Genomic DNA, 67,053 nt, shown 5'->3' with positions numbered 1-67,053 from the left:
GGGGAAAGAGAGAGACTGCCCCCCCGCGAGTACCGCGGGTCCCCCCCTTTGTAATTTTATAAACCTCTATCGTCCCTCCTTTGTCATCTCTTCTCAACTGAAAAGCCCCAGTCTCCTCAGCCTTTTCTCATGGGGAAAGTGCTGCAGCCCTCTACTCATCTTGGTTGCCCTCCTCTGTACTCTTTCCAGGTCCTTATCCCCATTTCCCCTGTATCATATAAAACTAATACACAGCTTGCTTACTCCATGGAGAGCCGTTGTGGTGTAATGGTCGGCATCAGATTAGGAAGGATCTGGAAGGTGGGAGTTTCAATCCCCCGGCTGCCATGCAGTTTACCAACTGACCTTAGGCCAGGCACACTCTCAGTCTTGTCTTGTGAGACTTGACCTTGGGCCAGTCTTGATCGTGAGCCAGTCACTCTCTCTGACAGTCTAACATGCCTCAAAGGGTGACCATAAAAGGGGGAAGGGAGAACCATGTATGCTGCCCGAAGCTTATTAGGGGGAAAGCGTGATTAAAAAAAACATACTGGATAGTTTGTACAATGTGGTATTATACGTGCATTTTGGGCTAATGGCTAAAAGTCCACCCATACCCCCAGAGCCTGTTTTGCCTTGGCACTAACAAAGACTTAAGCTTGTGGCTTCGCAAAGGTGAGGCGGCCCATCTGTCACTAGACAGGGTGGGGTCTGTCAGCGTCTCACCCTGTTTCCAATTAACACACAGGTGGTGTGTGTGGAAATACCCCAACGTCCCCAAGGACTGGTGTTTTCCAGACATTCTGGCTCATGTTTGGGGTGGGGGGACAGGTGTCAGAGGGTATGAGGAGAGGTGCCTGGTATCAGCAGGGGGAAAGAGCCTGAAACCTAACCCTGTCTTTGGCTGAGCCTGAGACAAGGTTGAACACTGTCCCCAAGAACTCATTCCTCCTTGATGTATGCTGTTTTCATCCTTTTCTCTCCTCACTTCTCTCTCTCTCTCTCTCTCTCTCTCTCTCTCTCTCTCTCTCTCTCTCTCTCTCACACACACACACACACACACACACACACACACACACACACACACATGGGATGTTCATAGCCTCATATGGTGATGAATACTACGGATAGACAACTTGGAGCTCAAATCCAAACTGCAAAAGCTATCCATGCTGTCTCTAAAACAATGTCCTCCCCATTATGAATTTCTGCTCAGTTTCTGCAGAGCCAAGATGGAGGCAGATTGCTTTTTAAAACTGCAGATCTCAAATGGTGAGCCTGCTGTAGATCAGCACCCCCTCCCCTTTTGGGGTAGGGGTACAAACCGTCCAAAATTCAGAAGCAACCATTTCTTCCTGTTTCCTCGAAAACGCCAGCTGTATAGTGCACTGGCTGGCTGGCCCTTTCGCCAGTCACAAAACCACTCTTGTTCGAAGCAAGTTTAAAAGAACCAACTTGATTGACTGTGAAAACAATAATAATAAAAAGCATCTAATAAAAATTTTAGCAGATAAACATACTGGGAGCCTGGGAAAAAAAGGTAAAAACAACCAGCATAAGCAGCCAGGTCATCCTGTATGATGCTTTATATTCCCTTTCTTCACAGGCTCAATGTTTATCTATTTGTTTTTAAATCTCTTCCATCTTTCTTAAGAACTTAGCAAGTTTTATAGTGCTCGGAGGGGAGGGGTGTCAATTGGCCTCACAAAAAACAGTCTGAAAGGAAAGGGTTAATCCCCTCCCACACACTGTACTCCCAATTCAAATCTGTTTGAAGTTAAGAAAAGGGGGGGGGGGAGCCATTCACAGATTTTTCTTCACATTTAGTTTAGCCTGGCCGTGTCAGCCAGTATTTTTCAAACTTAACTGCAGCATCGATATAGCACTTTCTATGTTCTTCTTGAATCTCTACTACAGCCCTATAAGGTAGGCCAGAATTCTTATCTTAATTTTGCAGATGGGTAGGGCTGAAGTTCTAGCTTGCCTAAGGCCACCTTAGTGATTTTGCGTCTGAGATGAGATCTGAAATAGCAGCCTTGCCAATCTCTGCTCATTCTCTGAGCCACCACAGAACAACATCTTCTTAAAACTGGAAGAGATGAGGTCAAGCATACGGTCAAGACTACACAGCAAGACAGTGGCGCATTCATGGCTGTACGTCAGCTCCCTCTGTATGCCTTGGAATGGGAAACAGAATGAACTAGTTCAAAGAAGAATAAACTAGAACACTCTGTCTCCTCCATGTAGACAAGCCTCAGAGAAGGGTAAACCCCATCATGGGATCTGGACAATCTGAACCCCTAAAGCAACTCTGACAGACATTCTAGAACAGAGGTGTTGGACTCATTCGTTACAAGGGCCAGATCTGACATAAATGTCACTTTGTCGGGCAGGGCCATAAAATGTAATGCCGGGTACTGGAGATATTCTACCACTGGCTGTGACCCTAATCCCTCCTCAGCACCTAACTAACCACCTTTTGCTTGACACACACAAGAAATCTTGCACAACACAGCGAACTATTGCCTGACAGTCAAGATGCAACAACCAGAGACTCCCATTGCTTTTGAAGGACTAACACATTTCAGAAGCTTTTGAGGCCCCAGTTCTGTTAAGTCAGCTACTTAACAAAGGCGTCAGAGAGTGATTCAGCAAAAGATCAGCTTTATTCAGCAACTCATAACACAACTCCAACAGAACAACTCGAATAGCCAGAACAGCTTTAGCACTGAAGCTGTTCTTCTTTTAAACTCTCCCGGCTAATATAGCCACGCCCTATTATACAATAACAACCAATCAGGTTGTAACAATAAAGTCCAATCACAAGCGTTCCCTCTCATGGAACTGGATGGTAGGTGATTGGATGGTTCTTCCTGGGCTACCAATAGGATTGGAGGGATTAGGATCCTTGCCCAGGACGAAGCTTTACATGGTGTATGAATGTGTGAGTTTACATACATGCAGTTGAATACACTACAAGTTCCATTCAAGAGAAAGAAGCGATAGGTCAGAGATAGAAAACCCCTGGTACACATGCTGACAGTGACACACCAGACCATATTCCCTGGCAGGAAGGGCCAGATCTCTGGCCAAGAAACCAAGACACTGGCAGCACTGCCAGCCCCCCAGTCTGGGAGAAGACAACAGGCTTGGCTTTTGCCCACGATGGCCTCAGAGATTCACATAGTACTAGCCAAATCCCAGGTGAATCCTGGATGTGGTTGGCGCACCACTGGGGCTGGCTTGGTCCAAGAGTGTCTAGCTAAGTATAACCCCCATTTCCCCCTGCCCCAAATTGTCATCTTCATGGTAGAGGCTGCATTTTTTCAGCACTTGGTCAAAAAAGGTTGCTTAGATGGTTTCAGACCCTGCAGCATGTTCTTGAGCTGGATATGTATGTATATTGGGCACCTAATAAGTCTGCCAGTTGGCTTACTCTAAAAAGATGACAGCAGGGGATTTCCTTTACCTCCCCTGAGTGAGGATGGAGAGGAAGAGAAGTAGAAGAAGAGATTGGATTTATACCCTGCCCTTCACTTGGAGTCTCAGAGCGGCTTACAAACATAATAAAATCACATTTTAAAACCATTAAAACCATTCCTCCTAACCCCCCCATCATTAAAGCAATTAAAACTAGAGCTAAAATAGATAGGAAAGCAATTAAAATGCTGGGCAGGAAGGAAGGCTCACTGACTGAACACCAAATGAAACAGAAAAGTCTTCACTCACTGATGGGAGATGGCAACAGAAGCAGACATTAATGAAGAAGAAGAAGAGAAGAGATTGGATTTATATCCCACCCTTCACTCGGCATCTCAGAACAGTTTACAAACTCCTTTCTCTTCTCCTCCCCACAACAGACACCCTGTGAGAGAGAATACCTCTGACAGAACTATGGCTTGCCCAAGGTCATCCAAGTAGCTGCAAGTGGAGGAGTGGGGAATCAAACCCAGTTTTCCCAGATTAGAGTCCGCACACTTAACCACTACACCAAACTGGCTGGTATCGGATTGGGGAGATGCATAGGGTGAATTTGGACATTATTTCTGAGGCCTAGTCTACACATACAGCAGAATGGGGTCCATTCTATTATCTCAGGACTCTCTCACCCCATTCTGATGCCTATGTAGACCAGGCTTTACTCTGATTTACTGACGTGATTGAAGTGAGGATAGATTGAAATTAAGACTGCAAAATTACACATTTACTTTTAATGAAAGCCCATTGCTAAATATATATATCTTCTATGGTATGACTTGATAGGCTTGCCAAGTCCCCCCGGGGGGGCGGGGAAACCCCCGCCGGAGAGGCCCATTACCTGCCGCCGGCGGATCGCACACTCCCGGAGCAGCGCTGGAGTTCCCCGCTCCAGCGCCACAGGGACTTGAGCACATGTTTACCCAGTCAATGTGAGGATAGTTGAAGTTTCCCAGTATAATAACATTATCTGCTTTAGTCACCTCCCTTATTTCTTTCTCCATCTCAAGATCAGCGTCAAGGGTTTGATCAAATGGGCAATAGTACACCCCCACTTTTAAGTAATCCTTAGGACTCAGTATTTCCACCAATATCACTTCTGTTGGAGAGTTAATTCCTCTCTTGATTTTGCCCATTTGCAGGTTAGCACCTGCAGCAGGCCTTGCTCAGATGAGTGAAGCTATCATGGTAGAACATAAGAGCCCTGCTGGATCAAGCCAATGGTCCATCTAGTCCAGCATCCTGTCTCACACAGAGGCCAACCAACTTCTCTGGAGAGCCAACAACAGGACATAGAGGCCAAGGCCTTCCCCTGATGTTGCCTTCTGGCTCTGGGAGGTTCCCTTCAGTCCCCGTGGCTAGTAGCCATTCATAGTTTTATTCGCCATGAATCTATCTAATCCCCTTTAAAGCTGTTTATTCCTGTGGCCATCATTACATCCTCTGGCAGGGAATTCCACATTTTAATCACTCTCTGTGTAAAGTAGTATTTCATTTTTTCTGTCCTGAACCTACTGCTCATCAGCTTCACTGGATGCCCTTAAGTTCTAGTATTTTGGGAGAGGGAGAAAAATTTCTCTTTGTCAACTCTATCTCATGAATAGATTTATAAACCTCTATATCATGCCCCGCCCATCATCTCTTTTCTAAACTGAAAAGTCCCAGACTCTACAGCCTTTCCTCATATGGAAGGTACTCCAACTCCCTATTCATCTTGGTTGTCCTCCTCTCTACTTTCTCCAGCATAGGGGGAGAAACAGTCACACAGATATGTACACATGCATGCATACACAATGAATGTGCATAGGTAAAAACTCAGGGAGACATTCTTTTTCCAGAGGAGCAGGGCCTAAGGTTTGAACGGTCAAAAGCAGTACTTTGATGGTTGCTCTCAGAAACAATTGCTTGAAATCCAGACCCATAGAAGCCACTATACAACTTTGCAACATATTAGTAAGATTAGGCTTTTTATGGTTGCAGCAATTTCCAGTGAAACCTCCTCTTGACGAGAGCTAGGGTTGCCAAATCTGGTTTGGAAAATACCTGGAGACTTTGGGGGTGGAGCCAAGAGAGGGCGGGGTTTGGGGAGGGGAGGGGCCTCAGCCTGGTCCAGTGCCATGGAGTCTCCCCTTCAAAGCAGCCATTTTCTCCAGGGGAGCTGATCTCTGTCAGCTGGAGATCAGTGGTCAAAGCGGGAGATCTCCAGGCCCCACCTGGAGGCTGGCGACCCTAACGAGAGCTGTGACAATATGGTAAAAATAGCCTGCTTTGTGAAACTTACAGTGCAGCTCTATGGAGAGCTGCTCAGTCAAAGCCCAGTTGATTTTAGCAGCGTCAGTGTAGCACAGACTCAAGCAGCCACCCACATGCTTGCCTGTATGGGGGAAACTGAGCCACGTGTCGCGATTGAAAAACAGGGAAGCCCAAGAGGATAAAGAACTTACGAGGAATGAATTGGTTGCAATGTTAACTGGAGAAACAGAAGGGGGAGGAAACATTTGGGAATATCAGGTCATTTGCTGTTTGGGTAACCTAAGCTTCTTCCTATTAGGGGGAAATGGGCATTTAATTCAAGCTAGCAGAGGGAACACTCTACACGTGACTGAGCGTATCTGGTGCACACTAAGCACACAAAATACTAATTGAGTAAAGTAATACAACTTCCCTTTTTCCCTCCACTTGACTTTCCCTATAAAAGGAAGTTCTGGATCTCACACCTCCCAACTCTGTTCCTATCACTTTCCTCACATTCTTCCTGCTGTGTCTATTCCTTCCTCTGTCTCTGCTGTTTTGAGACTTCACTGCTTCCATTTGTTATTTTATCATTTGTTTACTCCCAAATACTGATTCAGTCTAATTTCTTGCTGAGGTTCCTCCCCCCGCCCTTTTAATGGCAGGGCTTCCATGCTTTTAAAAAACAAACATCACAGATACACATTTTATTAGGACCAACTGCAATATCAGCATGCGAGGTATTTAAGTTATTGAGAACACTTCTGTTTTTTAAAAAGGAAGATGTTGGATCAGGGCATGGCATGACAAGAAAGGCTCCAGTCTTCAGTTGCAGTCATAAAATAGGATGTATGTCATCTACATCCAGAGATTTGGGCCTTTACAAGCATGCTGCAAGACAAACCCACCCACCCACTTAATCATCCAGAAAACTTGCTCTTTGTGTTGTGGTGTGTTTTCCCTAATAAAAAGAATCACACAAATGTTTTTGGTCAAAAACATTTGCCTGTAGATCATGAGAGCTACTTGCAGTATTATGCTTTTGAAAACTACGTTGACAGCTCTTCCCCTCCCAGTACAGTTACGTGGAAAATAGCACTTTATTATTGATCTCCATGCGGCTATTAAAAGCAAGGGAGCCCTGCCTGAGCAGAAGGCAAACATACAAAACGTACAGAAGATCATTACTTCATTGAAGCCCAATATTACCTACTTCGACAGGTAGCGGCTTCCCAAGGTCGCAAGGAAAGCCACTGCCCTAACCTTGCTGGTGCTACCCAAAATGCATCTTAAACCAGAGGACTTCAGGAGTGAACCAGCAGCCTTGCATGTGTACAGTGTGTGGTCCCCTTTCCCCCACTGGCAACTTCTACTGTCAAATGGATTTACACATTAACACATGGAATTCACTGCCACAGAAAGTGGTGGTGGCTACAAGCATGGACAGCTTCAAGAGAGGGACTGGATAAACATATGGATCAGGGGTCCATCAGTGGCTATTAGCTGCAAGGTATAGCTGGAACACTGTGAGGCAGTGATGTTCTGTATCCTTGGTGCTTGGGGGAGGGGCAACAGTGGGAAGGCTTCTGGAGTTCTGGCCCTGCTAGTGGACTTCCTGATGACACCTGGGGTTTGGCCACTGTGTAACACTGAGTATTGAACTAAATAAGCCATTGGGCTGATCCAACATGGCTTCTCTTATGTTCTTATGTTCCTTTTCTAGCAAACAAAGCCACCTTCACGCCATTGCCAGTTCCGAGTGGCCCCTTTTCTCTCTTTCATGCCACACAGACAACCTTCGGGCAACAGCAGATCTACCGCAACTTGGCAAGCCACGGCTTTCTCACAATCCTGCCCAGGCTTTGTCTTCCCATCCCAAGACCATTTAAACAGCCACCAATCAAGAGCCCTAAGAGCAGATTCGAAGCCAGCTAGCCAATCATCTAAATGAACTTGTAGTCTTCCGCCTTCCTTCTCTTGGGACGCAATGAATGCTGGGAGTTGTAGTCATTTGCCTTCACGGTGGTTATTTTGCCTCCATCTAGTGGTAGCCCTTGAAAGAAACCGGAAAGCGGGCTGGGGGGGCAGGGGGAGGGATCTACATTGTGGGGTCTTCGCGGTTCCAGCTGCTTGGGATCCCGTCGCTTTGCTCGTCCCATCATGGCTGGTTCGCTGAGATTTCTTAGTCCGCTTCTGGGTTGGAGATTCGCTGCTGCAACAAAGCCCCTTTACTCCAGTGGGTAGGTACAAAGCCTCAAGGGATCTGCCTCCAAGGTCCAATGGGGACACCTTGGAGCCTGGGACTAGGTGGTGGAAAAAGGCAAAGAGGATCAGCAGGGTCTTTTTTAAAAAAAAGTTGTTCTTTTCCCACTGCGGAGGGAGATAACAGTAGATCTGCTTAGGGCTGGCATACCCCCCCCCCCCACCTCAGGGCTTCTGTCCCTTTAATAGCTTCTTGTCAGAGAGAAATTCAGTTGCTAAGATTCATCCTTTAATTGCGTCTTTACTTCATTAATTGCATTTTAAAAATCACCTCTTGTTTCCAGGCAACTCAGAGTTCATTCATCCTCACAACAACCCTGTGATGTAGGCAAAGCTGAACGAGAATGACTCATCTGAGGTTGCATGACAATATGCGTCTCCTCAGACTTAATTTAAGAATTACTCTAATCACGCCGCAACACTGGATGTCTTTTCATTTTTTGTGAATAAATTTCTGTCGGACATTGCGCTGTTTAAAAACTCTGATCTCTTAGCCATCGTGAGATGCAAGACTCTTCTCTAGACCAAGGGGTTATGGGGGCGGGAGTCCCAACTGAGAACATGTGCTGTAAAAAATGGCCCCTGATTATATGCAGAGTGTATTTCAGTGACACTGAACATCCACAGACATTTCTTGCACATCCAAGATTTGGAGGCCAGGTTTCCAGCTCAAAGGATTTAGCATGTGGCAGGCGTGAACCCCCTACCATTTAATCCTGGAGCCATTTCAAATATTGAGTTGCTTTCCTATGGTTACTTGGTGAGAAATGCACTCTGCACATGTTTGAGGGTGATCTCTCAATTTAGTGCTATTTATTTATGCTATTAGGATGTGGAATGGTATAGTGTAGTCCAGTCTTGTCAGACCTTGGAAGCTTAGCTGGGTCAGTACTTGGAAGGGAGACCATGTTCCCTCTAAGCTGTGGAGTCTTGTGAGCAGAAATTCTACTTCATGAGCTACTGGCATTAAGGCTGTGAGCAAGCAGTTTGGCTCCTGCATAAATTAGTCTGCTCGGGAGCCCTCCTTCCTGAGCTAAGAGAAAAATGTGTGAGCCGGAGGCTAAAAAACTGTGAGCTAGCTCACACTAACTCAGCTTAGAGGGAATACTGGAGACCACCAAGAGAGACTTTGCAGAGGAAGGCTATGGCAAAACATCTCTGCTTAATGACTTGTCTTGAAAACCCTCTGGGGTCAGCATAAGTCGCCTGCGACTTGACAGTACTTTACCAACACACACATTTATGATATTGTTATCTTGCCTTTCTTTTTTGAAAGAAAAACGTAAGGGGTCTAACAAATACATACTGGTGACAGCAGGCCAGTGTCCCTCTCTCTCCAGCAGAAAGGCTGGCTACTGATGGAGTCGGGTACGTTGTGTGTGTTGATTTTTTGGTTAAGCAGACTGCTGGAAGGAGCCTTCTTCTCCTTCCCTCTCTATCACATATTTAAGGCCTGACTTGGGCACTGAATGTAGGCTGAACCCTGGTCAGATTAAGCCCCAAGTATAAAGTCTCAGCTTGGCTCTGATTGCCTGTCAAGCTGTACTCCAAAAAGACTGAGTGGGATAGCCGAGGATGTGGACATGGCAGTGCTACAGAGTCAGTCATTGCGGATGGAATCTTGTTTGTGTTTTGATCCCAAAGGATCATACCGTGTTTCCCCGAAAATAAGACACTGTCTTATATTTATTTTTTCTCAAGAAGACACACTAGGGCTTATACCACAAATGCATAGAAATCCTGCTAGGGCTTATTTTGGGGGTAGGTCTTATTTTCGGGGAAATAGGGTATTTAGGAGTGGGAGAGTTTAGGTTGGCATAGAATCCTTGCCAATTTGTAATATGAAGAGGAGTTTTAAAATGGATCTTTGTTCTCTGTCACACTTTGAACCCTTGATGTGGAGAATTGTCACCACAGGAACTTGGGTTTTCAAGTCAGAATGTGTTAATATACCGAGGTACTGCTCAGTGTGTTCAACCATGACTTGGCCCTTGAAATTGTGCCAGGACTGAATTTGTGAAGTAACAGGACAGTGGCTCCGAAAAAGTATCACCACTCACCATAGCCAGTGTTCACACATCTTGGATGAGGGAACTGGTATTTTAGGTCAAAAAACAGCTCCCAGTGGGACTTCACTGCCACAGGAGGTGGTGGCAGCTGCAAGCATGGACGGCTTCAAGAGGGAATTAGATAAATATATGGAGCAAAGGTCCATCAGTGGCTATTAGCCACAAGGTATGGGTAGGGACTCTGGGGTAAGGGATGCACTATATTCTTGGTGCTGGGGGGAGGTCAACAGTGGGAGGGCGTCTAGTGTCCTGGCCCCACTGGTGGACCTCCTGATGGCACCTGGTATTTTTGACCACTGTGTGACAGAGTGTTGGACTGTATGGGCCATTGGCCTGATCCAACATTGGCTTCTCTTATGTTCAAAAATCTGTTATTGGTTTCAGGACTCATAGCAATAATGTGTTCAATATTCCTGAGTTAAGTACATAATTTCTGTAGTGTTCAGAGTGACACACAACGAGACTGTGGCATTTTCAGTTCCACTTTAAAGAGGTTTGTGCTTTCACTCAGAGTCTAACGAAGGCCTTGTGTTTCCGCCATTCTGTATCCACGCAGTCACGTTGGTCAGACATGCTGTGGCAGTTCCATGCTTGGAACATATTTCTCAGGCTTGTGAGGGTCTGATTTGGACTGGGACCATGGCATGTAGGGACAGCGGGACCACCCTCCTCATGATATTTTCCTGACTTGAAATGGCCTCCTCGGGGAGCAGTTATGTGCCCTGTTTGGAAACTTGTGTGCACTGAGTGGTCACACTTGAATTTCTTCAAGCGGCAAATGGCTCCCAGGGCCATTTCAGGTCAGAAAAATGGTACAAGGGGAAGGCTTAAGCATCTTTTCCCCACCTTCCTGGGAGTAAAGTTCTAAGGACAGAACTCTCAAGCACATCTGGACAACAGGACACAAGGATCTAGAAGAAGAAGAAGAAGAAGAAGAGGAGGAAGAAGAGGAAGAAGAGGAAGAGGAGGAGGAGGAGGAGATTGGATTTATACCCCGCTCTTCACTACCCAAAGGTGTCTCAGAGCGGCTTACAAACTCCTTTCCCTTCCCCTCCCCACAACAGACACCCTGTGAGGTAGGTGGGGCTGAGAGAGCTCTTGACAGAAACTGCTCTTTTTCAAGAACTTATCAGAACTACGGCTTGCCCAAGGTCATCCAGCCAGGTGCAAGTGGAGGAGTGGGGAATCAAACCCGGTTCTCCCAGATTAGAGTCCGTGCCCTTAACCACTACACCAAACTGGCTCTCTGCACTATGCACTGTATAGTTAGGCCCTCAGGTTTCACATCTATTTCTGCTTCCTGTGTATCGTTAATTGAGGCCTGTACCCTCCAGAGCCACTGTTAATTGTTTCCTAATGAAGATTGCTCGGCATGGATTTGTTAACACTGCTTAATCACCTCATTGTATTCCTGACAGTTAAAGGCTGAGGTATTACCCTACCCCTATTTTCTGTATCTGCTTTACCCATGAAGCAAGTGGGAATCTTTTTATTGTTTGGGAGATTTTCAATTATATCATCTTTCCAAACACAGTATTCCTGAAATTAAGGCAAAGTGGCAGGGGTGTGTGTGTGATTTTATGGTAACGTAAATCTAGTCTGTGGCATTTTCTCCACATTCTTGCTGACAGGCAGCCTCAGCGGGGTCACCGCCTCACGCCTTCCGACGATGAGATGTACCAGAAGACGACCATCCACCACTTGGAAAGAGAATCCCAAGACATCATGTTTATTGAAGGTTACACGGCCTGGGGCTTCACCATCAACGGCAACAGAGTGGTAGGGCCTTGTGCTGTCTTGCCACGAGCCATCCTCCAATGGAACGTGAGTACAGAAGAGTTTCAGCCAATGAGGGATCTGGTGCTCACGACCCTGAGTTCAAAGCTTGGTTCATACGTGAAGTGGCAGAATGTTCTAGGGTGGACGGTGCCATTTCATACTCCAGGTGGATGATCACACTTTGGAATCCTCCCCCCCGTTAAGAACTCCCTGAAAGTAGAAAACCAGTACAGTAAATGGGAGGGGAGGTGCTTTTATCTCAGCTATGCCAGTTTTGCATTGGCGTGGAGGTTTGAATGTGAGGGAGCATTCAAAGCCCGAATCTGTCACCTGCAGTCTGAAGCAGTGCAGCCCCTTCTTTTCCCTTTGCCCTGCATGCGTGAACCAGCCCCAAAGCTGGTGTGCTTCTGTCTCGTGCAACCAGTCTTGGCAGGGGAAATGGCAGTTTGCTGGCTGCCCTCCTCTCCCCATCCCAAGTCAGCTACGGCTGAGGGAAGGAAGCAAGGCCTTGTCAGATACGGAAGAGAGATGGTAACAGCTGTGGAAGATCTACGGCCTGTTTTCTTGAGAAAGAACACCTTTTGAGCTGGGCTGGTGCTGTGGGTGACAGAAATGGAGGAGAGTAGCCATTGCGGGGCTTAAAACGGGGTTCCTGCATGTTTATTAGCTGTGGCTGAGAAAATGGCTGCCTATAAATCGGCCATTAGTGCTTAATCGTTTTTGTTTGTTTTGGGAACACATACCCTGCCTTTCTGCCCAAAAAAGCGCTTAAGGCAGCTTACAGGAGGAATTAATGTATGAAATTAAAACCATAAAAACACAATATAAAAGCAGATGAGTTGTCTGCTGCTTTTAGGTGTGTTTATTGTAAAAATGTGCTCCAAAGCAAGCAGATTTTAATCTAATCATGTAGCATAAGATGACATAAAAAGGAGTCTTAAAACAGGGCTCTCAAGCTCTGTGCTACCATAGAACTGTTGCCTGCTGTTGTTTAGGAATGGCTAGACAAGTATTTGCTGGCTGGGGGTGCTTTAGGGAACGGGCTGTCTTGCCTGAAGGCCAAGGGGTGGGACTAGATGAATCACTGGGCTTTTCACGTCCCTCCTTTTGGTTTTCTGTGGTCCCCTGACCACTCTCCTCCATTTTTTTGCAGGTTGGCACACACAATGACATCACGGCTGAGAGTCTCGCACTATTCCGCCTGCTGGAACCCAGGATAGGTACATGCGCCAATCCGATATGGCTTCCTTCCATTATAGTGGGCTCATGGGAGTGGTTTCTTCTGGTGCATAGGCTAGGAATAGATGAGGTGTGCCAGTATCTGGCCTGGACAAATCCAAAGTCTTGATCTAGATATTGCCTAAAAATTCGTGCTGTTGAAAACAGGTGCATGGAAGCTTTCCTTAAAAATTAAAAAGAGACCCCCTCCCCCTTCACCTTCTTTGCTGCTGCCTGTTTCTGTGAATCTGGTGGTGGCAATCACATTTCCACACTGCTGAGCATCATTTCTTTCTCTTTACACACAAGATGGCTGAGCTGGAGTAGGAGGCAATGTTCCTTCTTTGGCTGTTGTCATGTGTCTTGTGCATAAAGACAATGTGGTGCCCAGCAGGGAATACAATGGTGACTTCTGCTAAGTGGGTTTACTTCACCCGAATTTATGCACACACACCCTCGAAAGTCACCAAAGTGTCCTCCTTCCGGCTTTACAGCTTGTGAAACAGGTGGCAAAGCTGCCATTTTAGCTCAGCCATGCTAAAAATGGGCTTGTTCTTTCTCCAAAGAGTTCAGAGCAGCTGACGTTTGGTTCCCAGGCTGTGTACAAGGCCAGTTCTGGCTCAGCTTCATAAGAACATAAGAGAAGCCAGTGTTGGATCAGGCCAGTGGCCCATCCAGTCCAACACTCTGTCACACAGTGGCCAAAAATACCAGGTGCCATCAGGAAGTTCACCAGTGGGGCCAGGACATTAGAAGCCCTCCCACTGTTGCCCCCCCCCCCAAGCACCAAGAAGACAGAGCATCACTTGCCCCAGAGCCCCTATCTATACCTTGTGGCTAATAGCCACTGATGGACCTCTGCTCCATATGTTTATCTAATTCCCGTTTGAAGCCATCCATGTTAGTAGCTGCCACCACCTCCTGTGGCAGTGAATTCCATGTGTTCATCACTCTTTGGGTGAAGAAGTACTTCCTTTTATCTGTTCTACCCGCAATTTCATCGAGTGCCCACAAGTTCTTGTATTGTGAGAAAGGGAGAAAAGTACTTCTTTCTCAACCTGCTCTATCCCATGCATAATCATATAAACCTCGATCATGTCACCCCTCAGCCATCATTTCTCCAAGCTAAAGAGCCCTAAGCGCTTTAACCTTTCTTCATAAGGAAAGTGTTCCAACCCTTTTTTCATTCTCGTTCCCCTTTTCTGCACTTTTTCCAGTGCTATAATATCCTTTTTGAGGTGTGGTGACCAGAACTGCACACAGTATTCCAAATGAGGTCGCACCATCGATTTATACAGGGGCATTATGATACTGGCTGATTTGTTTTCAGTTCCCTTCCTAATAAGCATAGCGTTGGCCTTCAGTAGTAGGCCTTGCACTGTGCACTTTCACTTCAGTGAGATGGTAGAGACGATCCATGGCTGGGTCTTCCGTGGAGCTTTTTAGTTAAGAGCAGCTTCAAGAGGTGCCTGAATTATCCTGGGGAAGCTGCAGTGGGGGAGGTGGCATTTTATCCCTTCCTCCATACCACTTTCCCAATCTGAGAGTAATCCTAAACAGGTCTACTCAGAATCCTACTGAGGTGTATTAAATGGGGTTTATTTTCAGGAAAGTGTCGTTAGGATTGGCACTGTCCATCCTCTCCCTCCCCTACAGCTAAAATATGGATATTTTCCTGAAACAATAGCACTGGGGAATGTTTTGATGGGGGAAATGGCAGGGGAGAAGACACACCCCTTCCCAGCATGAGTACCCATGCGTGCAGCTGCTTTGAAATAAAAGGAAAAGGAACACAAAGGAGAGCCGGTGATGGATTTCCCAGTATTTTGTCCACCTTTACCATTCAGCTCTAGGTTTACTGGTATCAAAACTAGTTGGACTTCTAGTGCAAGATGCAGTTCTGCCTTGGGGTAACCCCAAATGCAGGTACACAAATAAGCAAGAACATGCTGATATGTCATTGAACTGAGTTACTTTAGTGGAAGATTTGGACTTTCAAGGTCTGTTTGTTGTTCTTCCTTGAGCAAAAGATTGTACCTGTATGAAGCCACCCTGCCTCGGCGGGGAGGGCAGGTATAAATAAATAAATAAAAGTCCCGTTTTGTGAGTGGCCCTTCCCTATTTTGAGAGCAACAAACAGGCTGTGGGGGAAGGGGGCATAAGCAGGCTTGTAAGTGCTGAAGCCCAATTCCCAGACCACACCACCCATCTGGCTATCAGTGCTATCTGGTAACTTATGTGCTTTTTACAAACACCGAGATTCACTTGATGCTGAATTCCAGCCTTGTAAATAAATCTAAAAAGCTTATTAACCAGCATTTATCTGTCTTCCCTGACACACCCAGATTAGTGATGTGTTGCCCGTACATAGCTCAGCTAATTTTAGTTTCTTAAGAACATAAGAGCAGCCCTGTGGTCCATCTAGTCCAGCATCCTGTCTCACAGAGTGGCCAACCTGTTCTTCTGGAGGGACGTGGAGGCTGAGACCTTGCCCTGATGTTGCTTCCTGACTCTGGGATTCAGAGGATAAGGTGCCTCTGGACACAAAGGTTCCCCTCAGTCACCATGGCTAGTAACCAAGGCTCCCTCTAAGCTGTGGAGTCTTGTGAGCAAAAACTCTACTTTGTGAGCTACTGGCATCAAACTTGTGAGCAGGTAACTTGGCCCCTGCATAAATTAGTTTGCTCTGGCACCATCCTTCCTGAGCTAAGACAAAAATGTGTGAGCTGGAGGCTAAAAACCTGTGAGCTAGCTCACACTCACTCAGCTTAGAGGGAACACTGCTAGTAACCACTGTTAGACTCATTCTCCATGAATCTATCCAATCCCCTTTTAAAGCTGTTTATTCCTGTGGCCATCACTACATCCTCTGGCAGCGAATTCCACATTTGAATCACTCTCCATGTAAAGAAGCATTTCCTTTTGTCTGTCCTGAATCTACTGCCCATCAGCTTCATTGGATGCCCTCGAATTCTAATATTTTGGGAGAGGGAGAAAAATTTATCTTTTGTCAACTCTCCCCACTCCATGCATAGTTTTATAAAACTCTATCATGTCCCCCCCCCCCAGTTGTCTCTTTTCTAAACTGAAAAGTCCCAGACTCTTCAGCCTCTCCTCATAGGGAAGGTGCTCTAACCCTCTGATCATCTTGGTTGCCCACCCTCTTCTGTACTTTTCCCAGCTCTGCGATGTCCTTTTTGAAATCTGGTGACCAGACCTGTGCACAGTATTCCAAATGAAGCTACACCATAGATCTATACAGGAGCATTATAATATCAGCTGTTTTATTTTCAATTCCTTTTCTAATAATCCCTAACGTATTGTTTGCCTTTTTCACTGCTGCAGCACACTGGGTTGACACTTTCATTGAGCTGTACACTACCGCCCCAAGATCTTTTCCCCCTCTCAGTCTGAGCAGGTTCAGACCCCATGAGCCTATACTTGAAGATGGGATTTTTTGTCCCAATGTGCATCACCTTACACTTACCAACACTGACCTTCCTTTGGCACATTGTTGCCCACTCACCCACTTTGTGGAAATCCTTTTGGAGCTCTTCCCAGTCAGCCTTGGTTTTCACCATCCTGAATAATTTTGTGTCATCTGCAAACTTGGCCACCTCTAGTCCCAGATCATTTGTGAATGAATTAAATAGTACCCACCTCAATGGCGATTGCTTACTTCCCTCCATTGTGAGAACTGTCCGTTGATTCCTACTCTTTGCTTCCCGTCATTTAACCAGTTTTTAATCCATAAGAGAACCTGTCTTATCCCATGACTGCTAAGTTTACTCAGGAGTCTTTGATGAGGAACCGTGTCAAAAGCATTTAGGAGGAGGAGATTGGATTTATACCCCGCCCTTCACTCGGGAGTCTCAGTGTGGCTTACAATCTCTTTTCCCTTCCCCTCCCCACAACAGGCACCCTGTGAGGTAGGTGGGGCTGAGAGAGCTCTTGACAGAAACTGCTTGTGAGAGAACAGCTCTGAAAAAACTTGTGACTGACCTAAGGTCACACCAGCAGCTGCATGTGGAGGAGTGGGGAATCAAAGCTGGTTCTCCCAGATTAGAGTCCAGGTATAGAATGTCTACCGGGTCACCATTGTCTACATGCTTGTTCACTTTCTCAAAGAACTCTCAAAGGTTGGTGAGGCAGGACTTCCCTTTGCAGTAGCCGTGCTGATTTCCCCTCAGCAGGCTTTGTTCCTCAGCAGAACCAGACCATAGAGCCACACCAGTGTCTGTCTGTTGCCAAGGCTGCTGTCACTTTCAGCTTAAGTCCTTAAAGGGTTCACGTGGCACAGAGCGTGTTGACTGTGGAGATTAAACTGGAGGCATGTCTTCTGATTACCTTCCTCTGTTGGCTGCCCACAGAAATCGTAGTGCTGGGAACAGGAGAGAAGGTGGAGCGGCTGGATCCTGCTGTCTTGAAGCTAATGCGGCAATGTGGGATTGCTGTAGAAATACAGGACACGGTAAGGGGTGCGGAGGACTGTGACATGGGGTGGGCTCTGCCCCGTTGTAGGAATGAGTTCACTGGGGTTTCACAAAGGCTAATTAAAGCCTCTTCATATATAGAAGCTGCGGGACTTCAGCCATTGGTTGCATGCTCAGGCTTAGGTTTAAGGTTGTAGCCCTCATTGTTGGAGAGGTGCACGGAGAGAGAGCGCTTTAGGCCATGTTTGCTAACAACAGAAACACATGTAGAGCTTACATTATTTGGACCAGCTACAACTCTAGAGGACTGTAGCCATATCCTCTTTCCCACACTAGGATTTCCGGCTGTCAGAAGTCTGTTTTGCATTGCGTTTCTTTTCCAGGGAATAAAATTCCACACACACCCTTCTAAGTGTTTATTGGTGCCCTGGCGACAGGAGTAATCAACTTCTCAAGCTGTGTCAGTAAACCTTTCACTCCACCGTGGTTGTTTGGGAAACAGACAGGTGGGGAGAAATAAACGCATTCTTAAGAGTTTGCCTACCAGAGCCCTTCAGGTTACTCTTGCTCAGATGTGCTTCCACTCTGTTGCATTTGGAGCTTGCTTTAGCCCAGTTTCCTCCCCACGCCTCATTCCTTTGCCATTCTTGCTTCCACAGCCCAATGCCTGCGCAACCTTCAACTTCTTGACAAGTGAGCGGCGGGTGGCAGCTGCCGGCCTCATCCCGCCTCCCGGTATTGGACAGCATGATAATGCAGCAGTCGGCTGAGACTCTGTGGGTAAGACCATGGGGAGGAAAAGAGTCTGGCAGGACAGAGGAAAGGGGTTCCTTATCCCTTCTAGTTTTCTGCTACATTCTTCATTACCGTGGCTGGGGGCTTCTCACGCCAGAGACTGTCGAATAAGAGAACTGTGCCGCACATTTTTCCAGCCTTGAGTGAAGTGTGTTAACAATATTGGAGCATAAAATGTACAGGCTAGAGTGAAGAAGATGCAGAATAAACTTGAAGCCACACAACTAAGCTTCCCCCCCTTTTTTTTGGTGACTTCTGTTTGTATAAAAGCAGGAGCCAATTACCACCTCACTCATGAAAAGCTTCTTCTCTGTTGCCTTTTCCTAGAGGTTGAAAATCTTGCTGAGAAAGCAACAGGCATCTAAAATTAGGCTGGTTATTTCTGGAACTGATCACTCCAGAACTGTTTGCGTTATGGAACACTTGGCTTGGATACTACCTAGAATTTCTGCAGGTGCAAAGGGTGGGTGTGATCTCCCCCCCCCCATTTCCAAATCTCCCCCCCCTTTCCTGGAGCAGCATTTCAGGAGGGGTTTTTAGGGAATTGGTGAAAATACCATCCTCGTGCCTCTGGAAATTTCTGATATAATCCAAGCCCTTATCCTCAACTGGGAAAGATGGTCACACTTCTATTGCACCTCCTCCAAGAAGCCCTGTATCAGTGCTCAAAACCACCTTCGCCTAAGATACTGAGAAAAGATCTAAATCTAGGCTTCCGTTTAGCTCTCCTGGTGCATATTAGCCAGTTTGTTATGAGGGAACCAGAACAATGTGTAGTCCCCAATTGTTTGTATATTTTTGGTAATTTGAGTGCCAAGGTGGTGTAGAGGTAGCCATGGAATCCATAAGGGACAAGGTGCGGAAATCTGACCAGATCAGCTTTGTTTACACAGCCATAATAAGATTGTCCTAGAGCAATTTCACACGGTTACAGCAAATGCAGGTTTGACACCAAGCATACACTACACGGGAGAGGCGCAGTCCCTTCACTCTGCCAACATACCTATACGATGCACATATTTGTATGCCCGAGAATCTGCTGAGCCCATCTCCAAAAGCAAGATAGGCACTTACCAGAGAGGGCTTTGCTGTAGCAGTTTCTCACCTTGGGACGACTACTTCCCTAACCACCTTCACCTGGTGCCTAAATGTTCAAGTGCCAAGTTGAGAGGCTCTTGTTTTGTTGAATTACTTGACTGAGCGTGGCATTTCTTCGCCTTCCCCCTCTTCCCCTTTTCCTTCTTCCTCTCTACCCTGTGTAGTATGAGTTTTAGCTGCTGAGTGGTATTTTTATTTCTTAATGGTGTATGAGCTGCTCTGAGTGTAAAGAATTTATTAATTTTCTTTAACAAAAATAATCAAACTGCCAGAGTTCAGATACTGCAGGTAAAGAAGCTTGCTCTTCTCTGCTGTTACATGCAATGTTGGGACCAAAAGAGATCGCCCAGCAATTCCAGATGATGCTCCTACCCTTGCAGATTCCACACAACTGCCCTGCCCTGGATGGCCCAGGCGAGCCCGATCTCAGAAGCTAAGCAGGGTTGGCCCTGGATAATACCTGGATGGGAGACCACCAAGGAAGTCCGGGGTCACTACACAGAGGCAAGCCAGCTTTGTCCCTTCCTGTTACTTGGATCCGCCTAAGTGTGTGACATTGAATGCGTGGCACAGAGCAGGCTACTAAGCTGCTCAATTTAAAATCGGGGCTTGGTTAACTGAATCATCAACATACCTCTTGTCCTCCAGTCGCTTTGCAGGCAAGCTCTATGGGTCTAGAACACCAGTTCTACAACTGTGAGGCCCAAATACCTTAAGAAACTAGGGATAAGCATTATGGCAAAAAAAAGCCAGACTTGCAATTTTGGTCCAACATAACTTCTAACAGGTCAGGTAAAAGGGAAGAGCATCAACACAACAGAAGCCACACTCTACCTTCTGCTGTCATGAAGAAGCTTTCGGCTGAATCATTATTGTCTATTCTGATTTGACAGCCGCTCTCTAGGGTCTCAGGCAAAGGCCTTTCACATCACCTGCTTTGTTAGGGGCTCCTCCTTACTCCCAACTGTTCCTCTCCAGCCCAGCCTCAAGTTCCTATGTGCTTCATTAGATTGCAGCTGGCACCTGCAACTCAGGAAACCTGAAAAATGCCTTTAATACATGCTATATTACCAGCATAATTCTCGCTTCAGGACTACCAAAGAACAGGTGACACTTAAAAAGGACAAGTGAAATTAAACTTGCTTTCACCAAAGGAAATGTAATCTGAGCCTTGAGGAGGGATGTTTTAAATTAACTGCTTTAAGATCAAAGCTTCTCCTGCCAGAAACAGAAGAGGCTGCATGTTTAGAGAGGACTCACAGAAGGATATGCACCTTAAGTTTGTAAAAATGTACAAGCCATTAATTCCAGGCAGTCCCCTTTAAACTAGGAGAAAAACTAGATTCCAAGAGGGCCAAGAGAACGTTCACACAGATTATCCATAGCCTAACCATCCATAGCCCATAAGTAGTTTCATTAGCTCAGTTTAGGGGGACGTGGCCTAGCAGAAGAACATCTGCATGGCATACAGAAGGTCCCAGGCTCAGTCCCTGGCATCTCCAGTTAAAGGATCTGGCAGTAGACATGAAAGACCTCTCTCTACTCAAGAACCCTGGAGAGCTGCTGCCAGTCTGAGTAGACAATACTGGATCAATGGTCTGACTCAGTATAACAGGGACAAAAAAGGAGGGGGGGGGGAACGGAACCTAAAACTTAGAATCCAGAACCTGACAAAGGTTAGTCAAATGCAAGAAAGGGGGCCAATATTAAAAACTTAATGAAGGAAATATATACAAAAATACATGTATTTATTAATCACAAATTTTAAAATTATATAAGGGCCCAATCACACATTATGTATAAATAACACACGATAAAATCTGACCTGACACCTTTCGGCCTACGTAGGCCTTCCTCAGAGGTCAATAGTGAGGAACATAAAAAGGTAAAGGTTCCCTTGCTCGAAAGCCAGTCGAATCCGACTCTAGGGTTGCGGTGCTCATCTCAGTTTCCAAGCCGAAGAGCCAGCGCTGTCCGAAGACGTTTCCGTGGTCATGTGGCCGGCATGACTAAACACCAAGGCGCACGGAACGCTGTTACCTTCCCACCGAAGTGGTACCTATTTATCTACTTGCAATTTCTGGCTTTCGAACTGCCAGGTTGGCAGGAGCAGTGAGGAACATATTGGCTATTATATAAATATAGTACAATCATGTAAATACAAAGGTTCCCCCTTAACCAGCTATAAAGCTCCAGCATTTTTAGTTGACCAACACTGCTCTTTGCCTGAGGACAATTTGGCTCTACAACCATAGGAAGGTGATTCCTAGACCAGAAGTTTATATCTGAGAACCACTTGGCATGTGATTGCACTTTTAGATGCCTCACTTGTACTTTTTACTCTGTGCCTGGTGGTTTTATTTTGAAACAACTTGCTTCTGGTCCTTATTGAATTTATACTTTGTATTTTATGTGTTTTATCGTGTGTTATTTATACATAACGTGTGATTGGGCCCTTATATAATTTTAAAATTTGTGATTAATAAATACATGTATTTTTAAAATATATTTCCTTCATTAAGTTTTTAATATTGGCCCCCTTTCTTGCATTTGACTAACCTTCGTCAGGTTCTGACTCAGTATAAGGCAGCTTCATGTGTGTTCAACTGATTTCTAGTATTTCCCATACTGAAAATGTAGTCGAGAGGTGCTGAGGGAAATTTCACATAACAACAAATACCGGACCATCACCAGTCTAGACTTCCAGGCGTATACTAGCAGAATCCTTACATTTCCAAACATCTGTGCAGTGCATTCATATTCTATGTAGACATTTTTTTAAAATGCTTCTCGGCCTTTTGGCTAAGATCAAGTGTAGATTTTATTTATGGCATTTTTAAAAAAGATGTCTCCTCACAGCCTCATTTAATGGCTGGATCAGAAAGGGACTGAAGACAACAAAACCCAGCAGGAAGGTACTGGGAACCATCTCCACCTACTTCTCCAAACACTTGTTTCTCCAACAGCAGATCTGTACCTGTTTGGGTATATAGTGTGTGTGTGTGTGTGTGTGTTTTTAACAGCTTTCCTGATGTCTGCAAGCAAGCACTTCTGCCCACTCACCTTCTCTTGAATTTGCTTCATGGGTATGCTTGGGAGTCACCATGACAAAGATGGAACAGGAAGGTGACTCGTTTGCTAAACTAGGAAAAGGTTCCCTACATGGTGCATATATATAACTCATATATAAGTAGCTGGCAGCTGTTTTGTGTGTGAGGTAAATTTATTTTTGAAGAGGTTAGTGGGATGGACGCTTGCTGTTCTTTTACGTTTGACCATCTCTCACCTTGTGAGAAAGAAAAGGGACTTCTGAGTTACTCTTATTTTTGCTGTTGTTCAGAATTCCTAAAATTTTTAGAGTTTGGGGATCAAGTCTCTTGTTAAAGACTGGTGAATTTCTTTTCTTCCAAGAGCTGAGGTCAAGAGTGCCAGGTCACAGATGCCAGCAATGTAATAGAACAGCCTAGAAGAGCAAACACTTTACCTTTGGAAGGAAAAGAGCTGAACAGAAAAGGGGGCCACAGACGGATAAGGATAAGAAATTGGGGATTTCAGCTAAACTCTTTCAAGGTTAACATTACCATTTGTCTCTGGCAGATATATCCTCAAATTTTGGTCATTAAATCGAAACATTTCATTTATGTGAGAGCAAGCATTTTTGACTAAACATTGTTCTAGCTGTGAGGTTTGAACAAATACACTGCAGAAGAGCTATCAGTGACAATGGGTTGGTATGTAGGATCATTGTTTACAAACTGTTGGGGGAGAATATCTAAAAGTACATGAGGGGTTAAACTTACAAATCAAGCAAGAAAAGGTAGGCAGCTGTATGCACCCAGAAAGCCGCTTCTCAGCATGCGTCATGAACATCTGCCCTTGAAAGCTGCTGTGGGCAAAGACAGACCAAATCCCCGCACATTTCATCAGGAAGAAGGTGGAAAACGCTCCCTTCTCCTCTGTTTTATTGTAAAAACACACGTCAACACACATACAGGGCCCCTCTCAAGAGCCTCGTTCAAGTGACAGCATTTCCTCTGGAATAGGCTGATGCATTCTCCTCAGCCTTGGTCAAAATAGCTGATGAACCAATTGTGGGGGGGGGGGGGGGGGGGGGGAGCAACTAGCAGCCCCAGCCCTTGTAGCAAAATGGCACTTCCATGAAGGGAGCAGTTCATGAGGAGGGCAGCACAGGCACCCCTCAGGGCAAAGAGGCTGTGGAAAGGCAAAGGGGGACCTTCATCAGAAAAGGCGTTTCTCGTATCTAGGCAAAGAAAGGAAAGAGAAGTTACTCTCTGTTCAGTGGAGAGTTAATTCAGGAGGCTGGGAGAGGCAGAAGTGTAACTTGGGGCTAAATGCTGGAACTTTACACACACACACACCCCCGAGCAGAAAAACATGGCAAAAGCAGTCGTCTTCAACAGGATGGTACCTCACCCTCAGAACCACCACATAAAATAACGGTAAAAGTGTTTTTTTGTGTGTGTTCTGTGGGAAAAGCTTAACCCATATTTACAGAGTAATCAACAGTGTCAGACTGGGAGGGCCTTCATCATTCCCACCCCCACCATGCCATTGCCTCAGCGCCCATTTTAAAGTAGGGAAGCTTGCAAGCAGCTAGTGCCTTTACATAAAGGCAAAAGCAGCTGTTACCCAGTCATTAGGCAGCACGCCTCACTCCTTTGCATACCTGTTCAGAAGCAATCCCACAGAGTTCAAGTGTGTGTCAAGTCCCAACTGTCCCTGCAACTTCAAGACTCTTATCACTGCAGACAAAAGACTTCCAAGACTTTTGTGACTGCAGGCTTGACTGTGGTTTCATCCCACTTAAATCACATCCTGACCCTCATCTCCTGACACACAGCAGTGCTGAGCGATAAGCAGCAAGTCAAGCCTCGGAAAACACCCAGAACAGTTCAAAGGCACCAAACAAAATGCTCTGAAAAAACTACGCACCCAATACAGGTACAGCCCGGAAGAGCAACACATACTACCTCTGCTCATTCCACATGGGCTTTGAAGTGGCTTCAGAGGTACCCTGTCAAGCACAGGCTCTTAGCCCTTTCCTGCCACTTGTGTGCAGAGGAAACTGGTGCAATTCGTCTCCGCTTCAGAAAGTAGTACTGAGGACTAATAGTGGCGGCAACTGGCCTGGCTGCCCTCGCTCACGATATCTGAAGATGCTCTAAAGCTCCTTCCTGCATCCTGGAGATCGCCCTGCGTGTGCCCTTTGCTCATGCTGGCCAATGCACTGGTTCTGTGCCACAACACACCTGCAGGAAGGAGAGTCACAGACCACTCTACAGACCGGCATTCCAGTGAAATGACAGCAGCAATGTGCCGAGTGTTCCTGCCTGCTGGGAGGGGCAATGCAGCAGTGGCAAATGCTGCACACAGAACTTACGAGTGGAGACCGTGAACTCCTCCTTCCATCTGGGCAGACGTCGTCCTCTTTTCAAATTTCAGCTCTCCTGAATACATCATGGCCCTGGTGGTGAAAGACAAGAAAGGACTGAGATAATGTTCCCTATTTACCATGAAGAGTTGCAAATTTGGATGGACAGATAGACAGATATAAGAACATAAGTGATGCCAATGTTGGATCAGGCCAATGGCCCATCCAGTCCAACGCTCTGTCACACAGTGGCCAAAAATACCAGGTGCCATCAGGAGGTCCAGCAGTGGGGCCAGGACACTAGAAGCCCTCCCACTGTTGCCCCCCCCCCCAACACCATAGGGTTGCTAGGATTCTCCAACTGGTATAGATGGAAGTCTGTATCAGACCCATCAGGAACACGCTGTCAGTTTGCCACACACAGACCAACTCTGTGGCAGATAGCAGGAAAGGTGGAAGTGTTTCTGCGTAAAAGTCTTGGTGGCCCGAATATAGCTCCCAGGAGGACCTAAGGTATTTAGTCTTCCTCCAGGGTACTGTGGTGATAACTTGTCAATTTGGAGTAGCCCAACCAACTCCTTTGGACCAGTACTGGAAGCAAGGTCTCACCCAGTATATTTACAAGTGCCATCAAGCTATCATGGCCAATGCACACAGAATTCCTAATATTTATTTAGACGTTCCCCGTTCCCCACCCCCCCATGGAGACCCAAAACAACTTATAACATCGTTCTTTCCTCCACAGTTCTATCCCCATCCTGTGCAGTAAGTTAGGCTGAGAGACTCAGCAGCCAAAGGTCAGCCGATGAATTCCTATGGCACAACAGGGATTTGAATTTGTGCCACCCCAATCCCAATCTGAGACTCTAAGGGGTCCCCAACCTTTTTGAGCCTGCGGTCACACCTTTGGGATTCAGATAAGGTGTGATGGGCACAGCCACAAAATGGCTGCTGCAGGAGGTGGAGCCAGCCACAAAACAGTTGCTGCAGCATACCTCCGTTCACACAGTGAGGATTCTTGTGTTGTGGTGGCAGCTGCTGCCAAGGCAACTCTTAAAAATCTGCACAGCCAAAGCACATCTCCAGTGCCCCATCAGAAGCTTTGCAGGCACACTTTCTAAACACACTTAGCAGGTAACAGAAAAGATGTTGGTGGGCTCCATGACGCCCACAGGCACCACAATGGGGACCCCTGCTCTAAGCCCTGCACCACCCTCACAATGCAATCCTGCGGTACTCGGGGGGGGAAAGGGGAGAAAAAGAAGAGAACAGACCCATCAATGCTCTCACCTAACTTGGGTGACGCTCTTGGCACCAATATCTTGGCAGGAGTGCTGGATGCCAGCAATCAGGTATGGCACGAACTTGTGGATGGAGCCCTTGTCCTGCACGGCACCAGAAACCCCCTGTGCCACTTTAATTTTATCTGTCTCACTAGAGAAATCACAGAGGAATACAAAGTCTTGTGAGAATTTGCACTACAGGGTTCACTCTGCCTGACACTTTGTTCTCAAACTGTTAACAAACACATCCAGAAGATTAAAAATGGGGGGGGGGAGTTAAGTTTTCCCTTCTTCCCAAGCTAGACCATCATGGTGGTGACACAAAATTCCGACAGGCTGCAGCCGACTCACAGGGTTTTCAAGGCAAGAGACATTCAGAGGTGGTGTGCCGCTACCTTCCTCTGCGTCGTGGCCCTGGACTTCCTTTGTTCCCCCCATCCAAGTACCCACCAGGGCCGAACCCGCTTAGATTCTGAGACCTCATGAAATGAGGCTAGCCACTGGGGCTAGCTAACCCCTCATATACCTTCCCAAATACAAGGATGTTTTTTAATTTCTTCCACAATTCATTTAAAAGGAGGTTGTGACCAAGGCTCCCTCTAAGCTGTCTTGTGAGCAAAAATTCTACTTGTTGAGCTACCAGCATTAAAGTTGTGAGCGAGCCATTTTGGCTACCGCACAAATTAGTCTGCTCCGGAGCCATCCTTCCTGAGCCCAGACAAAAATGTGTGAGCCGGCGGCTAGAAAACTGTGAGCTAGCTCGCACCAGGTCAGCTTAGAGGGAACACTGGTTGTGACAAAGCTCTAGCGGCTTGGTCTATCAGGGTTACAGGCCTTTTCCTCAGTCTTCATGCACTTATCCTGCTTGTACATCACCAGCTTTACATTCCCCAGTAGCTCTTATACAAAGCCGAACCCTTCTCACCTGAAGTATCTGTTCTGACTACCAAGGTTTTTGTCCATGGCGTCAAGTGACCCCATGCCCCGGTATTTTTTCAGTCGGATCCCGTCAGAGAAGAAATACTCCCCCGGAGCCTCTGTGGTGGCGGCCAGCAGGGACCCCATCATCACTACAGCCAAGCAAAGAAAGCAACGTGAGGTGTGGCGGGGCAGGAAAGAGAAGACAGAATGGGGTTTTGACAGCTCAGTCAAAGCTAGACCAGGGGCCCTGGCACACAGTGGCAGGTTTTACCACTGATTTTGAATCACGTAGACTTGTCCTGTGTCCTTGAAGACGGCAGCATCACAGACAAAGGGCCACACAAGTCATCACGTGATTGAAATTAGTTGGTTCTTAAATATATTTAGGGATGGACAGCCCGAAATGTTCTGGTAGCAATTTCTTTACAGAGGCGCAGATATTTGCAAAACAGAAGTTCTCCTCTCCCACATCAGTAGCCATTTGTGCAAAAGCTACACGGTAGCTACTTCCCCCGGCTTCAACATCAGAAAGCCAGTTGTATCGAGAGCAAGGCTAATGTTGGTTTCCCTTTCACCTTGTGGTGAGGAATTCCAGGATCAGGGGACCTGAGGGCATTATAAATGCTGACGAGAACACCAAATGCTGTTCAACTGTTGCCAACAGCAAACATGTGAAGTGTGGAAGCATTCATTCATCCATACACACACACACACTCCTAAAACCTTGCCCACAAATTAGGTTTCGCAGATCGACATACAGGGATGCAAACACCAGGGTTTCCCACAGCAGATGTGCTCTTGGTAAGACTTGCTACAGTCTCTCTAGTGAGTCACTGCCCCCTGCAGGACAGGATATGCCCTAGCATGAAAAGAGCACAGTACCATTAAAAGCAGAACCTCCTCCCCAAAAGCCAGAAGTTCTCTGTAGGGATTGACATGCACCCGAGAGCAAAAAAACAAGTAATTTGACATTAGCGTCGAACCTGTGGAAGCACCAAGTGCCAGGGCCTTGGCAATGTGGCCGACGTTCTGGATGCCACCATCTGCTATCACCGGCACGCCAAACCTCCGGGCGTATTCAGACACTTTGTACACTGCCGTGGCCTGAGGCCTCCCACATGCCAAGACTAAACACCACAGAGACAAGATAGAGAAAAGAAATAAAAGCGGTCAGTGTTTGGCCCACTGGTCCAACGTATGATTCTTTAAAGATCCCTTCCCCACTCTAGACCCTTAAGATCAAAAAGTGCAAGGCTTTTTTTGGGCTACTCTCTTAAGCACAATAAACCCACAGGAGGGGCATTCTCTAGCTCTTAATTCCACAATGCATCTGGCAGGCATATGAGCTGCTCCAATGACTCCAGGCAGCTTCTCGCATGGCTCAGAGGGCAATAACCCCCATGACACATAACATCCATGCAAACTACTTGTTGATCAATCTTAGGGACTACTGCCCGGTCTGCATGCAGAATCTGACCAGCCACAGTGCTCTCTAGAGAAACCCTGAGAGTAACGAAATGTTTGTGCCTGGCATGAGGACACGAAAACTTGATTGGGAGTCCTTGTCAAGCCAGCAAACCTCCTGACACACAGGATGACCAAAATATAAGGCAACCACCCCCACGGCATCCCATTTACAGTTCGAGATGGGACAGGAAACAGGCATAGGATGTGGGAAAACTCCAAAAGAAAGGATCCTTCAAGTACATGGTCATGTGTCAACAAGGACTGTTTTGTGCCAGTAATTTGTCCTGAGTTTGCTCGTGGTTTCTGTTCATGTAGCAATTCGATATACAGGCTCGAAGTGAGGCACGCTGTACAGCCAGGGTCATGCACAAACTCTTCAAATTGTCCCCCTGAAATGGAATACTCTCTCCCCCATTCACAATTAATTTAAGGCCTTTGCTCCATCGCGGTTAGTACAGTGTACCAAAGAAGACCACGACCATGCAAGATTAGTCATTCAGAGAGTGCAAGCTTCCTGTTGAATGCAGGTTTAGACTCGCTGTCTTGACTGCCAAAGCTAACTCAACACTTCATCAGGAAACAGGAACCCAATATACCATTTTCGTACCAGCTCAGCTGCGGTTCTGCTCTCCTTCCCATTTCTATGGCTCAACATAAGCAGCTCAAGGTGTAGACATGTTTGGCTTATTCTAGGAGAAGTGAAGTTTCAGTTTCACTGAAATCAACTGCATTGAACTGGAACTCAGCCAGCCATGAAATGGGCCTCCCGTGAGAAGGTAAAAACCAGGTGAGCGCTAAAGAGATGGTCTCGCTTTTGCGGAGGCAACATCAAGGCTGCCAAATGGTGGAAGCAGATTTCCCCCCCTTTAAGGAAGATGCCCGCCCCCACGCCCCCCGGGGGGGGGGGGGGAGCGGAGCGACCGCAGAACTGTGCAGTCGCATCTGACCCTGCCTCCGCATTGAGCTCCTACAAAAGAATTAAAATTTAAAAAACGGACTACGATTCAAAACTATGGGGAAAACCAAGGGACCAAAAGGAGGCAAGAACTCCTCCAAAATGATGTCTAGAGCACCACAAGAAAACCAAGACTCTTCCGACGGAGACTCCACCCCCCCATTGGAAATGGAGGAAGAAGAAGCCCGGGCAAGTAAAAGGAAAAGAGAAGACTCCTTAACTAAAAAGCATTTACAGGAGATGCTTACAGACGTAAAAGAAGAGACAAGACGTAAAAGAAGAGATAAGAAACAGCATCACTCCTATTATGAATAAATTGGATGAAGCTAACAAAAATTTATTGGATGCACAGGCGAAGGCGGAGACAGCGGTCACCGATATGCAAAAGAACTCTAAAGAAATAGCTGAATTGAAAACTTTTGAAGAATGGGAGAAAAGTAAGCTAATGCTGTTAGAAATTAAATCACAGGAAACTAAAGTAAAATCTCATGGAATTTCCCTGAACTTTGATTTAAACACGGACCTGACTGCCACTTTAAACGAGTCGCTAGAGGGAAGCTTCCGGGGCCTGTGGTAAATAATGCCTACCGTTTAAACCCTCCCCTAATGGGTTCACCAGCATTGATACCGGACATAGTGGGAGAACTTAAGGATACAAAGATTAAGTGGCACCTTTTGGAAATTGCAAGGAAGAATATGCTTTTCAACCAGACTGCTCTCTAGAAAAAGTAGTTCTACCTTAAAAAACAAACTTTGCTCGTAAGCTAAGGCAGCCAATCACGCAGAAATTGAGAGAAAGGCTTTCCCTAGGCTAGCAGCTTGCGCTCCATGTTCCTGAATGGGCTTCAATGGAAGGGTAGCGGCTATCATGAGAAAAGGTTAAAAAAAACGTGTTCAAAGAGGCGCTTCGTCAACTCTATCTTCCGTGTGCAATAAGAGCAGAACGGGCTGAAGCTCCCTTCCCTTGTGTGGTGTGGGGATTTCAGCAGCGTATTATGCCCCTAACAGGGAAAACAGGGACCAGGGATGATGTACACCAGGGGTGGCCAAACTGTGGCTCTTTCACACATATTGTGCGGCTCTCGGCAGGGAGGCTGGGGAAGTGAAGGGGAGGCATGCCTCCCCAATCGGTCTTCCCTTCCGCAGCCAGTCTTCCCCTCCCTGGGTAGGCTTGAGGGGGAGGGAGCGGAGAAAGAGAGCAACTTTAACTTTAAATGCATTCTCAAAGCCCTTTTTTTTTCCCCCCCCCCCCCCCCAATCTGGCTTGGGAGAAGGCATTTGTCTTTTTAAGCTCCTTTGCCAAGTCGGCCGGCGGGGAATGGGTGGGTGGAGTTGGAGGATGCACTTAAAGTTAAATCTGTTTTTACCCCTTTTGTTTTTATTTTTGGCAGTCTCGTTTAATGTTAATAAAAAGCAAATTTGCCTATTTTCCTATAAAAACACATATGTAATACTTGTTCATGTCTTGTGGCTCTCAAACGTCTGACATTTATTCTGTGTGGCTCTTACGTTAAGCAAGTTTGGCCACGCCTGATGTACACAAAAAGGACCATGGTTTTCAAATAGTTAAAAGGATGTCTATAAAGAAGATGATAACATAATTGACTCAGGGTGAGGGTTCTTTTTTATGTCAATCTAATACGGTTTAGAAGAAATGTTTCCTACAATTACAAGTTCAGGAGTGCAACAAGGTGCTTATCTAAGGATGAAACCCTGAAGCTTTATAAGGAAAGCCAGCCAGGCAGGATCAAGCTATTCTATATGGTGCATCGTTAAAAACAAGCAAGAAATCCCTTTTAACCTTAGAAAGGTGTACCTGATGACGAGAGCTTGCAATGTTCCATCAACAACCCAATTAAGAACCTCTCAAAGACAGCACTTTACCTATTATGTATATTGAATCAGAATCTAACTCCTTCTGGCATAAAGTGATTCCAATTCACAGCTTCTGTCTCAAATGTAAGTAAATTATGGTGATCTTGCCCATAGAAAGGGAAAGTAAACGGGCAAAGTAAGCTTTTTTTTTTTTATTTTAAATTCAGGTTCCAGATTTAAGGAAGGAAGAAAAAAAGCTTCAACTGGTACCAAAAAGGACAAAATTAGAACCCTGCATTAGGAAAGGCACAGAATCAGGAAGCTTCTCAAGTTTTTGACAACCAGTATCCAAAGCCACAAAACCCCAAGTGCATCTAAGCAACTAGATTACTCTCCAAACAAGCGCGGGGGGGGGAGGGGGGGAGTGGCAATGGGCAGCCAATCAGAGCCTTGCTCCAAGACAGAATTAAGGGGAGGGGAACGAGGGGGAGCAATGACTTACTATAGGTGCCAGTAACTGTGGAAGGGCATTTGGGGCTGTGGGACTTTAGGTCTGGAGGGATCTTTGGAGCAGCTAAACAAGACAAAAACATACAATTTAGAGATAAGAGAGCAAGAGCCAGAAGGACACCCCAGACAGTGATGCAATGCCAGCACACAGCTTGGCATCGTGCAGCCGGGTTGCACTCCACTCACTGCAAAAGGGAACGCACCGGATGACCCTCCTCTCCAAGTACAAGCGACCCTGGGCCAGCAACCCAACGTCTCTCTCTCTCCTCCCTGTTCCAATGTTGACTCAGTATGTAGCCAAGCCAGCACCTGCTTGGAACCTAATGCCACTGCTGCCCTGGTCACTCAAGGGCGCAGCTCTTCACCCATTATATAATCAGCATGACCAAAAATATGTAAATGCCCATCCCAGCGACTCAGCAGACTGGGATCTAGCCCCACCTTCTCACTACACATCCAGGACCAGAACCCTCCTCAAGGAAAAGGTCAGGGTTAGCAAAATGGGCTGTGGTTGGCATGCAAATGTTTTCCTTTACCTTCCTGTGTGATGCAGATGGACCCGCTGCCCATGCCAACTCTCAAGGCATCCACCCCGGCGTCAATCAAGTTCTTCGCCTGAGCTGCTGTCACCACTAGGGGAAAGAAGGGGGAGGGAGACATATTTTAACAGGGGGCAGGAGGCTGGCCTTCATTCAGTCTGGCACCATCCCAGCACTCTAAGCTTGTGACTGTAGGTTTTTTCCCTTCTGAAGGATGGGAACAACTGTGAATAAGTTCTGCTGTCAGACAGCAGAGCAAGAGGTCGCAGTTCCAGTTGGAAACTTGGGTTCCCATTTCAGTTCTGATAGCCTCTTGTTGAGCGACCGTGGCTAAGTCACTTTCAGACTTATTTTTTTTTGGGGGGGGGGAACACTCCATCAATCGAACAGATATTGCAATGATCAATATTTTTATTTTATTTATTTTATTTTATTTATTTTGGGATTTATATCCCGCCCTACCCGTACGGCCCATAATACAATATTATGATGTATGTCACATTTTTGGCCTGGGTGACATCCTTTGTCACAAAAACACATCTGTGGTAAAAATGCCACATGGGCTTCCATTTTCCATCTGTGCCACACTAGTCTGGCTCAGGGGTATGTGTGTGAGCCAATGGTTATTTTAGAATCTCTTCAGGCCCTGGGATTCTGTGAATAAACTATGCTTTTCAAAAATAAATAATAACTGTTAATGGGTATTGTACATTTAAAAGGAAAAAACCCACCTTAATGATCAGGGTTTATATTCTTCAGATGGTAACTGCTTCCCCAGAACTGATAACCCCAAATGGTTTCCTCCTTTAGACCTTATACCCTACGACAACCCTTTCAATGCTCAATGGAATACCGTGCTTTACAGAAGATATTTAGGACAGACTATCACAACAGTGACAACAGAACTTCTGAGGTCCTGCCATCAACCTAAGCTTCTCGTAGGCTATAGATGAGTCCCACAGTAAATTGTTGATGTGGCTTCACTAGCAACAAATGTCAATCTTATGAGGCAATGAAACACCCCACTAAAAATGTATCAAATTTCTCTACAAACCAAGGAACAGAATCCCATTTAATAGTTAGATTAGCAATAAACAATCTTTACCGTTGCCTCCAATGACCTGCAGGTTGGGGTATTTCTCTTTGATGTATTTGATCATGTTGATCTGGAAAATGGAGTTCCCTTGGGAAGAATCCTGGAAGAAGATAGAAAGAGTCCAAAACCATGCTACTAGGGATTTTTCCCCCTTTACTTCCACCAGGGCAAAAGACCCATTAGTTAAACGTCTTTATTCAAGAGACAGCACATCCAACTTCAACAAACACTTCATGAACTTATCTAAGGAAGTGCACACAAAAGCTCATACTTTGAATAAAACATTGTTGGTCTTAAAGGTGCCACCGAACTCAAACTTTGCTCATGAACTTTTATCTGTCAGTACCAACTAGTAACAATTAATTTGAACAAAATTATATAAAACGTGCTCTCTAAATTAATCTCCCATTTTGTTGGGGAGCTATACTTGGTTTGCCTTATTAAAAGAGGTACATGAAGCCGGAATGAATAGAGAAATACCCTGAAATCTACTTTCAACAGCTGCCTTTTTTCTACCTCAGTTTGCTAGCCTGCTCTGATTCAGATGCAGTTTCACACAACAATGTTTTTCAGGTGATGAGGCTCTAAGTCAGGGTGCCATTCGCCCACAAATGAATGAGGAGGAATGAATGAGAAGGAAGAAATATCCCTCTTCCAATCAGGACCATGGTCTAGCAGAACTGGCAAACGAGAAAGAGCTACTGTCATGTCCACAACAGCAACAGGGTATACCTCTTTGCTGAAATGTGGAGACTCCAGAAAGAGAACCGAGCCTCCAGCAATTTCTCTGGACAAGGTCTGTCATTCTGTAGCCATATTGTGTCCTAACCACTTCTGTCGAAATGGTGGCAGACTCATGTGTTCCCATTTTTATTTAAATCTGCGCCCCTATACCTTGAGAGCTCAAAAGCACAGATTTTTTTAAACAAAAAACCCAAGAATTAATTGGTATTCCATACTTCTTGTGTCACAGTCTTTAAAATGAATCGCAAGCCAAATCAGTACCCACAATAAAACCAGTCATGCCTGCTCGGTCTCAAACAGAAGGTGAGACAGCACGGTACAATAATTAGAGTCAACGGCATAAACTTCAGAAAGACGCACAATTTCCTTTAGGAGTTTAACTTGGGAGCAAGAATGGAGATTAATACCCCTTGTACTATGAGCCAGTACAATGCACAGCAACCCTTATTAGTGAACATACATCTCCATTTTCACCTTATTACTGGAAAGGCACTTGCATGTATTGGCATGTATCCCATCTTAGGCTGGAGGAGCGAAGGTCCCTTTCTTCACCTTAAGCAGCCCTTCTGGGGAAGGAAAAGCCACTTAAAATGGAGGAAGACTCCTTAGGCCAGAGGAAGGATTCAAATTTTGCTCAAGGAAGTGAAAGGATACATGCCATCAAGCCTTCAATGGACATCATTGTGCGATTATAGAATACTGCAAGTTCTATTTGAGAGCCTGTGAACAGAAATCAAAAGCTCAAGCTACCCGTATCCGTATCTGTAGGAAGGGTGTCTAGATCTCTGCTCTAAATAAACACAGAACTTTGCAAATCAGAATTATGCAAAACGTACACAGTTCCTAAATTATGCTAAAATAGTTGCAAAATCCTAGCTTATCAGTAGACAACCGCTTATTCACTCCCAGCCTCAATCTGCCATCAATGAAATGGGATGGCTTTCCTCACTAGTTTACTGCAAAAAAGTGAAGCAATTGTTGTAAACTACCATGCCTCTTAGTATTGCTTTATGAACAATATGTACAAAAACCATGTATTGTTTGGGGAGGGAAAAGGGATATTTGGAAAAGGGACAGACTGAAGCATGGTGATGTAGGAGAAGGTGTACATGAAACAACAGAGTAAACATGCAATGCGTAAAACTCCTACCTCCAACAGCTTAATCATTTATCTGACCTGAATAGCTACGGGCATATTAATTAAGATCAGCCTAACAAAGAGGTCTAGAAGGCTGGTCTTCAATGGATTTTTCAGTGGACTATACAAGAGTCCTACAGCATCCACCCATCCCTCTCTCTCTCCCCCTCCCTGTGCTTTTATCCCTTGCCCGCAATTAGTACTTCCACCCTGAGCATGCTGTTCTCACAATGAACTGATTACTTCATCTGGTTTAATGCTGCTATCCCTTTTGTTGTACCGCTTGAGGTAAAGCTTGAAGCTTTGCAATATTTAAAACATTTTTGCACTACCAACCAATCCAAGTACCTTCCTATCATAAAAGCTGCAGAGAAGCAAAGCGGACTTTCCAAGAAAAATCAATAGCATTCAACAATTCTACAGAACAGCAAGGAAGTTCAAAACAGTCCATTTCTATAGCTGCCGAAGGAGCGATGAAATTTAAAAGATGCAGAGTCCAGGTTCAACTAGCTAGGTTGTTCTGCCCAAAGCACTCTACTGCACGCCCATCCCCGATACTCACCAACACAACAACATCCACACCAGCTTGCACAAGGAGGTCGAGACGGTATTTATCATCTTCGTGGGTCCCAATGGCAGCCCCACAGAGCAGCTGTTTCTTGGTGTCTTTGGATGCCAGGGGATAGTCCCGATTTTTCTTCAGATCTGTGCGAGCAATTATGGCCACCAACTCGTCCTGTTCATTAACGATGGGCAACTTGCCTAGAAATCAAAAGAGGCATGCTGAGAGTTATTATAGTCAAGGCACAATGATTTTTTTTTTCACCCCCACTTTACAGATAGGGGAATGAGACTGAAACTCATAGTGACTTGACCAAATGCAGGTCTGTGGCTATGTAAGGATCGGCGCCAAGAGCCTAAGTTTAAAGTTCAGAACACAGGACTACGACGACGTTCAGATTTCTTCTGCCCTAGAGGAACAATAATTTGTACTCATAACCATTTCCATGATTTAAAAAAAAAAAAAAAGCTTCAAACCAACAAAACTGGAACTTGCTGACACTGCAGCCCTTTATACTCAAGTTATTATAATCCATGCCCTAAGGACAGGGAGAAACATGTCATTGCAACCGGCACACCAAGAGAGGAACTCTATGCCAATGTGTTGCACTAAGCCACAGAAAGAGACACAGTATGCCAAGTCAGAATACCACACAGCTATTCCCACCTACACACAGGAGAGGAACTAGTGGAATATGGGCTGCCATCTGTTTAAGATCTTATCTGAGCTTTTGTTTCCTTCTTCTCACAGGTACTTAAAAAGCCCGGGCGTAGCCAAAAGCAAGAGCCAAAGGGCTCTTGGCTTACAGCCTGTTGCCTCAGTGAGCTGCCCCAGTGGATCTCAGATCAGCCTTACATACCTTTTGGGGTTTCTTTTCTATGTGTATATATTTTTTCACATTGTTTAAATTGCACTGATTATTTTTTATAAGCCACTTTCGGGTCCCCATTGAAGGGAAGAGGAAGGCAAGAAATGCCACTAAACAAATACCTTTTTTACTCCTCTGTAGAATTTCATTGGCTTCCTTTAACGTAACTCCTGCGGGCGCTACAACGAGGTCTTCTCGCTTGGTCATGATCTAGAAAGAATGGAAAATTTAAGAAGTATGGAAATTGTTTCTACTTGGCCAAATAAAGCAGCAATGTCCAAGAGATAGAGCAAGGGTTCCCAAACTTTTTGAGCCTGCAAGCACCTTTGGAATTATGCCATAGTGTAGTGGGCATAGCCACGAAATGGCTACCACAAAATGGCTGCTGCAAGAGGCGGAGCCAGCCACAAAATGGCTGCCGCAGCTTACCTTCAGTCACACAGTAAGGACTGTTGTGCTTGGTGGCAATGTTTTTTAAGAATCTGACGGTCAATCAAATTTCCAATGGCCAGTCTGAAGCCTTATTGGACAAAAGCCCCACCTGGCCCCGCCCACTGGCACCACAGTACCCACAGGCACCACGTTGGGGTCTCCTGAGGTAGAGGAATGCTTAACAGGGGTGTCTGATGGCAAAAAGAGCTGCAAGAGGACTCTCTTAGCCAGCACCACTGTATTGTATGTACTGTATTTACCGTAAGGGAAGGGCTGAGGGTATCTTAATCAGAAGAGCTACCGGAATCCAAAATCCCATAGGGAGATTTTGTAAGGATCGGTATCACAATCAGTGCAACTTGAATACCAACAGTCTACTGTACTGCTTCAGTTGTCAGGTGGGGAACTCCCATGGTGAAGTACCCCTTCACTAAGAAACATCCCTGCACACTCAAAACTAGCACATCAGGGAGAAAGCTAGGCCAGAATGGATCTCCCAGACAACTGGGAACAAGCCACGGCTCACTGGCAGAGCACCTGCTTGGCATGCAGAAGGTGCCAGGTTCAATCCCCTGCCATTACTTGAAAGGATCAAGTACCAAGTGATGGGGAAAACCTTCCACCTGAGACCATGGAGAGCTGCTGCTTGTCAGAACGAATATTGACCTGACAGATCAATGGTTCGTCTCAGTATAAGGCAGTTTCATGTGTTTTGTTCTATAAATGCAGAAGCTTGGTTTGTACAGAGGAGCATTCCATCCCTAGAGACTCCAAGACAAGCTGTTCAGCTGCCTCCTGATTTTATGCATTAAGTTAACAAGTCGGGAATGCATAAGGACACACACACACACCCCTGTGGGGTGGAATTAGAGATGATTGAAGACCGCACTTGGGAAGGGCACCTAATGCCTGGTTTTGTCAGCCCAGTCTAAAGATAGCCTAGGAGAGCAGTGCTGGCACTAAGGCACTCTGCAGAATGCTGCAGTGGTGAAACCTGATGCCCAGATACAGAGGCAACACTGAAGCAAAACTCAGGCGGCCTCTGGTAACCAATCTATTCCTACTGCACTAAGAGGAGAAAGCCAAGTGCTATGCTCCCAGCACTACAAGATGTTGTGTGCTCATTCCTTCAGACAACACACACACACACACACAAAACCCCATACCGCAGAGACCCTTTTCCCAACTTTCCCAGCACAAACTCTGGATTTTTCCCACCTCACCCATCCCTAAAGTCGGGACTTCCACTGACCTCACTGAGAGGCAAGTCGTGCTCTTCCTCCTTCAGGAAGTCAATGTCTCGGGATGAGATAATCCCCACCAGCCGGCTGCCCATCTTCCCATTGTCTGTGATGGGGATACCGCAGAACCCATGTCTGGCTTTCGCTTCGAAGACGTCTCGGACTCTGTCTTTGGGGCTCAGAACTACAGGGTCTGTGATGAATCCTTGTTCGTATTTCTGAAGCAAAGCACATTCGGGAGGGGGAAAAAGGGAAAAAATATCATTTGGAACACCAGAATAAGGGGGGGGGGGGGTAGGAGTGAGGAGATGGTCAAGTAGCCCTTCCCCCAAGCAATGGGCCTCCAGGACTGCAGCAGTCTAGGACTGGGGCTTTCAAACATGGTTAAGAACTTAGCTACAAAGCAGCTTCCTAGACTCTGAAGTTCAGTGCAGAGACAGGAGTGCAGCAATGTGGCCAGGAAAAAGTGGACAGGAAACCAGATGTGCACAGCTTGTTAGCTAGTAGAGGCCGAAGCACCCTGCCTGAATGTACTGAAGCTATGAATATTAGCCAGGGTTGATGCTAACCACACTCAGCACACCCTAAGAAAAATGGCTTTAGGGATTCTAAGAAGAAAAACCACAGGCTTCAAACCCTGGTTAGCATTAACCACGGTTAACTTAGGAGTGGTGCCGCTGTAGCTATTAATCATAAATAGGGCTAGTGGGCATGGGAGAAGACTCCTGAATGGGAGGGTCTTGGAGGAAGCAGGATGCAATCTCAGAGCCTGCTTCTAATATTTTACTCATGGTGAAGGAACAGACAACTGTTATGTCTACACCAGCCATATGCTGCGTTGGATGTGGTACAAAATTTCAACTTGTGCTACAGCTCTTGCAAAAGCACAAGAAAACGACCATGGTAAGTCAATCTTATTGTATCCTTCCTTGCATTTCTGCAAGATCTTGTGCATCCAATTTCTGAGCACTATAACATACAGGGAGGAACGTATTAGGTGTTGTGCAAGATCTTGTGCAAGCGGAACTGTGCTAACACCATTTATGTTTCCACTTGTGCACGGCTGGATTCCAGGCATTTCTTTACACATATGACTTTGCCACCTTGACCCTTCTCCCCAACAATACTTGCTTAAACATTTCTCAGAATGTTGACCTTTACCTTAACTTTTCGTACTTCATTGGCCTGGAATTCTGGGGTGCAGTTATGGTGAATGAATCCGATCCCACCTGTGAGCTGAAAATATACAGAAGGAAAGTTTTTGCACAAAATGGTTCCACTTTAAGGAACGACACAGCTAAGGATGGATAGGGTAGAACTGAAAAGACTGGTCGACTGGTAGGGATGAAACAAAAGTAGAGTTGGAAGAGGCTACAGTTACTCCGGCTAACATTTCTCTATTAGCTAATAGCACTAAACTCTGTACGGAACATATGAACACAGCATGGAAAAATACCTCAGAAGAATATGCAAAGGCTCAGCTTTTAGCCGTGGTTTGTTCCAACTGGAGTCCCTCGGCATATGCAGTTTATGGAGAAATTAGAGGAGGAAAACACATTTTTATAAGTCCGTATACCACGATGCTTCATCACATTAGAAAGCCTCTCATTCCAAATGATATTTCTGAGCATTCTCAACTAGTGTGAAGACTTTTTTCCCCCCTACCAGGGATTTTTAATTTTGATTGCCTTGAATGGTTCCCCCTCACAGAGGCAGGATAGAAATTCATAGATGATAAAGAGCCCAGAGAGCTCAAAATTCACAGCAGATCGACAAGACTGGACAGGAAACTCAGAAATGGACAAACATAGGGTTAGGATACAGCAGAGAGGAGAATAAAGTGGTTGTGAAACCACAGGTAAGGCAAGGCTGAGGTGGTTCAAGAAAGACAACATCAGACCTGGGTTTAAATTCCACATGCCGCCATCCAGCCTCCCTGAGTCCATCATGCTTTCAGCCCAACCTACTTCACAGGGTGGTTCTGAGGTTAAAATGCAAAACGATAAAAATCACTCGTGGGCAGTGTTCCCTCTAAGCTGAGTTAGTGTAAGCTAGCTCACAGTTTTTTAGCCTCCGGCTCACATTTTTGTCTTGGCTCAGGAAGGATGGGTCCAGAGCAAACTAATTTATGCAGCAGCCAAATCACCTGCTCACAACTTTCATGCCAGTAGCTCACAAAGTAGAACTTTTGCTCACAAGGCTCCACAGCTTAGAGGGAACATTGCGAGTCGTGAGTGCCGAGGTCCACAGAGGAAAGGCAGGATGGAATGCCAGACACTGAATGAACAGAGTGAGGCAGTCTGGGAAGGGGATGTTCACACGCGGCCAGTGCAGAAGGAACAGTGACAGGAGTGGGTAGCAAAAGGAGGGCTGACAGAAGGAAAACCGGCACACACTGAGTGGGAAGTGTGACCAAGGGGAGTGTATGCGAGGAGATCCAAAGTGCTTTAAATAGTGTCAGAAGCTTATTTCTTCAAGCGAGAAGCCTGAAAGACGAGCCATCCAGTCCTACCCACTAGCACAGAGGCATCCCCGAGTTTCAACAAACCCTAGTTGTGTTAATCCAGATCTCCTGTGAGGCCAGCAGGAAAGAAGATTTTGTATTATCAGTGATTATCAGAATGGGACAGCCACCTGTGTCCAAGCATCCACATACAGAAGAACTAACTCAAAAGGAGTTTTGCCACATTACTGTCTATGCCTGCGGCCCCTGCTGATCCCTGAAAATACCACTCCCAGGAGCTCAGCGCCCATGTGGAAGAACAGTCATGAGAGTTGGGGGAGCGGAAGAAAGAAAGGACAAGGGAATGAAAGCACCCCTTTCCCTCTGCGCAGATGCACGTGTGGAGGAAGGAGGGGTGTGACGGACTGCACGGAAAAGCAGGCTTTTTAAAATGCTGTTTGTGTCAGAGAGTCAGGGAGGTTAGGAGTTGATCTTTCCTGGAGAGAAGAGCTTATGTGATTGGCTGCTCTGCTCACTCTCTGATTGGCCAACATCAGCTGAGAGCGGAAATAAAACAGCTGATCTGGAGGGAAAAGAGGTCTTTCGCCAGTTTTGGTCTTGGTCTGAAATCTAATGTCTGAATCAGTAGCCAGAGGGGTTGGCTTCTGAGGAAAGAGACATTTGACAGGCAACAATCAGAAAAGTATTTCTACAGAGAAAAGAGAAATCCCATTGTCTTAAATATATTAACACTGCCCCAAGGGAGACCTTAGATTCTCAGTCAAGAAAGCTACAGAACAGCCTTATACAGACAAAGGATACTGGAGAAGGATTTGGCAGAAGGTCTGGGTAGTTAGAGTGAACTCCCATGCAAGCCAAATAGTAAAAGGAGTTATTGCTTCATAGGGACAAGGAGAATAACTTCCTGCCAGTTAAAAGGTTTGGGAAGAGAACCTTGGTATGTGATAAAAGGGAGAAGCTTAGACACCTCAAGAGTTAATGAAAAGCTGTAATAGCTAAAGGAAAACCTAGAACTCTGAAGGAAGAAATCTAGAAACTTTAAGCAAATGCTGTCCTCCAGAAGAAACATTAATAAGAACTGTGTTAGTGCTGAAATATACTAACCAAAGTACCTCTCAAAGCAAGAACTAAAGAACTTTGAATCAAAACTACAAATACACTTTCTTGAATGTTCTAATAATTCAACTCTGTATATATTAGAAAGTTTTTACCTAAGCAGTCTCAAAACCTTGACTACCCCTATTATATATATTCTCTGCCTGTTCAATAAAATATTATTTCTGTTTTGAAAGTTACTTTGCCTCAAGTGCCATTTCATAAGGGTTTATAAAAGAGGACAGCTCCTGTCTTTTCCTCAAGTTCCTGTACTGGATCTAAAGCCTAAACCAATATATAAACAAAAAGTGGGACAGTTTAAAGTTTATATCAATAGAGAAGATATACAAGCTACTGTAAGGCAACTCAGACACTAAGGGGAACTGAAGTTTTGGTGGGAAAAATCTGCCAGAAAGTTGGGGAGCTACATTTTTTCATCATAAGGGGCTACAGATCTTACCCCCTCGCCCCTCATCACTCTAGACCTCCCCCCCCCCCCAACTTCCCCCCCCAACTTATGCAGCCTTTCCTCTGCACAGGTCCAACAGCTCTGGGAATGATCTTGTCAGAAAGGACTGCAAGGACAAAGAACATAGTAAAATGGTGCATTCTATATTTGGATGGACTTGGGACAGACCAGCAAAGCTTCCCTCTGCAGACACACCACTGAACTGAAAGAAAGCTTTTGATAAAGTTGACTTCCAGAAAGCTTTTGATAAAGTTCCTCATCAAAGGCTCCTAAGTAAGCTAAAAAATCATGGGATAAAAGGACTTGTTCATTAATGATTTGGAGATGGGAGTAAGCAGTGAAGTGGCTAAATTTGCGGATGATACAAAGTTGTTCAGGGTGGTGAAAACCAGTGAGGATTGTGAGGCACTCCAAAGGGATCTGTCAAAGTTGGGCGAGTGGGCGTCAACATGGCAAATGGGGTTCAATGTGGCCAAGTGCAAGGTGATGCACATTGGAGCCAAAAATCCTAACTATAAATACACGTTGATGGGGTCTGAACTGGCAGAGACAGATCAAGAGAGAGATCTTGGAGTTGTAGTAGATAACTCACTGAAAATGTCGAGACAGTGTGTGACTGCAATAAAGAAGGCCAATGCTATGCTGGGGATTATTAGGAAGGGTATTGAAAACAGATCAGCCAATATAATAATGCCCCTATATAAATCAATGGTGAGACCTCATTTGGAATACTGTGTGCAATTCTGGTCACCACACCTTAAAAAGGATATTATAGCTTTGGAAAAAGTGCAGAAAAGGGCAACTCGAATGATAAAAGGGTTGGAACACTTTCCCTATGAGGAAAGGTTAAGGCCCTTAGGGCTCTTTAGCTTGGAGAAACGACGACTGAGGGGTGACATGATTGAGGTTTATAAGATTATGCATGGGAAAGAGCAGGTAGAGAAAGAGGTACTTTTCTCCCTTTCTCACAATACAAGAACTCGTGGGCACTCCATGAAATTGCTGAGCGGTCGGGTTAGAACGGATAAAAGAAAGTACTTCTTCACCCAAAGAGTGATTAACACTTGGAATTCACTGCCACAGGAAGTGGCGGCGGCTACAAGCATGGATGGCTTCAATAGGGAATTAGATAAGCATATGGAGCAGAGGTCCATCAGTGGCTATTAGCCACAAGGTATAGATAGGGACTCTGGGGCAAGTGATGCTCTGTCATCTTGGTGCTTGGGGGGGGTCAACTGTGGGATGGCTTCTAATGTCCTGGCCCCACTGGTGGACCTCCTGATGGCACTGGTATTTCTGGCCACTGTGTGATACAGAGTGTTGGACTGGATGGGCCTTTGGCCTGATCCAACATTGGCATCTCTTATGTTCTTATGTTCTTATGAAAGGCTTATTAAAGCAATCATCTGTTTTGTAAACACGATTCAGTGACGAAAAATAAGACGGCCCTGATTTTTCTGCAGGCAAATAGCTAGGATACAAAGATGGATTCCCCCCTCCCCCACCCTACATTGGATGAATTTTATCTTTTTATCAAATTTATATCCCGCTCCCTCTCTCCCAAACAGGACTTGGGGTGGCTAACAGCATATAAAATACACCCAATAAAAACAATACAAAGATACAATAAATAATCTTTAAAATATAAAACGATTAATAATCTATCCCCATTAAATCCCACACACACACACACACTTCTGTGCCAGATTACTTACCGCCATCGCAATGGCCATGCTGGCCTCTGTTACAGTGTCCATAGGGGAGGATACCAACGGAGTCTTCAAAGTTATCTTCTTGGTCAGAGCAGAAGTCAGGTCCTTAAAATAAACACAAAGTCTGGGCTACAGCAGCATTTCACCTAATTTATTTCCAAGTATTCTCCCATCGTATTTCCATAATCTTAGCAACCATGGGGTTTAGATTTTTTCGTTTTTCAATAGGTAAGATGATATTTTTAGGATTCCAGGGCATGGACTACTCTCAGCTGTGCCCAAGAACCTCACAGAAGGGAGTTGGAAATCTAAAAAGCGCTGAAAGTTGCTCAGTGACTACTGTAAAGATGGCCAAAGAGAAAGGAATCTTTTGCAGAGAAGGAAACATGTTTTTCGCCATAATGGTTTTTTTTTTTACATATTATAAAAATTAGCCTCATACTCACCACTTGGTCTGCAGTGAAGTCTATGTAGCCAGGGAGTATAAGGAAGTCACTGAATGAAGGAGAAAGAAGACAGAATGTGTCACTGTGCATTTAAATACCAAGCTTCACGAACTAAAAGTACTTCATCCTCGCAGCAACCTTGAAAGACAATCAATATTATTCCCATGTGAGCCTCAAAGAGAGTCAGCACAGTATAGCGGTTAGAGTGTAAGACCAGGATCTGGGAGACCCAGGTTCCAATCCCCACTCTGCAATGGGAGCTTGCTGGGTGACCTTGGGCTGGTCACTTGCTCTCTACCTCAGCCACCTCAGGGTTATTGTTGCAAGGATAAAATGGAGAAGGGGGGAGCAATGTTGCCAGCTGCTTTGGACGGGAAAACAGGGAATAAATATATATAAATAGGTAAATAAATGGACAGTGTCTACTGAAGGACAGAGACAATCTAAACCCAAATTGTCTGGGTTAATCTAATTACTGACTCCATCAGCTCTCATCCAATCGGCCTCCAGTTTGGAACCGTGCCCTTCACACTAGGGACAAAGCCGTAACTCCTGCCTTCCCCCTATGAGATACACAAGAGCTGGTATGCAAAGATGGCACCTGCCACAGAAAGTAAATAGAAAAGCAACAGAAGAGTGGAAGTGTACCAAATACCTGGGCTCCACAAGCATGCCCCAGAATCCAAAAATTAGAAAGGATACTTTGCAGCGCACCTGATCCAGGGCCTAACAACAGATTAGGTTTTCCATGAGGATTGCTCTTGGGTTTGGTGGGTCGGTGTGCTCTGAATTTCCATGCTTCTCAGGTGTGTGCAGGCCCAAATTGGCTTGGGACCATGGCGTGCACCCCCCTGCCCCCACATTATCTTCTCAACCTAAAACAGCCCACGGGACGCTATTCGGTCATGGTGGAAATAACATGTAGCTCATCAGTACATGCGCGACCCCCTATAGGGCATCTGGCACCCCCTGGGAGCCTCTTCAGACTGGAAAAATGGCACAGAGGAGGAAAGGTTTAAGCCCCGGCTCTCCATGGCAGTGACTGAATGAGCTTCTGCAGAGTACCTTTCCTGACCACTGAATGAATGCAACTAGAGCACACAAACACACACCCAGGATGGCTGTAGAGAGACCGTGCTTGTAGGGGGCCGGTTCTTGCACCAATCACTTCCTACTTGCTCACCTTGCCAATGCCTGGACTTTTTGATTTCCTTTTCCCTTTTAGGACAGAGATCAGAGCCTAGTGGTAAAACACTTGTCATGGGAGAAAGGTCCCAGCCACCTCTGTAGTAGGGAAGTTTAGTTTAGACCCTAGTTTAGTTGGCTTTTATTTATTAAAAAAAAGGATCAGACAAAGTCTTGGAGAAGGAGGCCATCAATGCAATGACTAAGCGGCATTCCCATATACAGAGGCGACCCTCTGAATCCCAGTGCGGAGCAACAGCAGCAGCAGGCGGGCTTGTAGACCTTCTGAAAGCATCTAGGTGGCCACTAAGTGAAAGAGGGTGCAGATCTGATACAGCACAGCTGCTCTTCCGTCCTGTTTAAAAGCCTCTCAGGTAACAGGGCTGAAGAAATCTCTGTTCTAGGTACTTAGGAGAGTCACAGTAGTCATAGTCAGGCTTCGTAGACCTATGACAAAAATGAAATCCCCGTAACACCTATTAGGACCAACCAAATGGACACAAGTTACAGACCTATGGTGTGACTCTGTAAAAGGCAACTTCATGTACAAGGACGTATATATTTTAGCATAAGGCACTTCTGATTTTTATAAATTGAACACTGAATGCCACCCAATCTCTAAACCATCCAGCTTTTTTGTTTTTTTGGAAAACCTTCAAGGAAGGGCAGTTGTGAAATTGTCCCACAGGAAGTGTTCGTTGATGTTTAACCCAAACCCTGTCCTTAACTTGGATACCTGCCAGAATAACCAGCCACAACCTTCCCTTCTCAACCAATTATTCCTCAATCCACAGATATTAGCCATGTTAGCTAAACAGAGAGAGGATCCATGAATATCAGGCACAGGAGGAGGGGGGGGGGGCTTCAAGCAAGCTTGAATCGTGTTAGAAACAGAACGTTGAACAAGGGGGGCCCTTGGTGTGACCCCAGCAGCACAGTTCTTACATTCCCTCCTGATGCATGAGTCATGTCATCAACACAGTGATCTAATTTACATTTCTCTTTAGGTGTCATGTTTTAAAATGCCATTATCCTAGCTGGAATAACACAACTGGATGGGTTAAAAGTTAAACAACTTCCTGCAATTCAATCCGATGTATTTTTCTCACAAAGTGAACTTGAGCTATATATTAAAAGCTTGTTGGGAAAACCCTGGCCAACTAGATGACACTGGAAACCTTCTAAGCACAAAAATGGTTCCCCCAAAAGACACGGTAAGAATGTAAGATGAGTCCTACCGGAACAGACCAGTGGTTCATCTAGTTCAGGATCCTGTTTCATAAAGCAGCCAACCAGTTTCCCTGGAAGGCCAACAAAACAGGGAGCAGAGGCCAAGGCTTTTTCACTGGTGTTGCGTCCTAGTACTGGTATTCCAAGTTTTACTGCTGGAGGTTCCCTTTGGTCACCATGGCTAGTCCCCAGTTTCTGACTCTACATGGGCTTGCCTTTGAAGAAACCCCCAAAACTTCTATTCATTCAAAACATGGTTGCCAGAATTCTCACTCAAGCCCGCTGCAGGCATCGTGTATCACAATGCTTGGCCTGATTGCTCAGGTTGCCATATTGGGCTTCCAGACCCAATTCAGAACCCCAGTCATTGACTTTTAAAGTCCTAAGCAGCTTGGGAACAGGGTACTCAAAGGACCTCTTCCATTCATGTAAATGTATTAATGCTTTGAAACTGGCTTGGGATGCCATCCTCCACATGCCAATGGTAGCTGAAGTGAGGATGGTGGGTACATAGTCAGGGCTTCTTCAGCATTAGTCCCCAAACTGTGGAATTCCCTATTCCTTCCGGCTCCTCAGGCCCCCTCCCTCAAGACCAGTAAAGGGGTTCGGGTTTTTTGGTGAGTGTGTGCATTCCAGAAGGTTCTAAGTGTTTTCTCCCCTCAGATACTGATGTTTAAACCTGCGCAACTGGTAGTTTTCACCAGTGATTTTATACTGCAAATTGTTATTGGCACTTATTAGTTTTAAGTTTTTTTATTATAAACGACTGCTGTTTCAGCAGTGTTTTGAGGCTGCTGCTTTCTTTAGTTTATTTTTATGCTTTTAAAATCTTGTTGGTTGTTTTTGCTGATATTCAGAGTTATGCTAATTCTGAGCATTGTTTTTTTTTTCTATTTACTAAGCCCTTTTTATTATCCAGCAATTGGTCTAATCCCAATCACTTCCCTGACTCCTGTTGAAGCATTTGGAAGGTATCTGTTCACCTCCCACACTTTCTCCTTATAAAAGAAAAAAATATTGTTTACTTTGCCCTCATAACCTGCATTTGTTGCTGTAGTTTAAAAATTAGAAAGAAAGATAGCCCTTAAAAAGTTTACAAGCATGTCTGAAATCTCTGGAAGAGAGAATCCAGTATTTAGGAGACAACTCTTCACTAGACTGAAGGAACAACATTTCATCTATCTGTGCCCTCAGGATCTTTTCCTCTTGAAACACTACTACAGATTTGGCCCTGTTAGTATTGGGTAGGGTGCCACTCCTAGCTCTGGCTGCATTCAGATAACCCGCCAAGCCAACTTTAAGTCTGAATGTGCACAAATCCAGTTTGCTGCTGCACGTGCACACACATCTTGCCCCCCCCTTCCACAGGCAATGTAAAAGTAACACCACTTTTTCTGACATACAAACGCAGGTACACAGCTTAATCTCAACAAACCAGGAATCTAAACCAGGATTTCATTCAGGTTTACTAACTCCAGTTAACCTGTGTGTCTGCGTTCTACATCATGTGTGACCAGGATTCCGTCATCATGCTGTGCACAAGAAGGAATGACTGTGTGGATCACAGTAAAAAGCAGGGCTCTTTCACATCTCAAGCCTGCTTGACCGGATGTTTGAACTCAGTCTCCAGAATCATGATGAGGTATGAGGCTGTCAGAAGGAGAGAGAAGTTATCGTTGTAAACAATGCCAAACACCCCTTTTCTTCCACTGTATACTTTATAGCACGCATCACTAGGCAGAAGACAACAAACCCTCCTAAGGAATTTACTTTTCAGCGGCAAAGTTTGTTTCTGAACAGAAACGGTTTATTTATAAGCGGCTTCCCTCTCAGGAGGGGGTGGGTGCTGGTAAAGAGTGAGTCTGCTGTGATCTCTGCTGTAAGAACTATTTCCAGAGCGTGGCTCACAGGGCACATTGAGGGCATGCCTGCTGGGGATGAGCTGGTGAAGTATATACAAATGCATTGCACAATGCTCCTCCCCCCTCTTGAGATCATCTGGGATCACATGAATCTCCATCTGCGGAGAGACTGGCAGGGGTGACAGCCATAAGGCAGACACGGCTAACCACTTCTATCTAAAGACGAGATGTCATGAACCACAGCTGTTCAGAGAACAGAAAAGGAGATCATACCCTACCGCTTACAGGTTCTTACGCAAGACTACATGTCTTTTTGCAAAAAGAACTTTGTCTGAACGTGCGCCAACTGGCCACACAGACTGACAGGTGTGGATCACACAGATCAGTGTGATCAGAAAGATTATGTCAAATGGAGCCCCCGGTCTATAGTTCGTCATCACCGGCAAAGGTAATCTGGACAACACAAAAGGGAGTTAATGAAATAATCTGGGTTTGCCAGATCAAAACTTAAAACAAAGGCCCTATAATGCCCTGCCAGGTTGGTTGTAGACTCTCGGGAAAGACTGCTCATCACTACAGATACCCAAGACAGGAGAGGTGATTATACAATGAGAAAAGACAAAGGACTACGGAGCAGAAAGGATTCTGATCAAGGGAGTCATTTGGATGAGAAGGATACCTAGCCCATGCAGCACCAAGATACAATAGTCCAAGGGACAGAATTTATCACCCTATAGTCTTCTGGGATAGTTTCAGTTCACCCAGGAAAGTAAAGGGGAATCTGGACTTCAGTCTGGGGAAAAGGCGACTCTACAGAGTTTTGCAAAAGTGTTCAGGGGGACAAGGGGGAAAGGACTACACCATCAATAATGGAACATGTTTGCAAAGGTAAGGTGTCTGTTCAACAAGGCTGCCAACCTCTGAAGTTTCAGAGTGAGGATCCTGGCTCTGCACAGAATGGAGGGCATTTTTCTTCACTGTGGAACTGGGATCAGCTGGATTTACACTTGCCAACAGATGGAGGGGGAAGAAGACTACGTGGCCGGAGGAGGGGGGGGGGAGATAAAAGTTTCAGAGTGTTTCTATAGATGAAGGCTTAGAAAAAGTATCTCAGCAGAGAGTGGGCTAAATAAGAATAGTCTCTCCGATATATCATCTTTCTACTCAGAAGTGAGTTTTCAAGAACAGGGTCTCCATCACATTGTCTCAAGAGGTACAGTCAATTCCTCCTCTGTGTCGCCTCGCCTCCTTTGGCAACTTGTCAATAGTTTCAGAGGGTAGTCAAGCTGATCTGCATTAAAATAGTTAATATTTGAGTCCAGTAGCACCTTAGAGACCAATGAGATTTTCAGGGTATACGTTTTTGAGAGTCAAAGCTCCTTTCCTCAGACACAGTAGAGTAGAAATGGAGGCCTGAGTTTTGTTTTTTTTAAATAGGGACAGAGGATTGTTATCTCACTACAGATGCTAATTTTCTGCCCCCCCCCACATTTCCCCTCTGCGCTAATCAATCTGATTACAATATCCATTGCACCTTTGCATCCTTTACAAGCATTCTCTCCAACAGCCCTCCCACCTTCTGTCTAGGAGAAAAAGACTCGTGGGCACCCAATGAAATTACTGAGCAGTCGAGTTAGACCAGATCAAAGGAAGTACTTCTTCACCCAAAGAGTGATTAACACATGGAATTCACTGCCACAGGAGGTGGTGGCAGCTACAAGCATGGATGGCTTCAAGAGAGAATTAGATAAGCATATGGAGCAGAGCTCCATCAGTGGCTTTTAGCCACAAGGTATAGATAGGAACGGTGGAGCTGCAGTGGCTCAAGTGGTTAAGACGCTGAACTGCAGGCTGTGGAAGGTCAGTAGTTCAGCAGTTCAAGACCCAGGTGCCGCAAGACGGAGTGAGCTCCCGTCTCTAGTTCCAGCTCCTGCCAACCTAGCAGTTCGAAAGCAAGAAATTGCAAGTAGATAAATAAGTACCACTTCGGTGGGAAGGTAACAGCGTTCTGTGCGCCTTGGTGTTTAGTCGTGCCGGCCACATGACCACAGAAACGTCTTCGGACAGTGCTGGCTCTTCGGCTTTGAAACGGAGATGAGCACCGCAACCCTAGAGTCGGATTCGACTGGCTTTCGAGCAAGGGAAACCTTTACCTTTACCTATAGATAGGAACAGGAGCTGTGGTGGCTCAAGTGGTTAAGACGCTGAACTTCGAGAGTGAGCTGCCATCTCTAGTTTAAACGTCTTCGTGTTTAGTCGTGCCGGCCACATGACCACAGAAACGTCTTCGGACAGTGCTGGCTCTTCGGCTTTGAAACGGAGATGAGCACCGCAACCCTAGAGTCGGATTCGACTGGCTTTCGAGCAAGGGAACCTTTACCTTTTTATAGATAGGAACTCTCAGTCTAGGGCAAGTGATGCACTGTATTCTTAGTGCTGGGGGGGGAACTGCTGGACCTCCTGATGGCACCTGGTATTTTTGGCCACTGTGTGACAGAGTGTTGGACTTGACAGGGCATTGGCCTGATCCAGCATTGGCTTCTCTTATGTTCTTAAGACTCAAATCTCCGTTTCTACTCATGTCTGACGAAGGGAGCGTTGGCTCTTGAGAGCTTACAGCCTGAAACGGTGGTTGATCTCTGTGCTACTGGACTCAAATCTAGTTGTGCAACATGTACAGACATCTTTTCATAACCACACAGTGTGAATTACCATCACTGGCTGGATGAATTCCTGTCCCCGGCAGACTCTATGCATGCAGCCGAATGAGCCCGAAGAATGGACAGCACCACTTCGAACAGCAGGTGGGGCACACCAACTTGGAACACCCCACATACGCACAAGCGTCAGTAAAGGAACGCATGGGGGGAGGGATTCGCTTTACCGTTTAACTTATCTATAAGTTAAGTCGGCTCCCCCCCCCAGAGCATTTTTAAAAAGCCTACCTTTAGCCTGAGATGGTTCAGCCCATTCTTTCTCAATTTTCCTACCACTGCGCTCTGCTGCATGCTTAGATCAAACCTAACCTTGACGCCTCAGGCTGACAGTAATAAACCAACACAACAGTTTATTACACGGGTGCTCCTTGAGGAGAAAAGCGGAGACGGACAAATACTTATACTGCGAGTTTCATACACATAGCACATACACTATATCCTGCCACCGATCCGCCACTCGCCGCTGCCCTCCAAATCCGGCACCGCGTGGAGGAGGCGGAGCAGCCAAACCGCCACCAGAACTACCCTCGTCAATCTCTCCTTACTTGTACGTGAGCCCGTCTCCGCAGTTGAGCATCTGCTGTGCCGTCAGCCCGTCGTCTGGAACGTAGCCAGTGCCGCCACTTATCAGGTAATCGGCCATGGTGGTGAAGCGCCCGAGCCCCGTCCGACCCCGGAGGAGGAGAGGAGAAGAGTGCGCGCGAGGCCCCCTCCCGCCGCGTAATCCTCTCTCTCTCGCGCGCAAAGCACACTGGACTACCTCAGCCGGCTGGCACGCGCAGGAGAGAGGGCGAGAGAGAAAGGAAGCGCGCCAGGCGGAAACCCGAAGAGGAGTCCAGCGGCAGCGCGGCAAAAAGAGGCAGACCAAGCCCCACCTCCTTGCCTTACGCAAAGCGCAGTGACCCTCCCCCTTCTGTCGACCGTCAGTCATCATGAAGTGTGGAGGGGAGACCTCATAAGGTGAACTTCCGGTTTGAAGAAATCGGAAGTCCGCCATTCGCCATGATTTACGGGAGGGCTGCAGAATGGAGCCGCTCTACCGTCTTATCAACCTCCGTGGTCCTGGATACTTGGCGTGGAAAGTTCCAAGGAACTCGGATAGCGAACGAGGCCCAGTCTAGCCTTTTTATCTTTTGACGGCTCGGCGGGAGGAAACGAACGGGACTCTGCTAAAGGGCTTTACTGAAACGCTAGATTTTGAGGAAGATTTGAGACGGCTTGACGCAGCGGCAGGACGGTGTTCGGGGAACCAAGCTTCTCTTCTGCCTGCAGATGGAAAAGCTGGCCTGGGGCGAAAGCCTCCCCCTGATGTTGCCTCCTGGCAGTGGCTGCCTCTGAACCAAGAGGTTCCTTTTAGTCACCGTGGCTAGTAACCACTGATAGTCCTGTCCCTCCGAAAATCTTATCTAATCCCCCTTTAAAGCAGTTTATTCCAGTGGCTATCACTACATCCTTTGGCAGTGAATTCCACATTTTAATCACTCTGTGTAAAGAAGTATTTCCTTTTGTTTATTCTGAACCTACTGCCCCATCAGCTTCATTGGATGCCCTCAAGTTCAACTGCCACCACAGCACAAGGATCTTTACTGAGTGATTGAAAGTAAGCTGCAAGAGCCATTTCATGGCTGGCTCCACCTGCCATTTTGTGGCTACTACCCACCACTGTCTCAAAATTCCAAAGGTGCCTGCAGGCTCGAAAAGTCTGGGGACTAGACTTGGTATTATTACTGGATAAACAAGTTAAACACAATTGCATAAAAATACTTTCTTCCATATTCATTTAGCCCAGACGGTGCCTCCTTTACTCTGACTTGGGCAATCTCAGTCTGAATGTGCCAAATTAACCTCAAGGCTAGACTACTGTAATACACTCTACAGGTGCCTGATATTAGAGGTGCAACTCAATTGCTATCAGGAGCTAGGTGGAGCATGCATATCACACCAATACTTCAGTCATTCCATTGAATGCTGGTTTACAAACCCATTCATGGCCTCGGACTTACATACCTGCTGGACTGCCTCTCCCACGGTGGTCCACCACGAGCGTCACTCACCTAACCAAAGCCCTCCAAAAGTGCCACTCTTCAAATGGGTAAGATCAGCAATAAGCCCATACAAGTGCATTCTCTTGTGGCAACCACCTTGTCAAACAGCCTGAGATCATGAACGCCCCCACACTATCATTTTGCAGAATGTGCAAAGCAGAAGTGTTCAGAAAGATGATTTTACAAAGGGACAGAACTGTAGTATAATGGATTTTGGAGGATGCTTCTATAAGAAATAAGATTGTAGTGTATTGCAATACTTATTGCACATGTATCACCTTGCTTTTACCGCATGGGCTTCTTCCTTTGTAATCCACTCTGTTAGAGCATGTGATTCCTTAAGAGGATTTTTTTGTTTGCAGTTTTCTAAATCAGCGTTGTTTACTGGATGTCTTATACTGCCTCATTGCATTGTTTTTTATATTTTGTAGTTCACCCTAAGTCTCAGCAAGGAAAGTGGGCTATAAATTAAATACTTCCCCTTTGTTATTTGAGGGGGATTGAGCTGGCATCAGTACATAGCAGCAGCATGAAGGTAATTATCTGCTATCCAACCCCCCCATACAATATATTTCCAAGAAAAAATATTCTCACTTTGCTTGAAGCAAATACCATTAATATTCTCTTGCTGCCTCATAGGTCTGTTCCACTGTTGACACAAAAAACCTGGATCTTATAAGTATTCGGGATCTTATAAGCAATGCTCCCTCTAAGCTGTGGAGTCTTGTGAGCAAAAAAAATCCACTTTGTGAGCTACTGGCATTACAGTTGTGAGCAAGCGATTTGGCTACTGCATACATTCGTTTGCTCTGGAGCCATCCTTCCTGAGCTAAGACAAAAATGTGTGGGCCAGAGACTAAAAAACTGTGAGCTAGCTCACACTAACTCAGCTTAGAGGGAACATTGCTTATAAGCATTCTTTCGTCATATAAAGCTCCTTTTCCAAGGTAGCTGGCTGGTAACAAACGTAGCTGCCCTCTACTGCAACCTAACTGTAACTGCAGCCTTCGTATATATACTACAGAAAAAAGCATGAGCACTGGACTACTATTTAGTTTAGGAAAATTTATACTAGGGTGACATCCTAGTAATTGGTCAAAAAACTGATGCAAAATCAAGTCTTCCAGCAGAATGGCGTTTTCAGAGACTGAGTTGACTTTACCAGTTCCAAAAGCATGACAATGATTCAGTTTCAAGAATATGATTCTGACACTATTACTGGACGGTTTCCAAAAGTTTGGTGGTTAGGAGCAGTAAGTGACAAGCAAAGACAGGATAAACAGGTTACCTGTAACTGATGATCTTCGAGTGGTCATCTGTGCATTCACACCCATGGGATCTAGTGCGCACGCACTGGATCGATCGGCATTGTAGCAAGCTCTTTTAATGGATTTTTGTGCCCAGACCTCGGGCATGCCCAGGAACCTCACCGCACATGCCCAGAGGGGAGGGCGCGGACATCCCGCCAGTTCCTTCGAACAGCCGCAAATCAACCCCTATTGAAAATGTAGGTGGGCAGTAGGGGAAGGAGGACAGGTGGTGTAAATGCATAGATGACCACTCGAAGACCATCAGTTACAGGTAAGCAACCTGTTTATCTTCGACGTGGTCTCTGTGCTTCACACCCATGGGACATTAGCGAGCAGTGGCCTACCTGGAGGAGGGTGCTGGCAGGTCCTTACTGCGTCGCCGAAGATAGAATGTGACGTCCCATGTTGGTATTAGAGTTCTTACAGACGTCCAGGGCGTAATGCCTCATGAAGGTGTTAGGCGTGGCCCAGGTAGCAGCCTTGCAGATGTCCATCAGGGGCACTCCCTGGAGGAAGGCAGTGGAAGCCCAGGTTGAATGGGTCTTGATGGGGCCAGGCAACGGCTGCTTTGCAATCAAGTAGCAGAGGTGGATGAGACCCGCAATCCACTTTGAGAGGCGTTGAGCCGTGATGTGAGTCCCCAGCCTCGCTGGTGTGTATGAGACAAACAGTTGGGAGTCATGTCTCGTTGGGCGGGTTCTGTTGAGGTAGAACAGTAGTGCCCTTTTGACATCCAAGGTATGTAACAGTCTGTCTTCTGGGGATTTCGGAGCTCGGAAGAAATCCGGAAGACCTCTGCCTGTAGGTGGAACTCTGACACTACCTTTGGCAGGAACGAGACGTCAGGGACGAGGTGGACGCCATCTGGCAAGAATGACAAATAAGGCATTTCATCCCGGAAAGCCAGTATTTCTCCAACTTGCCTTGCAGAGGTGATGGCCACTAGAAAGGCCGTCTTCCAAGACAGGAATTTCATATCGCAAGTTGCGAGTGGCTCAAAGGGTTTCCTCGTAAGTTGACGAAGGACTAGAGGAAGATCCCAGGGAACGACAGGAGTCTTGACAGGAGAGTAGAGGTGTAACAAACCTTTTAAAAAACGTTTTGAAAGTGGATGTGAAAACATGGTGCATCCGTCGACGTGAACATGGTAGGCCGAAATTGCGGCCAAATAAACTTTTAACGATGAATGGGAAAGTCCTGAGTTACCTAGGGACAGGAGGAATTGGAAAACTTTCTCGAGGCCTGCGGAGGAGGCTCGAGGGGCATCATCACCTAGGGAAGAACAGAATCGTTGCCATTTATAATGGTAGGACCTTTGCGTAGCAGGTTTCCTGGCCTTCAATAGAACATTGGCTACGTGGGTCGAAAAACCTTTACCATTATTCTCCACGCCGTCAATTTCAAGCGTGGTACATTGTGATGTAGGAGAGGGGAGTCTGACAGGAAGAGGAGGTCCTGTACCGGAGGGAATTGGTGGTACATTCCCCTTGACAACTCGACCGTCGAGAACCATGGTTGACTCGGCCACCATGGTGTTATCAACATGCAGTCCGCTCCGTCTCGGATGATCTTGCGTACCACTCTCAGAAGTAGGGGTAAAGGAGGGAAAAGGTACAGAAGGCCGGAGGACCAAGGAAGAAGGAGACCGTCTCCGAGCGATTGTGAGTCCCTGCCACCTCGACTGCAGAACGGGACTTTTTTTGTTGGCTCTGGTGGCAAAGACAGATCCCCACCTGTAAGAGCGGGAAAAGATGGGACAGGTTCATCTCCCACTCGTGGAAACTGAGCCTTGCTCGATTTAAATGATCTGCCTGCACAGGTGACCTGGGATGTGTGTGGCTACGAAAAAGATGTCGTGGGCGATGCAAAAGTCCCATAACTGAATGGCGAGGTTGCAGAGATGTAGGGAGACCGTGCCTCCTTGTTTGTTCATATAACTGAGCGCGGTGGTATTGTCCGTGAGGACCGTAATACATTTCCCTTTGATTATTGGTAGGAAACTCGTGACCGCGAACTGAATTGCGAGCAGTTCCAGGAAGTTTATGTGTCGACCTTGCTCGTGGGTGTTCCACTTGCCCCCGATGCACAGACCAATCATGTGTGCACCCCATCCCGACAGGAAAGCATCCGTGGTCAGGCATTTTCAGTTTGGCAAAGATGAGAACTGATGTAGTTGCAGCCATAAGGCCAAGTAGCCTTTGGACTTGGAAGGCAGTGACAGAAGGGTGGCTACGGACGACGGTGGCTAAGCAAATGATGACTGCCGCTCTGTCTTGAGGCAGGTAAGCCATGCATGTTGTGGAGTCTAGTATAGTGTCGATGTACTTTATTCTTTGGACTGGACTTAATTGAGACTTTTCTCGATTGACTTGTAGGCCCAGATTTTTTAGTAGTGCCAGTGTCTCGGTGATGTTTGAGACCAGGGCGTTCTGGGAAGGCGCTACCAAAAGCCAATCGTCAATATGCGGGTAAATGGAGATACCTCGGAGACGAAGGAAAGCCGCAACCACAATAATAGTCTTTGTGAAAAAATCCAAAGAACTGTGAGGCAAAAAGCCAAAACACGCGAACCGATCAGACCGACGAAGAAAAAGGTCTTTCCAACGCGGTGGTAAGAAAGGAACTGGCGGGATGTCCGCGCCCTCCCCTTGGGCCATGCGCAGTGGGGTTGCTGCGCATGCCCGAGGTCTGGGCGCGAAAATCCGTTAAAAGAGCTTGCTACAATGCCGATCGGTCCAGCGCGTGCGCACTAGATCCCATGGGTGTGAAGTACAGAGACCATGTTGAAGATCCACAGTTCTGTTAGCATAACGGCGAAAGCAACAAGAGAAGTTCTCGCCCTGCAGGCTCTATGCAGATGGAAAACAGGTTCGGGAGCAGGTCATCAGATGACAAATCACAAATAAGCTGTCCCTGTAAGTGAGCTTGACATAATGTGCTCCTGTCTCCAACTCACTCTGACAATCTTGAGATTAAAATCAGGTTATCACAGTCATGCATAATACCAAACCTTGGCAGGTGAAGGCAGGAATGGGCCACACTAACTTGTACATCAGCACCAGAACAAATAAAATGAAGTGTGCATTGAATCGCAAAAGCTGCTACCCTGGAAAAGTTTTGTTGGTCTCCTAATGGTCTTGAATTTTGTGCTGCTACTACAGACTTTGTATGGCCACCTCCCTGAAATTATCTGCACCAGAGTCTTTCAAGAGGTTAGGTGCCTAAGGAAAAATAAGGTTTTTCCCTTTCCTCAATACTGGTAATCCCCATTCTGTACTCATTTATTCCAAAATAGTGGAGAGCATATCAGATTACTATGAGAGTCCCAAGCAGACGATACAGCCCAACAATAACACTTCCTGTGTGAGCCCTATTGAAATAAAGAGAGGACATTTTTGTCCATGGGTCTCCTACTCAAATGGGCTTGCATCAGAGAACTACTAGTGGAATGTGACCGATGAGCTTCAATAATCACTGCGACGGCCTCCATAATGTTAATATTTTATGAACAGCTCCTCCATCTCATTTATCCTCACCCCCAATAAAGACACATTCAATAGTATGTTGAAAAGACGTGCTCGTCATTCTTAATAAACAACTAGCGTAAGAATACATAAGAGAAACAGGGTGGTATCTTTATATGATACACAAGTGTATGTTACAAGAATTCCATCAGGCACAGAAGCCTCAAAGTTTTAAGGCCTCAACATCAGGCCAAAAAAGTGTGGTAGTTTGTACTTAACATCTAAAAATGTCACTTAAGGTCTTAATAGAAACTGATTTTTCTTCTTCTTATAAATCATAATTGCAGTTCACTCTCCTCTCCCCTCCAGGACGAGTCAGTGTCTGAGCACAAGAAAGCTGCAACCTGCCCCTCTGTAGGTCAGGCAGATATCCACCGTTTTCTGCTCTTTCCAGGCGCACGAGCTCCACGACATTACAGCCCAGCCAGGCCAAGTCTCTCCATTAGGTTTTTTCCCCCCACTTCAAAAGATCCCCCCAAAGTCAACCTACGTCACCTCACATCTCCCAGAGAAAGAACGCAGCCTCAGTCTGTCCAAAAGGCTGATGCAGTTGGGTCAGATACACGATGGGGAGGGTTCTCTGTTTAAACAGAAGCCTAAAAGGGCTTCGTAACTACACCAATTAAAAAAAAAACTTAGGCATCTCCTTTAGTGTAAAAGGCTGTACAGTTCATCCTGGCCTCATCGCCCCACCCACCCACTCCCACCCTCTTTTCTGAGCTGGCAAGGATGCTTAGTGCAGGGTGCTGACATTTGCCACAGCTATAGCTTCCTGAATCTCTCGTATCACCAGAATCCGGGTGAGCATCTGCTCCATTTGCTCTCTGCTGATTGGCTGGATGGAATACCAGATAGGGCTGTTGGGAGCCACCACTGGCTCAGGAGTCAAATAGAAGGTGTCATTTCGGCCTTTCACACTCTGGGGGCTGTGGAGGAGAAACAAAAAAGAAGTAGTTATTTATTTATTTATTATTTCCGATTTATATCCTGCCTTGCCTGCACAGGCAGCCTCAAGGCGGCGTACAACAAGTTAAAATACAATAAAACACAATGCATAAATGCAGTACTATAAAAACAATATACATATAAAGTGCAGGTCAGTGTAGATGGCGATTGCTGTACAGTGATCCGGTGTAACAAGGTCAGCATCCACAGTTGTTCTTAGTGCTCTTTCATCAGTGGCGGCTCCTAATCAAAGGCCTGGTGGAAGAGCTCCGTTTTACAGGCCCTGCGGATTACTCTGATTACTGTTCTAAGACTTTTTCTTTTCCCTCTTTCTCCTCAAAACATTAAAATTTCAATAATCCCCATCTCAAATATTTAAATACAACAGAACAACCCAGCACCTCAGTATAACAGCCCTATAACACAATGCTTTTTACACCCAACATTAAATTAGCCACTGGTTGCACAAGTCCTTAAGAAAAAGTCCGTAGAAACAACTTTGCATTACATGGTTTCTTTTAAATAAAGCAGAAGCCCCTCTCACCATCTCCTAGCAGGCCATTTCACAATATACTAGGAGATACGACTAGAGTGTCTACCAAATGGATTAATATTGTAAGTATAATATAAAACAGCCAGTTGTTCGTACAGCCTTGTGTTTCTTTTTTGTTAATACTAATAATAGAAATTTATTTTTGTATTAGATATAGGTACTTCAACGCTCCCCACTTTGATAAAGTTATACACGAAACTAGATATAATATGCATGGTTCATTGGTGTTGATGGCATTTGAATTGCTTCAAGTAAACTGAATATTGGAAAAAGAATTTTCTAGTCTGTGAAGACTTTTTTTGGCACAATACGTCACGGTTGTTTGTTTCCTTTCTACCTCCATCCCGTGATCGCTCTCTTTGGTTTGCATTTCACAACATGGGCTGCTACAGAAAATGCGCCAGCCTGGACAGTAAATGACAACCTACCGACACGAAAGAACAATGCTGCCACAAGGGATTATATTAGGAGAGGTGATCATGCAGGGAGGGCAGTCCTGGGCCATGAAGGGCTTTAAAAGGTAATAACCATCACCTTAGATTGAATTCAGTCACCAGTGAAGATTTTTAAAATAGGTGTTACCATGTACACAACACTCAGCTCCGGTTAATAGCTGGGCCACTGCATTCTGCACTAGCTGAAGTTTCCCAATTGTTTGCAATGGCAGACCCAAGCAGAGTGCATTACAATAGTCTAGCCTTGGGTTTACTGTAGCAGTGCTCAGTGTAGCTAAGGTCAGCAAAGTTCAAATATTCCCTTCTTTCTCTCAGTTCACAGGATTCAGTTCAAGATGATAAAAATTGTTTTTCCTGCCTTACTCATATGCTTCTCCAACAGCTTGTAGCATAACTCCCTGAACCGTTGGCTGAATTGGCCAAGGTCAGTTACACCACATCAAATATACAGAGCCAGACACCACCGGTGATGTCAAGCCCTCCTCGCCATCATCACCACCTCTGTCTTGTCTGTGTTGAGTTTCATCTTGTTAATTCTCAGCCACCTGACCAGGGCTATGAGAGATTGGCTCAGTACATGGATTCTAACCCCTGGAGGCCCAAAGCAATATAGTGCCGGTTGTCATCAGCATATGCGAACAACACCCAGCCTCCAAAGCTATGGACAATTTCTGCCCTTGTATGTGAAGACTGAAAAGCACCAGGGAACCACACAAGGCAACTCCTATGTAGTTGATTCCATACCATCAACTGCATTCAGCCAGCCAGAAATGACTTTAACCATTTCAAGGTGTGTCCTGTAATACTTCAGTTTCTGCATACAGTATAGTAACACTGAATGAGCGACCATATCAGAGGCAACAGTAAGATCTTGCAGTATCAAATGTACTCTCTTTTCCCCAGAAACCGACAAATATCATCCACCAGGGCCACTAAAGTAGTCTCTGTCCTGTAGCCAAGGCCTGAGGCCAGACTAAAAGGGATCAGGGGCAGATATATAATTTATAAACATTTGGAGTTGCTCTGCTGCCACACTTTCCAAGTATACTATGTTATATACGAGACAGGTCTACAGTGTATGGCATCCTTTTTAATCCAAAAAGAGGTTCTTTATCAGAGGGCAAATAACTCCCTTTGAGAGCTTTATGAAATACCCCTTGTGTGACAGGGAGTCCTCAATGCCTTACGAAAGTTCTCTCATCTTCAACTGGGATGACTGTACCTGCCAAGATCAACACAGGTCAAGTACACGTGGCAGCTTTCACAGCCTCCAGAATCCCATCAACATTGTTCTGGGTAACAAAGACTGAAGTATCCATAAAAGAACCAGACAGTGTACCAGACTGTTACCTAATTTATACCATAACGAGAGTCCAAGCTGGAACAAATCTGAGAGATTTAAATCAACAAAAAAGTTATCACAGCTAGTTGCCAATTCCCCTTTATTTTAAAATTCTATTACGCTATCTGGGCAACGAGGACTGCAGCTACTCTGCATCTCCACAGGATCCACAGACATACGATAAACATGGCACAGAAACTGATGTCCCAACAGTCTCCACCTCAATTTTTCTACAAAACTTTAAAAGCAGCAATTTCTGTGGGAGATTAAGAGATCAGACAAAGCTTTCAAGGTACAAGCTTAAGTGCTCACACTACGGTGTCTTCCTACAATTATGCTCTACCCTGTGTTTTCATTTCTTCCTCCTCCTTTATCTTAGCCACCAAGTCCTTGGTAATATATTCCATACATCTGAAAAGGTAACGTGTGGATGTAGAGGAATGCAAAACCCCAGGTCTGGCACTTGCTACATTGCCAGATTTCACAGGACTTTGAGAACAAAGGGTAAACCAGGAAGTTACTCTTATTAGAAATCGCTGTTCAATATGTGCATACAACAGCTGAACCTTTTCTCACATACTCTCCAGTCCTCTGATGGAAAAAAGGAAGAGTTCCAGCCAAGTCATGCAGTAATACCAGACTTGTCCGTCATCTACACCAAAATTTTCATACAGTATGTAAACCCAAGTTCTGCCCAGAAAACTAGCACTGTATCAAAACTATTCGTTACATAATGTCTATTGCGAACATCATAACTATGAAAGTGCACAATAAGCATGTTGAAATTTTGAAAATGTAATGAAACAGAGTTAAAGTGGCAATATTTTTAATAGAGATGCTCCAGAGGAGAGGAAGAAGCCATGCAGTGCACAGAAGCTCAATCTCCAGAACAATGAGGCTTCCCACAGATGTTGCCTACTCATCTTCAAAGCACCTCAAACATTAATGCTTATGCAAAAGTCTCTTGTCTGAACCTGAAGAGCTCAAGTTATGTACACCCTGTCACGAAGAACTGAATACTAAGCTCAGAAAGCATTTTAACATAAATACATGAATGGTGAATTTGCTTTTCCCTCCTATATAGGTTTCATTTGACTTTCAACTATGAATGCTGTGAATTCTGCATGGCGCCTCAGACTGTGAGCCCATCAAGGATAGTCTGCAGCTGCCTGCTGGTCAGAAGCTGATAGGGAGGGATCAGCTGGGAGCTGGCTATTGTTCTCCCAGCACTTCCCTGTATTCTAGTCTTGTTATGCTTGAACAAAAGACACCGGAGAAAGTCTGGTAGTAAACGGGTTCCAAATGGGCCATGGACAGGCTTTCCCCTGTCTGATTGCTCAAGCATAGCCATCGGGCGTCAGGATGGTCCGCTCATTCCAGTTCAGTGCTGTTATGCGTCGAACCAGGAAAAGTTGGGGGGGGGGGGGGGTCAGAAGCTAACTCGCAGCTGATGGGGGAATCAGCTGGGGAAGGGTTCTCCTCAACCCTCCCCAGTAAAATCATTACACAATTAAGACTGTAGATCAGAAGCTGACTGTAACGATGAGGGAGGGAACGGCGCTACGAGTGGACGTGTCTCAGGCTGTTCCTGAGCCGTCCGATTCCACTTCGCTTCTTTGGGGTCCCTTTGCTCAGCGAGGGGCTCCAGAGGGAATAGCTTCACTTCCCCTCTGCTTCACCTGGCACATGTGACCGCAGCCATGCTGTGTCAGAAGTAAAATAAAATAAAATAATGCTCACCTCTTTTATTTCCTCATAGGTAATAAACATGACATTTTTGTCATCCAGATACTTGTTCCATTCAATAATATGGTTGAAATAAAGACCCCAAGGCACTAAAAGGAAAACAGCAGAAAATGTTCTTGTAACAAAACTCCAATAAGTTAGTGTCCAAGGATTTCTATAAAATGTCGATGAACTTTCCAGTGTGAGCCTAGGCCTTAGTATTGAAAGTTATGTCTTGCATACACAAGATCGCAGGGCAGTTTCACATGTAATGAGGCAACACCTACAAATGAGATGTATAAAGCATGCTTCTGGTGTAAATTTTGCATGGGCAACAAACGATCACACAACAGAACCCCTTGGAGAGATGTGAAGATCTCCCCTACACAGTCCATCTAAAGTATAAAGAGATGAACTACTTCTGAGTCAGTTGGAATTCTTTTGATGGTTTTTCCATGCTGCCTCTTAAAGGGTGAAAGTGGGTGGAGAGCAATGTTCCCTCTAAGCTGTGGAGTCTTGTGAACAAAAATTCTACTTTGTGAGCTACTGGTGTTACAATTGTGAGCGAGCGATTTGGTTACTGCATAAATTAGTTTGCTCTGGAGCCATCTTTCCTGAACTAACACAAAAATCTGTGAGCTGAAGGCTAAAAAACTGTGAGCTAGCTCACACTAACTCAACTTAGAGGGAACACTGGTGGAGAGATGTCAGAGGTAAAAAAAAGGGAATGTCTTAAGAAAGTGTATTAACAGCTGTATGAAGATAGAGCAGACACATTTTCTTCTGCTCTGTGACCCTGCCTCTGTATGCATGAAGCTGAGAGGAGTGGTGCTACAAAACCACCTAGGATTTCTACATTCAGGCATCACAACAATCCAAAAGCCAGCCACAAACTGAGGTTCAGAATCCCACTTTCTAAATTCTGAACCCCCCCCCCAAAAAAAACCCTTTGTAGGTGAGCCGGCATTCAGAATCGCATCTCAAACATGTAATGTAAGAGAAACCAATTAGAGAAGATGGAATGTTGAGATAGATAAGTTGTAAGTTAGTAAATGGTGGGAAATTATGCTTATTTGGGTGGATCACTTTGCTCTTTTACACTGTCGTCCCTGTCCCCCTGTTTTCTTTATAGGGCTCTAATTATAGAAGGTTTCTACATAGCTGCTGTTGTTTTTTTCCGCTAATAGAACACCTAAGAGTAAGAGGTGAATTATTTAGGTAAAGAGACTTGCAAAAGTTCAATGGAAGAAACATTTTTTTCTTATACATTCCTCAGTGTTTTGTTCTTATAAATATAAGTTTATTGTTTTTATTAACCATAAGCAAAATGAAATTATAGAATGTTTTTACATAGCTGTTTTGCCTTATTAGAACAACTAAGAGCAAGATGTGAACTATTTAGGTAAAGAGATTGTCTGCATAAAGGTAACAAAAGAAATTTCTTTGTTAAAAATAATGTTCTAAAAGTTTTTAATTGTCTTTCTTAATGTTGGTGTATTGGAAGAAATGATAAATTAGTACTACCTAGAACTGGGTCTCTTATTGAAATAACAATAATTCAGATACTGTGGTAGGAGGAAGGTCTGTAAGTTATTTCTTCAGTACAAAATGTAATGACCTATAATTAACTGTTCTTTTGAGAAGAGCAAACAGGATATAAGATTATAATTATTCAAATAAATAAGATAGCTTCATGGGTATATTGTTAGTCTGAGGAAAGGTTTAGGAGTAAGAGTGTTTTTGTAATGTATAAACCATGCTATTGGAGCAATTTAGATGAACTTGATTCACGTGATGGCAAGGATGTGATTTGGATAATAATGTATAATTAATTTAGTTAATTAGGTTCTAATATTGTGGTATGTATATCTTTTTATTTTCTTATATGTGAAAATCCAATAAAGAGATTTAAAAAAAGAAGAAGCAGCTGACTGTAGCAAAAGGAAGAGGAAACAGCAGATCTTTTTAATCTCCTCCAAGTTGGTGGGGACAGAAGCGATGCTTCAGATCTTCTAACTGCAAAAGGTAGATAAGAATGTTTCTTCTCCTCTTCTCCACAGTCAAGAAGCAATCTATTTCGTTTCCCCCACTCCAAACTGAGAAGAGAAGGGGAATCATCAGGGGTTCTGATCATCCCAGGCCACTGCCAAAGTTGCCACATATTAACAAATCTGGGAGGCAAAACTTTCAGGATGGGAGTTAAGAACCTGACTTCCAGCTATTCAGTTCCTGATCCCACCCACCAAAAAAAGGGGGAAAAGTCACTGTTCGCTGGGTACAGAGAAAAATTTCCCCAGCAGGAGATCAGAAAGTGACTCCCTGCTGATCCTGCATCAACTGGAAGTCAGCTTCTGATGGCTGCCAATAGCCTGTTCCCTGCACAGGTGACCGATAGCCATCAACTGACAGACTGATTGCTGCCAGCAAACAGTATGTGCAAGAAGCCAAAAAAGGGGGGGGGGGGAGCCAGTGTACAATGCAAGAACCAAAAAAAAGAGAACACCACTTGGCAAAAAATAACTTACAAGCAAATAATTAAGTGTATAATGATCAAATAAGCATAACAGCAAGTATAATGTAAATCAAATAAACATAACAACAAGTATGATATAAATCAATAGGCCAAAGTACAATGATAAATCAGTCACAGTCTTCTCCAGCATAGAGGCAATATCAAAGTCCAAATTGGAGTGCCAATCATCAAATTTTCTGAGCCATCAAAAGCCTCTGAGCCATCAAAAGCCTCTGAGCCATCAAAAGCCGACGCGTAATCCGGATGCCTGAAGCCGCGTTTCGAATTATTCTTATTCAAGTATGGCTGTAATGGGACCCAGTCTCAAAAGCTGGCATACGCTAAGCCAGAATGGTCAGTCAAGGAGGATTAAGGGTCCATTCTGGCTTAGCATATGCCAGCTTTTGAGACTGGGTCCCATTACAGCCATACTTGAATAAGAATAATTCGAAACGCGGCTTCAGGCATCCGGATTACGCGTCGGCTTTTGATGGCTCAGAGGCTTTTGATGGCTCAGAGGCTTTTGATGGCTCAGAAAATTTGATGATTGGCACTCCAATTTGGACTTTGATATTGCCTCTATGCTGGAGAAGACTGTGACTGATTTATCATTGCACTTTGGCCTATTGATTTATATCATACTTGTTGTTATGCTTATTTGATTTACATTATACTTGCTGTTATGCTTATTTGATCATTATACACTTGCTTATTTGCTTGTAATATTTTTTGCCAAGTGGTGTTCTCTTTTTTTTGGTTCTAGCAAACAGTATGTGAGCTTAACTGGCAGATGTCTGATCATCCCTGCCTCCAACAGCTGGTTTGTTCTATATTGTTTTCTGTCTGTCTAAGCAATCCAAACAGTGTTCAGGTATTAGCCACTCATGTGGCTAATACAAAGTGTGTGCCAGCAAGCAACAACTGCACTGCACCCACGCTTTTTGCAGACATCACATCATTTTGCTTCCCCGATTACCCAACTTATGCATTATATCTGACCTCATTTCCCCACATTTGTGACAGTTTGTAAAGATGTTACATTGCGAAGTAAGATACAAGGTGGCAATACTAGAGACATAGTGACAGGGGGGGAAACCCAGAAAGAGGCTTCTTGTACAAATGGATGTAGTGCATTACTGTCATACTGCTATCAGATG

At 45.4% G+C, this 67,053-nt stretch overlaps 3 protein-coding genes across 5 annotated transcripts in view; 1 reads left to right on the top strand and 2 right to left on the bottom strand.

Moving 5' to 3' along the window:
* The first annotated feature begins 7,755 nt into the window (after positions 1–7,755).
* NDUFAF3 (NADH:ubiquinone oxidoreductase complex assembly factor 3) lies at positions 7,756–18,477 on the top strand. The gene is made up of 5 exons (XM_015422129.1): positions 7,756–7,928; positions 11,651–11,843; positions 12,952–13,018; positions 17,387–17,487; positions 18,109–18,477. The coding sequence occupies exons 1-5, from the start codon at positions 7,849–7,851 to the stop codon at positions 18,217–18,219; spliced, it is 552 nt and encodes a 183-aa protein (XP_015277615.1). The 5' UTR covers positions 7,756–7,848; the 3' UTR covers positions 18,220–18,477.
* Positions 18,478–23,256: 4,779 nt separating this feature from the next.
* Positions 23,257–52,357, bottom strand: IMPDH2 (IMP (inosine 5'-monophosphate) dehydrogenase 2). Of its 2 annotated transcripts, XM_015422112.1 has the most exons (15): positions 52,031–52,357; positions 44,492–44,540; positions 44,049–44,150; positions 39,467–39,541; positions 38,317–38,523; positions 36,755–36,842; positions 35,765–35,964; positions 33,330–33,420; positions 32,222–32,317; positions 31,678–31,749; positions 27,922–28,065; positions 26,943–27,087; positions 26,025–26,168; positions 24,744–24,827; positions 23,257–23,603 (listed from the first exon to the last, which is right to left on the bottom strand). In XM_015422112.1, the coding sequence occupies exons 1-15, from the start codon at positions 52,126–52,128 to the stop codon at positions 23,582–23,584; spliced, it is 1,617 nt and encodes a 538-aa protein (XP_015277598.1). In that variant the 5' UTR covers positions 52,129–52,357; the 3' UTR covers positions 23,257–23,581. The 2 variants fall into 2 exon arrangements, with proteins under 2 accessions (XP_015277598.1, XP_015277599.1); XM_015422113.1 differs by lacking the exon at positions 31,678–31,749.
* Positions 52,358–58,422: 6,065 nt separating this feature from the next.
* Positions 58,423–67,053, bottom strand: part of QRICH1 (glutamine-rich 1) — a 42,601-nt gene continuing 33,970 nt past the window's right edge. For both annotated transcript variants that reach the window (XM_015422116.1, XM_015422114.1), the window contains exon 10: positions 58,423–59,290. In XM_015422116.1, coding sequence (XP_015277602.1) covers positions 59,098–59,290 — 193 coding nt within the window. In that variant the 3' untranslated portion in view covers positions 58,423–59,097. The remainder of the gene's footprint in view (positions 59,291–67,053) is intronic.

This window comes from Gekko japonicus, unplaced genomic scaffold, assembly GCF_001447785.1.
Source record: "Gekko japonicus isolate JY-2015 unplaced genomic scaffold, Gekko_japonicus_V1.1 scaffold292, whole genome shotgun sequence".
NCBI lineage: Eukaryota > Metazoa > Chordata > Lepidosauria > Squamata > Gekkonidae > Gekko > Gekko japonicus.
Note: the sequence above shows the minus strand (reverse complement) of the source record. Positions and strands in the feature narration are given on the sequence as shown.

Excerpts from the sequence above, each read along its gene's own strand:
- IMPDH2 (XM_015422112.1), bottom strand. The coding sequence starts at position 52,128 with ATGGCCGATTACCTGATAAGTGGCGGCACTGGCTACGTTCCAGACGAC. Across the intron at positions 27,088-27,921 it reads GGCACTTGGTGCTTCCACAG|TGATGATGGGGTCCCTGCTG; the intron begins GTTCGACGCTAA and ends GCTTGGCTGTAG. Across the intron at positions 23,604-24,743 it reads GGAGTTCACGGTCTCCACTC|ATACGAGAAACGCCTTTTCT; the intron begins GTAAGTTCTGTG and ends TTCTTTGCCTAG.
- NDUFAF3 (XM_015422129.1), top strand. The coding sequence starts at position 7,849 with ATGGCTGGTTCGCTGAGATTTCTTAGTCCGCTTCTGGGTTGGAGATTC. Across the intron at positions 7,929-11,650 it reads AAGCCCCTTTACTCCAGTGG|GCAGCCTCAGCGGGGTCACC; the intron begins GTAGGTACAAAG and ends TCTTGCTGACAG. Across the intron at positions 17,488-18,108 it reads CTGTAGAAATACAGGACACG|CCCAATGCCTGCGCAACCTT; the intron begins GTAAGGGGTGCG and ends TTGCTTCCACAG.